Raw genomic sequence first — 60,948 nt, 5'->3', positions numbered from 1 at the left:
TTTCCCCATCAGAGAGTGGTGCAGTCTTGCATCATGCATGTGCTGCACTCTGGGTTCCTTTTGCCTATGATGATATCATCTTCTTTTATTCTTTCTCACGTTGTACTTCATAAGACATGGGATATAGTGAAGATGACTGGATTTCTCATTTATTTAATGCTTTACTGAAATACCCTCATGCAGTCTCTTGTAAAAGATATTAGAGGTCTAAGAAAACTTAAATAATCTCATCTAATGTAACACATCTGAGAATTTCATCAGTGTTTCTTCATTCTAGTCAAAAATACTGCAGTGCATTCTGCCTCCGTCATTTACATTATGTAGAACAGTTGCTTTATAATTCTTGTGTCCTTTCTCTGCATTGCACACACCTTATAGGCAACCTGAGGCTGTTTTAGCTATCAACTGATGCAGTTCTCCACATTTTTCTTGAGGCAGAGGTATGTGCAGATTGTAGCAGTTAGGCTTTTGATTAATGCAGTGTTGCCTTAATAATAATAATCACTTGGTCACTTATGTTCTTGTTTTAGTATTTTATTTCAGGTAGTTTTAAAAAAATGATTTGCCTAATGTTAGTTGCATTAATAATACTAATAATAATGCTAATAATAATAACAATAATAATAATAATAATAATAATATGTAAAATGGGTTTCAAGTTAGTTAAAAGGTATATTAACTTTAGAAAAATAAAAATGCTTATTTTATTTTATTTTATTTTATTTTATTTTATTTGATAGAGAAGCAGACTGTCTCTCAGACTTTCACACAAACCCTAACAAAAACAAACGCTTCGCTCCAGCCGGCTACTGTGATTGGTCCGTAGACACCCCCGAGTTCTCGCCCTATCTCGCGATGCCAAGGATTCTTCCCAGTGAGAAGCAGACGCTGAACTGTATTCAGTCGCTGTTGTGGCTGGGAGGCAGCAGAGTCAGGCAGTATCTTTGGTTGACCGTGATCCAGCCAAAGGTAAAGCAGGAGTCTTTTAAACTGACCGACAAAGCGAAAAGAAGCTACTGACGTGTCTGGCCAAACTCCGACTTTGCAAGACACCTTTCATCCTCCAGGTAAGGTTGCTACCTTTATCGTCCTGTTGGCTCCCGCTGTCCAGACACTCATATACAGGGCTAGCTGATATTTTCACAGTTGAGTTTTACACCAGCAAAGCAACATTTAACCCCCCCCACCAGTCTTCGCGTCCTCTTCTGTCACATTTTAAGTTATCCTCGTAAAGCACTTTGTCGATAAGTCATGAAGAAAGCCTCCAGCTGGTCGGCGTGTGTTAACGGAACCAGAGTGTGTGTGTGTGGGGGGGGCAAGCAGCAACTTCAAAGCTCACTGTCGACTCTGTCTCTGGAATGGATATCCCTGTTAGCTTGTATGCTAACGATACATCTGCTTAGTATAAAGTGACTTGGCTTGCTCACTAGCTAGCTGGCTAATTCGCTTGCCAACTCAACACAGTTCTGGGTTACTGTCCTGTCGATGAGGCGGTGGTGAGGTGGCGAGGCGAGGGAGCCATGGCAAGCTTTTTGTGAATGAAACTGACAAACTTAACTTGTTCACCGGTTAGCTAACCTGCAGGCATTGATACTTAAAGCGACAGTTCTGCTCTTGGTTTATAGTACCTTGAATAATTTTAAACCCACAAGTCTTTGCAACAGAATAGCGACTTTTAATGCTAGTACCTCTTAAGGTTCAAAGGAAGGTATCTTTTTGTGCACAAACTTATCTACAGAGATGATTTTACTCCACACATACCTCTAGCTGTGAGTTTGTTGTACACTAAAGATAAAAAACCAGCTATGTGTAAAAAGCCTTTTGAGGAGTAGAGAATAATCAGAGATTGAACTTAAGCAGCCTGAGCTCTCTGCTGTGGTAACTACACAGCTGTTAACTGTGTGCCTTTGTTATGGATCTTCTTTAAATGGCATGGGGTGATTTTAGGGAACTGATATGTTCATGTTGTTGGTTTTTCTACATACTCTTACAAATGTGTTTACTCCAGGCAAGAAAAATTACGAGCCAGATAAAGCTGTCGGAGGAAAGGAAAAAGGTCTGCAGATTATTTGGCCACAGTTTTAAAATGTAACTCTTAAAACATTTCTATATGGGCATTATTTTCATCTGTGCTGATTTTGAGATCATTGTCACCAAATTTATAGGTTTGGCCAGGCTCTACAGGCTCTACAAAGTACACATTCATTGTAAAACCAAACACACTAACATAAAATAAGCTGTAATATAGCAGTGACCGTGTTATATGTAAGACCCTGGGTGTGCCTGTTTTTCTCCTTGACGTGCTAGTCATGTATCCCGGAATGATGAAGGGGATGGAAGGAGAATCTCTTATATTTTGTTTTTGTATTTTAAATGTTTTTTGTGATTGCCCAGAGGAACGGTTATTCCTGTAATAAATGTCTGGTTGTTCAGGAAAATTTTTAAATAAGTAAATTTTAAGATGCATTTATTTATTAAATGGTGGTTGCATTGTTGCTTAGCATTAAGACTTAGTCTGTTGTGTTTGCATGATATGGTCAAGAAAGGCACATATGCCTGTTGAACTGAGCATGGAATCTGGCATATGCACCAGCTGCCTCTTTAAATGGTGTGCAGACTCTGCCTACATGGTGTACTGCATGTGTTTATGCAAGTGCGTGCCAGTATTCAGGATCTCCTACTAAAAATCTCTGCCCACTTTGGGTGTGTCTCTTCCTTTCTGTTTGATATGATGCCGAGAAAGAGCCAGCCAATACCAGTCTACTCCACTTTGAACAGTTTTCTGCACTCTAAGTGTTAGAATAGGGACTGATGTTTAGTAGACTCAAAAAAGGATGTTTCTGAGAAAATCGTAAGTGAAACAGCAGTTGTCATGTGTGTTTTGTTCATGCCGTACTGCTCTCTGCTCCCGGGTCACTGTGTAGAATTATGAACCAACACTCCAAATATGATCATGGTCAGTCCTGTGTTGACAAAGCAGTTTGAGCTACCTAGGCGTAGACTAAGTGTAAGATCTTTGAAATCATCATTTGGTATTTGGTGATGAGACAGCAGGACATTGTTTTTAAGTATTACAGAGAGAGCTGCAGCGGTTCAGACTGTGTAGGTTATTTATCCCTCCTTGAACTACTGCCGGGAGGTTCTTTTCAGTTGTCACTGGTTATGCCCCTCAAGGCCTACTGGATTAATTGATCACTTAATGCCTAGCATGTCACAGACCTTGACATGCGCTATTGCGTTGAAACAATCAGAATTATTCTCTTCACCTGTGAGATGTCATAATGTTTTAGCTCATGTGTGTTTGACACTGAATTCGTACTACCAGTTGTCACTTGTTAGCAGGGAGTACGACTTTGCAAGCAGTTTAAAGTGAATCCTGGCACAAATAATAGGAGCTGATGGCACATCCATTAAGAATGAATATTAAGGAGACCTACTGTCTTCAGAAATTAATAAAAATGCATATTGATTTGTACATTTTTTTTGTAATTGTTGGAGGAGGGGTAGATAGCTATTTAAAACTCTGTTATTACTGGTCACTTGTGGTTATTCCTCTGAAAGTGAAGGTAACTCTCTAGTATACTCTGCACCCTGTTGTATATTCTCCGTTGTACACAGCAATACTATCATTCCTAAACTAAATCCTGCCAGTATATTTATGGCTCTAGCTTTAGTCTTATTGATCTAGCATGCAGTCATACTGCATATCGATTCATTTGTGTGAAAATGAGGATTTTTCTCTAAAGGAAATTAAAATCCACTTATCTAAATGTTAACCAGACTTATGGCATACAACCTGATTTACATTTAGATCGATGGCCCCTATACTGTGTTTATTCCCATGAGTGTTGTTTGTTTGTTTGAGGTTGTGAACACATCAGAGGACATTTGTGTGGCACGATTTTTCTTTTTTTACACGATAGATTTGCAACTAGGGCTGCGCGATATGACCATAATCTCATATCCCGACATAAGACATTTCTCATCCCGATAACGAGATATATCACAATTCTGGGCAACTAGACTTGTGTGAAGTGTTTTCAGCTGGGTGTTGTGTACCTGGAGTTGATTTTTTTCTTATATTTTAGATAGAAGTTGTAATGGCTGTCATTTTCTTTGAGAGTGCTTATTACACGGCGTGCTGGAGGGAAAAGCTTGTTCTAACGTTTGAGTGTAAGGTTTATTTTGAGCACCTGGTGGCTCTTTTTTGCTTCTCATCCATAAACTCTGTCCATACTCTTTCACGTGATTGTTGTGTTTGTGGTAGAACAGGTTGGGGACCGGTTTGCGGCATAGTTTGCATAGCACAGTTTTCTGGTCCGTGTCAGAGTTTTCATAACCAAACCTTGTCCATGCTACAGAGGTAGCTGCTCGTTTGGGAGAAAGGTCCTCGATTTGACTGGTCCTTCTGTTTGGAGCTACCTGGTTCTGCCTCATCATCACTGGCCATACTTTTATACTCTGTTGCTGCATCCACGTGGTGACCATCCAAATGATGAAAAAATATTGCAGTAAACGGTGTATTCTGCAACACTACGAAACAAACAATAGATGTTTTAATTTTGTCATCCGATATATTTTGTCATATCGCACAGCCGTATTTGCAGCTCATGTTCAGTGATGAATGCCCTTACCCATTTTATATGGGTTAAAAATCTTTGAATTTCATACTTTGTTGAAATGTCTACATAGAGGACTTATCTTCTTTTTTTCAGTCAGTAAATGTAAAGTGTGGACGCCACATAAAAATGAGATGCTGGAAATCCATTTAAAAGCATTTGCAGAAGCAGGAAATTCATCATAGTAAAAATTTATCCTTTATGTTGTTGTTGATTTGAGTGCACTTTCAGTTCTGTCAATGAAAATGTTGACATGACACAGATGCAGTGGAAGCCCCTGAAAATGCAAAGTTATAGTTCAAACCTAAACTGAAATACGTTGTGCAGTTATCCAGAAACTTTATCACCTTATTGTGGCAGCTATTCTGTCATCTTTGCCAATTGACATTCATCCCCTTCTAAAGCTTGGGGGCTACGTGGTTCCACTTGGTGCTCTGATTTTACATACAGTAAAGCAGTATTAGTGTTGGTACATTTTCAACAGAAATTAAAGCTTGCTTATTCCGAATTATAGATGTTTTCTACAAAGGCAGTTTTTCCACGTGAATTCCGGATAGTGTCAAGAGATTATTCTCAGACACAATCTCATGAATGGAAATTGAGCATTTGGATTACAGTGGTTCTTTGGTGGGGCATCGAGGATGTACAACACATGAATCCCACTGATTCACTGTGAAGTTTTTGGATAGTTGCCTGCACTATTAGGCTCCGTTACACACACTCTGCAATCAGAAGCTGGCAGGGTTAAAAGTGTGTTTAGTGTCCAGTCTGACTGATTCAGACATTTGGGTTCTTATGTACACCTCTGGGTGATATCTGGAAAACTTCAGGGCTGCTGCATATGCGTGAAAACTCATTTAGTGACTAAAGCTGCTTAAACATTAACGGTGCCTCAGTCTGTGCCAGCCAGCTGGTGGGAGTAAGCAAACAAACAAATGTGAAATGGTGCCAATTAATAGAAAAGAAGTAGTTTGTATATTGTTGTTTAAAAGCCAGCGAGGGTGTATAGAAATGTGCCTACATGGTTAAAGAAATAAAACCATATTCCGTGGAGCGTGAATTCATACTATTTTTGAGCTGTGGCAGATTGCAGTAACGCTGGCAGAAACTGCCAATGTGCTGATTACAGTCAGCCAATCAGAACAGAGAGCTGATTTAAAAAAAAATCCTATAGAAGACAGGAGATGGTGTATATACTAATATTTGTGCAAATATGTGATCACTGTGAATGAAATTTACAATGTAATTATTTAACCCTTTATGACCTACCATAGAACCAAGTCCGCCAGAGCTTACTTTATATTTTTACATGCTGTGGAGCCATTTTTGGGAGCATTTCAAGTTGCTATACATCAATACAACCATTATAGCCCAAATTTTAATAATATGTATGCATTAAGTCCATAGTAACTACATAAATTGCAAAAAGTGCAATAAACTACAAAAGAAAACTACGGTTTTTTTGTTAACATATATTTCTACTTAGAGAAATTTAAGAGGTTTATCTCTCAAAACTTTAAATACAAAAACTATCCTAGAAACTATTCAGAAAAGTATAGAGTCAAACATGACTTATAAAAACACCAGTAAAGGCTTATAAGGCCTACAAGTAAAAAATTATATTTTCCGCGAAAATGACGTCACTTCCGGTTTTGTGGAGGTAATGGCGGACATGCGATAGTTCGCACTGACGTCTATTTCAATGTAGGAAGTGTTCCGAACAACTGATCGGATCGGCAAAGCCCGTTTCTGGAATATGTTTTTGTTCCTGCAAGCGCTTTTTATGCAATTTTTGCAAAGCTTTATGTGGAAGAAAACCGTGACCTAGGACAAGCTGATGGCATAAGATGTAAGTACAACTCATCTGGTTTCATATGCAAAAAAATTATTGCGCTAGCTTATGTGGTTCTGGTTCTACCGGGATTTAAATATAGTTACGCAAAACAGAGCGTGCCTGCTCCAACCGGCTTTAAAGGGTTAAAATCCATGAAGCACTTTCAAAATAATCCTTTAGTCGCTTGTGTTGATCAGACAGCTTTACCTGGCTGACTTGGATGCATTATTGCTTTTTCTTGATGTGACGCAAAATGCACCTTCTCATAAGTCACTCCTCCAGCATGATTGTGTTTTATCCACTTTTCCACTAAAATATTCAGATATGCATGCACCCTCTGATCTCTTAGCATGTTTGCATTTTCTCCAGTTTCTGGTGTCCTCTGACAGAGCCTACTCACCCAGCCCACAGAACACCAGAGCTGTTGTTCATATGCTAATCTACTGCACTTGCAACAAATTCTTTCTGAACTCTTTGTTGAACCCACATTCCACCATTTAGTCCCTTGTCTCCAGTAAATATTAAACACAGTGTCCCGTCTAGGGCTATCTGCTGAATTCGGTACCCTGCAATTTTATGTCATTGTGCTTTGATTTATTGTTGACGTCTGTCCTTCCACAGCCATTTCGATCTCTTCTCTGATGAGTGCCCTTAATCAGCACATTTTACCACACTGCCTGGAACTGTCAAGTGTCCTTGTGGCTGAAGTAGAAAAGTGCAGAAAGCTGTTAAATGATAACAATGTTTTACACTGAACTCTACTCATTTGTCATTCTTTTTTTTTTTTGTGGTAGGGGTTTCACAGAGAGGGAGTAAAGTGGAAACCAGATATCTATGATGCTTATTATGCTTAAAATTGAGACCAATCTGAGACTACTTGTGTTCGATCTATCTGCTGTTTGTATTTTGCTGTTGCATGTAAATAAATAAAATTCCACATTTACTAGTTCAAGTCCAGGCATGTCTATCTCTACGAAAGACGACAGCAGCTAAGATCTAAAGGCTGGGTAGTATCTCCCAGAACTTGTTATTAGGACATGTGGTCCAGCCTCATTGAAAATCAAGTGTTTATAGTTGTGAGTCATACAGAAGGGGGAGGGTTGTGGAGATTAGATATTGTTCAAAAACAGCCGTGATGGTGGGCATTTCCAGGCAGTTGCTCTAGAGAAACATGCGTGTGATATGTGCCGGTGTGGTGAGTGAGGAAAGAGGGCTGGATTCAAAGGTCCAAGCAGCTTTTTCTTCATCTCCACTCCAAAATTTCTAGTTTCTGTCAAATTTCTTTCTTTATTTTAACAGAGCGCTGATTTTTATTTATTTTTTTAACACAAAGCATAATTTATTAGTCTTTGCACACAATATCAAGTTAAAACTAAAACTGGGGGTTATCTTTCAATTTACACACAGTAAAAAACTTGAGCTGTCACTTGAGAAGGCATCATGGTGGAAACAAAAGAAATCAGTTTAGACTTGAGAAAAAACAATTGTTGATGCTCACGAAGCAGGAGATAGATATACAAAGTTATCACATCATTTCAAAATGTCAAGAACTGGAGAGATAGAAGTATCCTCAAGAAATTCAAATTAAGCCACACAGTACAGAACAAGCCTGGCTGAGGTATGAAAGGAATGATTTCAAATACTCTGGAGAGAAAACTAATGAGAGATGTGTCTAAAGAGACCAGAACAACTGCCAAGACGTGAGTGAAAGACTTCGGCAAACAGGAGTTGTAGTCTCAAAGAAGACGGTTACAAAAAATCCTACAAAGGAATGTACTGTGAGGTTGCATACCAAGAAAAACTCTACTTCTGCAAGAAGAGACACCTTCAACCCTGAATGAAGTATACTGAGGGCAACCTGGAGAAAGATTATGCATACTGGAAGCTCATCCTTTGGTCAGATGAGATGCTACTAGAGCTGTTTTCCCAAAGAAAGGCTGCTTATGTTTGAAGGGTGGAAAAGGGAGCGGTGCACTATCCAAAGAACATCGGCCCCAAAGTAAAACATGGTGGAGGGAGTATTATGATAATGGAGGTGCTTCAGTGCATCTGGAACTAGGAATCTCGTCAAGGTGAAAGGAATAAATCAATAAAGAAGGATATGTGAGATTTTGAAAGAGAACCACAAATAGTAACAAAACTGGGTCTGTGTTGTTACTTTGTCTTCCAACACGACATAAACCCCAAACATGTGTCAGCCCTGGTCAAGAACTACGTCAAGAAGACCAAAGGAAATGTTATTGACTAGACTGTCAAAACCCTTATTTGAATCCCATTAAAAATCTTTGAGGTGAACTATAGACTAAGGTCCATGCCAGACCATCGAATCCGGAGGAGCTAGAGATTTGAATGGGCAGCAAATGCTCATGAGACGTGTGTAGGACTTGTTAAAAACTACAATAGATGACTGCAGGCTGTTATCCAGCAACAAGGATACGCGAATGACTGTTAGCATCAGCTTATGAGTTTGACTCTGGTAGTTTTTGGTTTTTGTGAAATTTTGTTTCTCTGCGCAAAATAGTGTAAGCAAAATAAAACTTAAGATGTTAGGAAAACTCTGTTAAAATTCCTTGCTCTGCTTAACAGCAATAATTCAGTTCTCTGTAGCATGTGTGGTGTTAAGGTGATATTTTTCCATCAAATATGCAGCTCACGCAGACCACACATCCATGTAATATTTAGGTGTTTAACTGTATAACAGTCATCAACCTGACTATTTAGAGCTGGTTGTGTGGCATTTCTTCAGAAATCTCTGCTGTCTGAGCAACATTTGATTTCAGACTTCCACACAAGTCCTCCCTACAGCATGGCAAGGCATTGTAATTTTTTGTTCTTTTGGCTTGATTATAGCAACAGTCAGTGTGATGAGTCACTCTTACACGTTTCTCATGGTTTCTGTCAGAAACACAAGTGATGGGGAAAGCCAGCGCAGATGGGGAAATATTTGCCACATGTATAAAAGACTTCTTATGCTTATGGCAACTATCATTGTTAGCATAGCCTCTAGTGAAGTGCAGCCACACTTTGAACATTTAATTCTCTATAATTGCCAGTAAAATCAGTGTTTGTGCAGTGCTTTTTTTTCTTTTTTTTTTTTTTCTTTTGCAAATTAAAAACTGAGTTGGTGAGATAACTTGTCTCCAGAACAGTCCTGTCTTTTAAGCCTAGCAACTTAAAAAATTTAAGTATTTATAGCATGCTTCTGTGGTGTTTATTGACCATTCAAAGCACTTCACATCTCAAGCCATATTCACCCATTCACATAGCACTTTATTCTGTGCATACAGGTTCTACCCACACACCACTGGATATATCTACAGCAGTTGCTGGGGCTCGAACCGCTGACCTTCCTGATTAGTGTATGACCCCCTTTAAATACTGAGCCACAGCCACCCACTAACATATGAGCCTTGTGTAGTTGTGATCTACATGTCTATCTGTTAAGGTAACTGCATGGAGTTTTGACTCAGACTATAGTTGTTTCAAAAAACATAAATTGCTGAAAAAGTCATGGAAATTTGCATTTAAGTAGTATAAGTGATTATATATTTATATATTTTTATACTAGTCATAACTTTTTGTGGAGATTCATTGTTTGTCTTGACATTAAGTAGTCTTGTGTGTCAGACTTCAATGTGAGTTGTGGACCATGGAAATGCAGATTTAAAAATGTCTGGCTTCATGGGTATGGATTGATTCCAGGATAGACAATTGGTAAATTGTGGAAGTAAAAAGGTTTGACATATCAAATATGGCCAGCTAGCCATGATCAAGAAGCCTTTCCCATATTGCAGCTCTGCACAGACAGACTCTCGTCTTCATCACTAGCCGTGTTTTCTTGCCATCTGCCATCAGGTGCTATGTCCAGAAACAGAAATAATTAGCTACCTTTAGTGACTTTGGTCACTAAAGGTAGCTAATTACCGGTAGTATAGGTTAGGTTAGGCCTGCACAGTTAATCACATTTTAATCTTGGTCATGGTTTTGGTTTCCCAGTTAAATGAACATGATCATGTGATACTAAAAATGCAGGCTCCACCAGTCGAACACAAGGCAAAAGGAAATCAAGTGGTCCCACCTGACTGCGTGTCTGCATATCCATACCTAGCTGTTACTTGCATCATGCATCTTTAAGTTCCACAGACTTCTCTGGAAGAGTAACACTACAATAAAAGACACATTTATGGAACAAAATTCATTTTTGGCACAGCACAAGGTGAACAGATCGTTTCATGACGTTCGATCTGTTGTTTGGAAATGCATTAGACGTAGCACAAGGTATGTTAACCAGGAGTAAATCGTATGCAAAGAGTGCTGTAGAGCTGTGTCCTCGCTGCAAAGAAGCATAAATAACTCATCATCCACAAAAAAAACCACACTTCAAACTGTAATATAATTAATTCATGAAGTCCAAGAAAAACAATGGAATGATTGCTAAGATGAATTGTCCCAACATTTCATATCCACATTGAGCTCACGCAAAGATGCACTGAAATCACCAAAACAGACACATTTCATTTGGCCAAAGATGTGTTTTCACTAAACTTAAAGAGCTTCAGGAAGACTGTCAGCGTACTAAACAAAAGGGGGTCGTCATCTTGTACTGTTTCTGTTCCAGAGTGGAAATACCTGTGCCGTATGTAAAACAACGCACAGGAAACGGAGAGGGGTGTCATGGCTGTTGAGTACTTTGCTGCCAGTGTTATTCAGATCCTTCATTCATGCACAATAAATGGAGGAAATGAAGAATTTGCATTTTGCTTTTAGGAGATGCGCTTGGGTCAAGATTATTTTATAAAGATGAAATTACAGGAATGTAACATAGTGTAAAGGGGAAAGTGGTGCCCTGTTGATTTAAATTTGTTTTTCTTTTTAATTATGTTTTATTTTGATGCAGAGATTTGTACAAATGTGAAAGCAGAGTTCTGTGTGAGTGCAATAAAAATATATATTTTTTAATTTAAAATCAGTTAATCACAATTGTGACAGATTATCATGATCTCTGTATTGATCAAAATTATAATAATTTTAGCCATAATCAGTTTAATCAGCTTACTATGATGATTGTGATCTAAACTTGTATGGCATTAATGGAGGAAAAAAGTCATGCTCAGTGGAGCTGCAATACCAGGATTCACCAAGATAGCAGGATTAAATAAAGAGCTCGATTTTAATCTAAGGAGCTAGAAATATAAATGTGTATAATGAATGTGGACCATGATTTCTACCCTGAAAAGGGAGAAGAGGGTCGTTTTATTTGCTGACATTTACAGATACTTCAGAATGTGTTGTCAGGAAATCTTGCATGCTATGACATAGTTAAAGAATAGTCATGAAACTGTGCTGTTAAAGTGTGTAAGAACTGTGTAGTAAGCTCACCATCATTACCTTCATAGAAAAGGCTTTAAAGCTGAGGTTTATATGCAGTCAGAATAATGGCAAGGAGCACATGTCTAAAAGGGTCTTTCCTGCTGCTCTAGCTACTATCTCCCGCTGGGATTTTTGTCTCCAATGCAAGCAAAGCTGGGTTTTCCCACAGTGTTTAATAATGGGCTAACACACAAAGGTCTTCTCTGTGCTGGATGCATGGTTGATGCTTCCAAAACTCTAATCCCTAACGTGTAAAATCTACCCTCGTCACTGGGATCCAATCCTCTGATAAGCGGCTGACTGATGATTGCACGCTGGAAGGTGGAGGATCATTTGTCTCTTTTGTGCAGTTCATGTTTGGGTATTCAGCGCAATAAAGTTGAAAGAAAGCCCCCCTGATTATATGATTGTATGTAATAATCTCCAATTTTCAGATCAGCACAGTCAGATTAAGCAATCAGTCACAAATTCTTGCAGTGATCAGGCCAAGAGACTCGGCAGGCTGCACAGTGGACCCCTACCTGTCATAGTTTACTGTTGCGGAAGTGCCAGGGACTGATCTCCACCTGACAGCACTGAGATTCATCCTTTTACTGCTTTGCCATAGTTACACTTGAGCAGTGAAGCCACTTGGTGCTCTCTGTCCCTCTGGATCAGTGCTCTGAGATGAGTTTGTTGAACCTTGTTAGAAAAGGCAAGCCATTTGGGCGTGCAAGTTTTTTGGTGTAACGCCTTGTTGCAAATTCTGTAAATTATGTTAAACTGTTTTGTTTTTAATTGCTTGCACCTTTACAATGACAGTTTCTGTGAGTCTTCAGCATTCATGTTTATGTTTTTGTAGCCTTTGCTCTTTGTTCGTTTTAACAGTGGGTTGAGGGGGTTGGGTTGGCCCAGTCTCTCTGTGGGACACCGCTGTTGCTTTGCCCTGTGACCTCCACAGTACACCCAACCATAGCCTGCTTCAAAGGCAACACGCAGACAGCTTATATTTGCATTCTTTGGAGCCGTAACCCTCCCTTGGGCACTTTCTGCTCTATCCCTCCATCCCACCAAGTACCACCCTGCAGAGCTAAAGAAAGTGGGCCTGAAAAAGAGACACAGTCTGGTCATCTTCTGCACTTTACTTTTGAACTGTCTAACATTAATTTAGCATTATAGATGCAGATCGGATTAAAAGATGGTGGGTTCAATCAGGCTTTCCAAGGAATTGTAACACTCTACAGGGAGCGAGTTGCTCTGGTTGGCTGGCTCATGATCCTGTGTGGTGTGCTTGTGCCTTCGCCTTCTGTCCCATCTTTTATCAATACTCAAACCAAACAACCCACTGCCCACCACTTTTTTTTTTTTTATAGTCATGAGTTAATCACACATTTAAACTAGCAATGTAGCATTGTTCTTGTCTCTTGCCTTACTCCAAGTGCCTTTCCAGTGGCACTGCATAGCAATGCCATTGTGTTGTGTCTCAGCTTGTGTTTTGAGCAGTAAAAGTTAACAATGTCTTTTGTTTTATACTAACAGTCCAAATGCTTCTCACTTCACTTTTACTCACTACAGCCATTCACTTGTTCAAATAATTGTAATGAAACCGAGGTTAAAAAAAACCAAACAGAGAAAAAATAACTTGGCACGAGCTGCACAAACAGCATGTTTGTCGAGGCTGCCCTGGGCTGGTGGTATTTGTGCCAGGGCAGTGTGTGTGTGCTTTTCAAAATCCCCTTTCTTTATAACTTTGTGTTAATTGTGCACTCAGTCATAAAGAGTTTGAATGGCCCATTCTTTTACCTTATTTTGTTATAAAAGAAATGCACAAGCTTGAGGAAAATGGCTTGAATAATAATTGGCAACACGTAAAGCAGTGATTCATTTGGCTCTTGCTCAAGAAGCATCTGCAGGAAGTGTTGTTTGTGTTAGTATTTGATTGATATTGAGAGTTGAACATACTTGACTTGTTTAAGGTCTGCTATTTATGCACAGAAAACTGATAAACTGCAACAAGTTTGAGACATTTTTTCAAGCAAAAATGCCAAATGTTTCCTAGTAGTAAACTAAATATATTAGCATTTTATTTTTTAATAATGAAAGTGGTTAAGTAGTTTAATATTCTCGAGTAATTTATTCTTCTTTTTTAAAGGATTTTTATGGACAGAGTGAATGACCTCACAGTCAAGTTCTTGCGCTGTCTCTTGTAGTAACAAGCAAAAGTCTGTGTAGCATTACACTGGCTCTTATCAAAGCAGGTGCAAGAATAATTTAAGGCTACAATTGTATTTGTGAGAAATTCTTTTCCATCCAGCTCGATAATTGAAGGGCTCAGTGCATGAAGCTTGAGTAGTGAAATTTCCCTGGGCTACCATTTTGCATTCACTCTCATAAGAGCTATCCACTCTAACTACCCAATGTGGATAAAGAATGTCTTAGTTAATTGTTTTAATAGCCATCTTTACAACTCGACACCCTCCAATATTGCAAAACTGGGAGACTCAAAAGCTGTCTCATCTTCCCCGAGCAAAATTAGCCTTCCGTGACCTTCCTTCGCTATGCCCCTGTGACGTTCACGCTTGATTAGGCCTGCAAATGAAGTTTTCCTTCTTTTAGGGCAGGAAGCACGACCTTGGGCCGAGAGACCTGTTAAGTCTTTATTGGATTGGCTGGACATACTAAGCTCAGAAGACGTCTCAGAAGAATTTAGTTGGACCTGCTTCATCAGCGCTTGTTTCATATTTTCATGGCTCTTTTGGAGCCTCATGTCTGAACACATGGTAGCAGGTAGCAGCCAAATACTTCAGATCAAGACTCAGTACTTAAGATCATAAGACCCCCAATTAGTCAAATTCCAAACTACTGATCTACCAGTTTTGCTGTGTTTTTAAATGTGAGCAGTCACTGAAGATATTTTTGATATGAGAACTAAAGTAGTTAAATGAAATGCCATTAATGTTTTTTATTTGAAATGCCAGTCACAAATTCTTCACTTAAAAAAAAAACGAAACATGTATTCCAGCTTTCTGCAATTATATGCATGTACTAGAGATGGACCAATCCGATATTACGTATCGGTATCGGTCCGATACTGACGTATATTACTGGTTCGGATATTGGCGAGAAATAAAAATTGTAATCTGATCCATTAAATATCAAAAAAGCACCTCACAAAACTTGCGACATGGCGTAAATCGGTTCATAACCGTAGCACGTCGGAGCAGTGTGGTCACGTGATAGAGCGGCTGTGTGTATTTGTAGCCTCGCTACCAAACTAGCATTTCATCTCTGAGGAAGTGATCCCAGAGAGAAGTAAAGCAAGTGTGTAAGTTCATCTCTGAATGTTTGTAAAGCATTCCAGCGTTAAGCTTAACAACCGATATATGGAGCGACTGCCTCTTCTCTCCCTCTCCAGCTGCTACTTCAATCGTGAAACTGATTAATGATCAGCTGATCGGCTTTTCTGTCGCCAGTCCGTCTCTCTTGTTCGTTCATCGCCCACTTCGCGCCAGAAAGAGGAAACCAGCGGCTGAACAACAGCAGCACGTTTAACCTTGATAAGCTGTTGTTAGAATTTATTTAATATTACTTTCTACACCAGGATCTTTTTCTACGTAGCTGACGCTGGTAACTGTGCAGGGGCGGATCTAGCAAAGTTTAACCAGGGGGGCCGATAGGGCATTAACAGGGAAAAGGGGGGCACAAAGACATACTTTTTTTTCTTATTCTCATTTTAAATGTCTAGCTTTTAATAAATAATTATCTGAATCTTACACCCAAAGTTTTAATCTTATGTAAAATATATAGAAGTCCATTACTGTATATAGTAACTGTTAAGTCTAATATACCCTAGTAAGCTATACTACTTTTTCCTTTGGGAAGATACCATCTGTGCAGTCTGCAATTCTGTTGAAGAAAGATGTTGAATCTATTTAATTATTCTTGAAAAAGAATTTATTTCTGTGCATTTTTTTTCCACACTGCATCAAATTAAAGTTGATTATGTCGATTAAGCATCATGAGGTGGGGGGTGGTTCCCTATTTTTTTTAATTTTTTTTTTGCTTGGAGTTTACAACCCTATTAGTTAGGTTGCTTAATATTTCTGCTAAGTACTCTTTAAAATACCAGAATAGGGAGGATGGAGTAGGTTTAAGTTTATTAGATTGATCAGTATTGCTGAACTATGAAATATTTTGGGTGCAGTGTATTTTTACATACAGGTATAACAGAATAGCTTTAGTGTTGTTGTTTATTTAAACTTGAGTATGAACTTATACAAAATGCAGCAAGATATTAAAAAACAGTTTTATTGATTACAAAACACACTATATCGGATTCATATCGGTATCGGCAGATATCCAAATTTATGGTATCGGTATCGGACATAAAAAAGTGGCATCGTGCCATCTCTAGTATGTACGCTGACAAGTGAATTTCGGAAAGCGCTGGAATAACATGTGGCAGCATGTCCAGGAACTGTGATAGAGCCAGATGCTTTGTACACTGGTGCACAGACCAAAGCTTTAGGCTTCCTAATTTACTTTCTGTTGCTATTTTCCCACATACAAATGAGCAGGACATTTTTCTTCTAATTTCAGCAGCCTCTGCACTAATGAGCTTCTGCTCAAACTGGCAGGCCAAAAAGGATTTAAGCTTGGGCTAACTAGTCATGTACAGGCAGTTTTTTTTTTTTTTTTTTCTCTCTTCCCCCAAATATTACCACAAAATTAGGAAGGCATTTAACACACAACGGGGCAGCACAATAGCTGAGTGCGGAGCACTGTTGCCTCACAGCGAGAAGTTTTAAATATGTTGGCCTTTCTGCATAGTTTGTTTTTACTCCCCAGGAGTGGGACCCTTCTGGGGCCTCTCGTTTGCTGCAGTTCACCTTACCTTCTTGTGGCAACAGAGTCCCAGATGAACACTGCAAATCAGTGCTGGCTAGTGCACGTTAGAGGGAGGCTTACTGCATCTCTAGAGCTACACATGAAGAAGTGCAGCTGCATAAATAGGCTTGGCTTTACCATTACAGTACAGACATGTCTCCTCTCCTGCTTCTCTGGTGCCTCTATCTACTTTATATCTGTCCCCATGCCTGACTAGCATATTTGCTATTCAGCTCAGCTCTGACAGCCCTGTTAGCAGTGACGGATGTGATGGAGCCTGGCTCTTTCAACGTCATATCTTCAAGTGACTGTATAGATCTAATCTATAAGGGACACTGATAGTAGTACCCAGGGAACAGCCTTGTTTGTGTGTGATGGTGTAATTAATTGATGCTGCATGTATGGATGATCATAAATAGACAGTTTGTTGACTAAGGGTTGTTTAATGGACTTTTTTGTGTAGTTTTTTTTGTTGTTATTATTTTTTTTGCGTCATTATCTGCAACCTTGTCTCTCTTTACTTTGCGTACATATACAAGAACCATTCAGAAAAGCAGCTGTAGAGCGCTTTTAGAAGTCAAAAACTCCCCTGATTACCTCTTTACAAGTTCACCTGCAGTTTTGCAACACTGTAAGATTTTTGAACACTTACTAGTCATTATTTTTCTTCAGGGGGTAAGAACTAAGATTTGTGGTATTGCATTAATGTTCATTTTGCTTTCATTCAGTGCTAAAGGGTTAGTGGATAATAATGGCAGTAATTACAAATGGAACAGCTTTCTGCTTCTACCATGGTAAAATTCCTTGTTTATGCTGGATGGTTAGTATCGCCTTTTGACATTTTAATTATCATCAAAACCATGTTTGATTAACATGCTTTTATATAACTCTGCAGACACAAAGTCAACAGCTTTCTCTCCCAGATGTAACTGCACAAGCAGTGTGGGTTTATTTTAAGGTTATAAAATATGGTGGAGATTTTTGGAGCCTTCTGAGACAAAGAAGTGCAAAGTTTGGTTGTTTTTCTAGATTGTGTTGAGGAGGACTTCTGTTGTATATGGAGGAGGGAATGGTTTGATTGTGTGCATACATCTAAGGGGATGAAATGGTATGCAACAGCGCTATAAATAACCACATTCATATGTAGTGACAGCTGCTCTGGAATTGTCAAAGAGCCTCGCCAATGTCCTACAATTAGTACATTTGGTTTTTCCTTTTATGTAAACCTGACTGTTCTAAGATGCCCCCACACACATTCAGACAGTTACCCTGACTGAGTTGGAAAAAGCAAAAACAAGCATACACACGCTTTGATCATTTCAATGAATCTCAATCTAACTTGCACATATACCAGTTTGGCTCATGTCTCGCATTCGCAGTTAAATTAAAAGTAATGTCATCATACATGTCATGTGTTTATACGTAACTTGTCTTGGTGTTAAAATACACAGTGAGAGAAGGAGACATTGTGGAGACACTGCAGATACTCTGCTTCCAGTAGACATTTGGACCATGACAGAAGTGTTATAGCCACACACATGGACATTCTGGGTTACAAACTGAGTTACAACATGAAAGACTTCTGAGCAGTGTCAACAGAACTGGCATGGCCTTGCTGTGCAATCTGTAAAGCTCGAACACTACGTTCCGTAATCCCCATAATTAAAAACCAACAGAATTACTATCTCCCTTATTCAATTTAAATATTTCTGGACCACTATAGGCACATATATCATGTGCGAATGAGCTAAAAGAGATTTAAATTGCCTGAAAGCGGCAGAAGAAAATTGAGCAGAAATATCCACGAGCAATTGCATTCAAGGCAGAGAAAGCAGAAGATTGGCAGGACACTGCAGCCTTGACAGGGGTAATAATTTGCTTGGTAAGGCCAGTTAAAGGTAAACCTGCAGGATACGGTAAAGTCAAGGTCAGCTCGAAAGAGACATTTTTTAAAAATCACCTCAGGGCTTTTACTTTGCCTCTGAACAGCTTTTTTCTTCATTGCCACACATGTTCAACCTCGTTGCTGGATGGCTTGCAGTCTCTTAGCATTTCTGTCAAATTCTTTAGCTGTGTGAGCCAATGTGCTTTACATATTAAATCTCACCGACTTGACCGTCTTAACTCTCTCTTCGGTTCTCAAACAACTTTGTTCCCTTAAAATTTAAAAGTGAGATTTTGCATATATTCCTGAAAGAAAGCCCTTTTTATTGGCAACAACCTATTTTTACTGTGACTGAAGGAAAGGCATATTGCAGGAGACGTGTTATTATGCTTAATCTAATCTCCTCCCAAAGCGCTGGCAATTCTCTCAATGCAAAAGGGTGCTGTTATTAAATCAACATATTTGTCTTAGAGCGCACCAAGAAGCATGCTGTGCACATTCGTGTCTTTAAAGATTTTCAGAAAGATGTAACTGTTTCTGTAATTATTCAGGCATCTAGTAATCATTTCATTATTTTAATTATTTTTAAACAAACTGTGCTACCAGGCCTTAGATTTATGAATTATTTCACTGTGCTCTGCATTTGTATATTCCTTAAAGTGAGACTATATTACTTGAGTGTGTCTGATGACCTGAAACATTTGGTGTCCCATTTCCCCAATTTTAGTTTCTATTTCTGTCTCTCGCTTTCTCGTCTTTTCAGTCAGAAATCTTGACATTTTAAGGGCAAGACGCTCTGATTGAGGAATAATGATATATGCATATTCAGAACAGAGAGGGGGGAAGAATAACCTCTGCCTCCCTCCTCCCCGAGAGGCTCTTTGTTCTCCTGTCTTTATTTTTTCATCCTGCCATATCTTCTGGAGATTGAGCGATATATACCATCAAAGCCTTTTTGAAACTTCCCACTCTCTCCCAAAATCCTTTTTGATTTCCGACAGCACGAGCTGCTTAATATTCCAAACTAGTCGGTGGCCTTTTCAGAGAACTAACAAGGTTCTGAAGATGCAAGTCTTGTCTTCATGTGAAAGGCAGCTGGGGCACAGCCCTCCTCTTTTACAGAGCTCACACCGAGGTGTCTGTGCTGCGAACAAGTTCAGAGCTGTTCGTCAGATGTACAGAGCCCAGAAGGGAATGTTCTCATGTGATTTGTCTTTATACCACATCTCAGAAATCTACAAAGAGTCTGTAAAATGACCTGAAGACTGTGAGTAAGAGCTTTGCCATCCTACAACTACAGCCTGCATGCTAACTATGGCTGTTCGCTGTGGCATTGTAGGTGCATCTGTCTGTCATCTCTCCCTCTATTTAGACCTGAATTATTTAATAACTGGAAGGTGTTGTTAGCTGCAATCTTGCTCATTTTTTTTCCAAATCAAGATAAATCTGAATATGTCGATTCTAAGTGAGCAGCACTATCTGCAGTGACCTCTCGTGGACACCATAACAGTTCAGTTGTGCTAGATACTGAGATAATGAAGACTTGAGTTGTGTTAATTGCTGCTGCTTAACGTTGTTTGTGTATGTTTATTCTCTCATTCCCTAACATATCGCTGGTATCTAATGGTCCGCTCTTACTGTAAGCAGTGTTTGCCTGCTAGCATGAAAAACGGGGTTCACTACAGTCCTGACAGGCAGCCAGGGTATTTGCTGTGCTTCTAAAAACTTCCCAACTCTTATTTACTTTCATCTTGGCTTCCTAATGCAAGCTTGCTTTTTGCTGCCTCCCACTCTGAGACTTATCCTCTCATCCTGTTTTCTTCAGTTTAGAGTTGGAACGCAAATCAGGAGTGGCTCTCACAGAGTTTTCCAAGTATCTGTTTTGTATGGCTTGCGCAGTGACTCCACCTGCCTCCCCAGAGCCTGCAAGTTCTTGTTGCCTCAACCTTTAACTGTGTCACTCTGACACTGACATTCCCACGACTGAATGCAAAAAGCATCTCAGAGTGTAGGTGTATTTAAAGGGTAAGTACCTCATGACGCTCCAAGGGAAATCTAGAAGTATGGAGTTTTTTTTAGGGGGGGGATTCACAAATGGAAAATTGTTTCTGCATGAGAAAAGGGAGAGAGCAAACAGTGGAGAACAGCTGCACCCAATCTGGGAATAAGCTGGTGCAACAAAGCTGCATTTCTTTACAAGCACAAAAAAGGGAGTGACACAGCCCATAAATATATGCAAAGCAGCACTAAATAACACCACATTTTACTATCTATATCCCTAAACACTTGTGACAACCACAACGCATCTCTCAGCATGTGACGAAGGCCTTCTGAAACCCTCTTTGTTTGCTAAATCCAGTATGAAAATTACCCTAATGTTTTGAGAGTTGGGAGAGGTTGGCATGGGACTGGTGCTTTGGGAGAATGCAGCTAACACGGTGGCTAGCATGGGCCTCCAGGATTGTATAGAAAAGCCCTAAAAGTAACGATTTTTGTCTTTTTTTGTTGAGGTTTGCTCTATGCAGATTTAGTTATTCATTCATTTATTTATTCATTTTTCAATTTTCACAGCAGCTACAAGTAAAATCATTCTCTTCTGTTATAGCAGACCATATAAGGATGTACACAGTCCTATTTTTCTCAGTTATCTTTTCAAGGAGTGTTTTGTATATAACAGGTTATTGTGTAAATTTGCCTGAAAAGAGAAGCTTTTGACTCCGGTCCAACCAGAGATTAAATCATCTGCAGTATTGCAGAGTGGTTCAGACTATTATTTATTTTTGGGATATAGATTCGTCTCCCAAGCAATTCATTTAGATTATACTATGCAGACTATTTTTATCCAGTGACCTTGGAACCAGCTCATACTGATTTTATTTAATTATTTTTTTTAACTGTGCGTCAGAATACTTCAGACTTGTGTGTGTTTGTGTGTATGTGTGGGCAGAATGGAGTAGATTATTTGTATGATAAGCAATCGCGTTTAATCAGTTCGCTCTCCAGCTCTGCAAGCAGAAATCTCAGCTAATTGAGCGCTTCACTTTGCAGACGCAGAATTCTTGGAAATTGCTCTGGGCATCAGATGGTCAATGATAGCTGGCTTCATGGTGGCATCCGTGGTGCGATCATTCAATGTTTGGCCAGCCATTGACTCCCCAAAGAAAATGAATGTATTTATGAATGCCCAACAGATGGGTCTCCATCTCTCTCTCTTTCTTTTTTTTCTTTTTCACCCTCACAAGTCATGATAGATGGCTGCATGTGTGGTGGCGCCAGCAAATGAGTAGCGACTTGAGTAATTAATGGCCCAATATCATTCTCAGTCAAACTATCATAAAAGAAATATCCTCAGGATAATGTTCAAAATGTATTCACAGGAGACAGCCATAAAGTTGATGTCCGTGATTCATATGCAAGGTGTCAGCCCCTTGCTTAGGAGAGGTCGATTGAATGGGTCAGTATGTAAAGGCTGTTAAAACGGTGTCAGCACAGAGCAAAGCTGGGACATGCTAAACCGCCTTAAAGAGGAGTTGGAGTGCTGCTCAGCTTCCTCTGCTCTTGATTACACATCCTTAAGAGATTATATATATTTTTAGAACTCATACTGATTGAGCGTTTAACTTCTTAGAATTTCAAATATTGGTGTTTCTTGAAAAATATCTGTCCCTCCTTCAGTCTGTTCTCTTACACAGTATAAACTCATTCATCAAGTCCTTCAAAGCCTGTTTTATAAGATCTGTGCATACACAGGATTTCCCCTAGGAAATCGGTCACTAGTGTTAGTATTCAATCACCCCCTGAGCCCAAACAGACAGATCTAGAGTATTTAATCTCTCAGTGTAGTAGTCACCTCACTCAGTTGTTAAATACATGACCTTTACTGTTGATGCAGTGCAACAGATCATTTTCCTTGAAGTTCAGTATCCTTCATATTATGTTTTAATTAATTTCATCTGATATACGTGGATTTTTTTTCCTCCAGCCAAGCCTTTTTTGCCACAATCATAAACCATCTGAGAAGGACAGATAAGGTTTATACACTCTCAAAACACCACTAAAGGCACCTCTGAGCTCAAGTTTACACTGTGCTTTTGGTTCCATTTGATGCTTGAAACGTGTTTGTTTGTGGGTTTGTTTTATTTTTTATTTTTTAAGAAACTGGTTATCCACTTTGGACAGAAGGGTTGCGGAGAAGAGATGGGGAAACATAATGGCACCTTCACAGTCATCTTGAAGCATTTAGTACAAGCGCGTGTGTGCGGTTGTCCGTGTGGGTTACAGTGCATGTGCACTAGGCCAGCTACAAAGATGCTTATTCAAGCAAAGCAACACTTTATCCAGATGTTCAGAGAGAGGTGTGTAGAATGAAATGCTGGCATGGCTGTTGCAGGATTCGCTCTGGGAAAAATGAGCTGCTCCAGGCTGATGTTTACTCTCATTTCTTACCATCTGCCTGCAGCACACCTGCCTCTAAAAACATCAGTATCCTCATAAAATAGCCAGAGAATATTGATTAAGACTGATGACATTTCTGTCTCCTTTTCACTCAGGCTTGGTAGCAGTATGCTTTCTTTCAAATAAAAGGCCACAAACTGTCCTGTCCTCCTTTAAAGAATCAAGAGTGTCATTGAAATACTTCATTAACGTATTTTCTTTTGTTTCTTAGCCAGGATACATCTTTTATGGCAACTTGTTATAGATCAGCTGTATGAATAGACAGAATTGTGGCAACACAGGTCATCAGCATACTCGACGATGAAAGCTAAAGAGGAAAAAAGCAAAAATATACTTGCTACTAGTTTGAGGGAGTGGTAGCCATCAGATAGTTTTGCTTAAAATGTTCCCGACTGAGTGATCTAGAAGGATCTACGTAGATACCTCAACATCACTGGGACAATTTTACTCTTGTGTAACTGGATACCATTATATTTTAAAATATTGTAATTGTTGTTGATTTGCCAGTTTCAAATTGTTAGTGGCCTTGTCGTTCTGCGTCTGTCACGTTGCAGTTGGCCGTGCACTGACAGAATGAAGCTCTGCTGGTTTAATTTCTTCGATATCTAATTTAATTGCTCTGTCAATAAGCACTTTTCATAAAAAAGATCAATATATTCTCTTTGACGTAGCGATTTAGTACCTTCTTTAATTTAATAGCTTGCCACTGCAGCAGCTAGAAATAAACTAGTAAGATTAATTGCAGAGTGAAGTATCCATGTAACTGCATATTTGGACTGATAGATTGGCGTACATTAGTGACCCTGCAATAGCTGCAATTACAAATATGCATCGGTTTTCTTATCGTAATTTATTGTGCATCTGTGTTTGTAGCATTGATTTAAAGTTATAATTTGCCACATTGAGGGGAAAAAAAAAAAAAAGATACACTGGCTAATTTTGCTGCTCTGTGAAAAGGTGGTATTGAAAAGCCGCTTAGAAGCAATCAGTCATAATTTACCCCAGGAAGCGTTTAGCCAGTTAAAGGATTTCATTTGAGCGATGTAGAGCCTGCTTAAACCAGTGCACAGGAGGAATTCATTCTTCTCTACTATCAGCTAATGCTAACTGAACCTTTCCCATTCACATGTGAGTATTTTTACCTGTCTGAAGTGGGCTTGTAACCAACAGCTGCCTAGTGCATTTCACTTGGTGCATTTTTTGCTTTCATGTGACCCTCAATAGCAATAACAGATTTTGGGAAATGAATTAAAAAAAAAATGTTTGAGTAACAAGGTCTGCTTATGAGGCTGTGGGGTTTTTTGTGGCTACATTAATGAAAAATGATTAGAATTGAGTGAAGAGCTCAGTTCAAATAAAAGCAATTCAGTTATATTAAAAAAAGCAGTACATCCCATGAAATCTGTCAGCTTGCATTTAACATGTAAAAAAGATGTTTTTTGTGGAGTATTTATCTTTTACACACCTACACATACATTGTCCTCATCATGCACGCAAAATAAAAAAATATGAGTTCACCTTTGAGAAACAATAGTGACTTTTCATGTTTTGTGTCTCCTTTGTTGGTGTTACAGATACTGCAGACAGAAAGTACCAGAAGAGTGAGCCGGGACAGGACGCTGGGTGAAGTGTGACAGGATGTTCAGCCAGTTGTTTATCTCTTTCTAAATGAATAGAAGAGGTTAGTATCACTGTCCTTACAGACGTCACCGTCAAGATTTAGAGTGAGACAGTTATATTTGTGGTCCAGGAAGCACGGACGGAGGAGAGATTGTTCTTTAAATGACATTTTGTGTAAATATTTGGTTCATGCACGCTCCTTGACTGTGACAAGTTTTTAACATTGTCGATATTAAAAAAAATAAATAAATAATGAAATTAACCAACACACTTGATGTGCACTAAAACCTCTTCCACATGCAGATTGGTGCTTAACTGCATTACATGGGCAAATTAAATCTGCTCTTATATCCACTGTGAAAAATGGCCTGGTCTCGCTTGTATGATGAAATTATTAGGCATATCTGTTACAAGTCCCTTTAAGCGCTGCATTTCTCTTCTGAAACATTTTTGATAGCATGGGGAAAGACGGAGCTCTTGGAACTAACTGTTTATTTGCTTGCGTAACAGGTAATTGTGCATCTGTGTGAGGATAAAGTGCTGGCCTTGAGATACTGAAACACACCCCCATGCAGCCCTGTTTTAAGTGCTAGATAATCGCACAGCATTTCAATCCACGGCTGATGTTTAAGGCTGTAACTTATATCACATTGTAGTGCTGCGTAAGATGTTTTTGTATGCTTTTGAACTTTAAACCAGTTATGCAGTGTTTCTCTTTAGAGATTGAATTATTCTCTTTGGCCCTTATTTTTGGTGAAATCTTAAAAGTGTTACTCTTTAGAGTAACACTAAATAAATAATTGATTCAGTACATGGTGTCCATTTAAATCAGTTATTTAAGGAAGTACTGAGAGACCTACATGAAACACTTACATGAAGAACATCTTGTAATATAGTTGCACATATTCTCACAGCCACATGCTAACATGTCATTAGCATGGAAGTATTCTATGAGTGAAGGCACGAAGTTTGACAAAGTAAACGGCACGTGAACACCACAAAACAGTTCACAACAACAAATCTGTCCAGACAGTTAAATCACCCTCACCCAGCTAAAGCCAACTAAAAAAGGCAAAGTGGGCAACGCTAAAGCTAGCCAGCAGCCTCGGTATGAGCAAGGAATCAAAGTGGTTACAAGGGTAATAATGGAGATGAGTAAAAAAAGGCAAAGGGTCGGTGTCTTGTTATCTGGTGTTATAGTTATAAACATGCTGGAAGGTTATGTGAGTAACACACATTTGTGTAATTACATAAATTTCTTGCACCTGCTTTTGCTTGGTAAGCTAAAATATGTTATATGATATTTTAGGGCTGGGCGGTATAATTTGAAGCATGTGCTGTAATGATCTATATTGCGATATATTCTTTTCTTCTGTATATAGATAGAGTATAGAATGCCATTTTAAGAACATTTATTGTGCAAACGTTTTTTTTGTTTGTTTGTTTTTTAATTATAAAACTTTTAAAATGATTTTTAAGATGTAATAGATCTTTTTCCAAACAATGTAACACAAAATTCTTAAATAACAAATAAAAATGAAGATAAATGCGCAAAAATCTTTGAATAAAAAATACATGTAGAATATCAGTAGAACACTAAATTCTAAGTTGTTTAAAATAAAATGTGCCTTTGGAAAAGATCAGTCTGCCGGTGTGTAGGGCCACCTTTTTTTCTTTCCACTTGACTGACTGGGCGTTTGAGGAGAGCGCAGTTTTTGGCTTTTCTCATATTCCAGAACGTGCTTCGTCTCTTCACTATTACTGTCACCCGGCATAATTTGCAGATGATATTTTTCTGCTTAACATCAAACTGCTTAAACCCAAACCCAGGTGCATGTGACCGACGTTCTTCTTCATGGGCACCTCCTCCTCCTCCCCACGTGTAAGCTCCATGCTTGCAGCGATTGCGATGATTTTGACCAGGCACAGCTTGATAGCAGCGGTATAGTAAAAATCTCTACCGTTGGCCAAATTCATATCATTTCTACTCTATACCGTTTATACCACCCAATTCTATGATATTTGTGCCTTTTTCCAGGAGCAGAGCGCTTTATATTTGTTTCAACAAGAGCCAATCCTGTTAATTACAGCAGTTTTAGGGAATATTTAAAGTTTAATTTATTGTTTTGTTATTATTAATAATATTGTTATGAAAATAAAATGTTGCATTGAAGAAAAGTAGTAGTTATAAATAGGGATGGGTACCGGTTCTGACATAAACGGTAGTAACCAGACCGAAAAGCAGCGCACATTTCGGTGCTTTATTTCGGTGCTTTTTTTTCCTGAGCTGTGATACACTTTAGATTCTAGCCAATCATTTTACGTTTCCGAGGATAGTAGGCGGGGCCAGGTACATACGTTCTGTTAGAGCAGAGCTACAGATTAAAAATGTCCAAGGCGAAGCGGTCAAAAGTCTGGCTGTACTTCATAGCAAAATATGCAAACTCAGCAGCCTGCAACAAGTGCTTTAAGCTGATACTGTGATACTGTCAAAGGAGGTAACACCTCAAATCCGATGAAACACCTGGCGACGCATAGCGTCTTTTATAAAAGCCCAGAAATGCGCCGTATTTGATAGCTTGCTGCGAGACCTCACACCGAGCACATCTACTGCGGGTGGGTTGCCTGTTATGCAACATCCCCCAAAAACACGAAGAGGACAGTCCTGGCCCCTAGCCCTGCCAGTGTAGCAGAAATGATGACGGATGATGGCAGCAGCAGCCGTTCTTCTCTGCATGAGTAGCTAATTTACGTTGAGTAGGCTAACCACGTTATTACATTAATGCATGTAAGGTGAACTAGCAAACATCATCATAGCTACATGCGGCTGTCCTCTTGTTTGATGGCAGATACTCCCTTCACCCTGGCTAAAAAGGCTAAAATGACCAAAGAAAAAGTGGAAAACAGTTAAACATGAGAGGTTTAGGACAAAGTTTGTGTTTTTTCCATTGTTTAAGCACTGCTTCCAGCCAAGAGTGATACCATATATGCCCCATAGCTGCAGAAAAGGCTAACATTGTTATATTTTTACAAAAAACAGCTGAACATGAGAGGTTTTTGGACCAATTTTGTGTTCTCCATTCTTTAAGCACCGGTTTGAGCACCGTTTGAGCACCGGCACCGTTTCAAAAGTACCGATTTGGCACCGGTATCGGATAAAACCTAAACGATACCCATCCCTAGTTATAAATCAGTAACAGAACAGAAGAGAAAAAGTAAAACAGAAGTAGATTTTTTTGTTTTTGTGTGCTGGTAATTATAGTTCTGAGAAAAGAAAATGACAGTTGGCGATCAGCAGGTCACACTTCAATCAGTGCATCTCTTCTTAATATAAGACATACAATGCCATTTCTGCCCATCACTGCTGTCAAGTTATTTGTTCCTCGAAGAAGAAGACCATTAAATAACAGGATAAAATTACAGAAATAAATGATTTATTTATTTTTTTAAATGCTGGCGATGATTTATTTTTTACTTTGAGTTGAAATTACTTGACCCCAATAATCTGCTACAACTGTACACCATAGGTTAGACTTCATTCCCTTATTTTAGATCCCTTTGCTTCTCTGTGTTTAGTAAACCTGCATTTGTTTCTATGGTATTGTAGCACCAGGCATGGCCCTGTATTTTTCTCGTCTCCCCTCCATTTGATTAAGAGTTGGCTAAAAATCTCAGCAGACCTTAGTTATAAGCTTTTTAGTAATGACCTGCTTAATCCGCCAAGCAGAGATTAAACACACAGGCGCATTAACTTCAAAGCAGTGCACTCACTTTTCCGCTGCCTCCAAACAAAACGGAATAATTTTGCGTGATGAGGGTTTCAAGGTTTCTCATGTCTGTTTAGAACTGATAGCTGCGATCTACTATTACTGAGTATTTGAAGCGACAGTGATAGGCATACCTTTTCTGGACAGATATTGATATAGGTTTAGGTGAAATGAAGTGTTGTACTCAAGTGACTTCATACTTCTACTTCCTTAACCTCCTAAGAGCCGAACTCTTCCACAGCATGCATTTTAAATTTCTCCTTGATATTTGGACAATATTGGGGCCAGATGAATGTAAAAACAAAGAATTACCAGATTTTTTTTTTCACCTTATTTTTGTTTTTAATAAAAATAAGAGCCACATATGAGGATATTCATTTAAAATTTTGATAGAACAGTAGCAGTATAATGTCCTCGTAAGTGGATATCAGGTCCTTGTAGAGCAAAATTGAGTATTTTGGTCTAAATAACCCAAAATGTGATGTCCACATATATGGACGCCAGGTCCTAGGAGGTTAAATATTGTTATTCTTGGTAACGAAAAAAAAATACTCTCTTTAAATCAAGCTGTAGACTGTATGTAAAGATGAGTCTGAGCTTGAGGCTTGAGGATTTCACCAACCGTCTGGGGTCACCATGAAAGCTACCCGGGTATTCTCACGTGGATGCAGTCTGACATAACAAAGACTTTGCACTAGGGAGTTGGCATGTTAAAGGCTGTTTAATGTCTGATCCGACTAAGTCAGTCATTTGGATTGTCTCATGCCCCTTTACGTTTGTGGTAGCATGATGAGTGCTTTGACCTTGTATAAGTTTAATAGGGGTGGGGGAAAAATCGATACTGTGTAGTATCGTGATATTTTGTTTGCTAATAATGTATCGATACAGGGACAGCAGAAATCGATATTTTGTTACAAAAAAGGTTTTTGTGCTCAGAGCATGTTGATCCTTTTTTCTGAGGAAGAATCCTGACATTCCTTCACTGTCCAAATGTGTTTAACTTTTTTTTGGCAGCAATAAACATGACAGTTTACTTATTTTACTTTAAGACATGTTTTATTTTAATTTTAAAACTTTTTTTTATTTAATGTAAATTCATATTTTGTTTTAATTTACTTTCAAATTCTTCAGTTGCTGAATGGGCTGCATAGTTTTCATAAATTGCATAGTTCAGAATAGCTATAATTGTACCAGATGGTTGCATTCAGTTAAGTTGGACTAGACTGTAAAACAAACCGTTCAGTTTGTCAACAATAAAACTGACTAAAATGAGAGAAAGACTGAGTGCGAGACTTTGATATTAGATAAAATGAATATTGATAAAGTTTAACTTTATGTACAGAATCTGAATATTGCAAAATATTTTTTTTAAAATTGCAATAATATCGTATCGTGCGTTAAGTATTGTGATAATATCGTATCGTGGGATGTATGGTGATTCCCACCTCTAAAGTTTAACCTGTCTTAAATATACAATTGATTACATTGCTGAGAGAGTATTTACATATCTTGATGACAGATTGTTTTATGTTTGCATGCAAAATCAATTATACATTATAATATTCTGAGGATTATAGGAGTATAGACTGTGCCTCATATAACGGGTGATACACGCAGTTCTGCTGCATGCTCAGCGGTTCATGGATAAAGATGTAAGTTGTTTATTTTTCCTGTCAGTTGTTGCCTTGAATTGTTCTGTTGCCTACGCTATCATAATCAGGCTTAAAAACACATCCAGAGTGTACACACACACATACACAAACTCCATCACATCTCTGCAGGAGCTAACATGCCTCAGAGCTTCAGCATAAGCTGATAATTTACAGGCAGTCTCAAACCCCTGCCTTACTTTACCCCTGGAGGAAGGCTGTGAAATGCCAGGAGTTTAGTTGAGGCTACAAAAACCTGCACCTCACGCATTCTGGGCTTCTGCTCCAACAGCTCCCCAAGGATATCTCATGAGCACTCAAGCTTTTATTGCTGTGATGACTGCTTGTGACTGTTACCCCTGGAGCTGGAGAAGAAAAACAACTCCATTCACCCATCTGTAAGCCCAACGCCACAACAGTTTTCACTCGGTATAAATGTTGTACATTCTGCACTGGAGACCTGGACCGAGATTTGTAGTTAGTTTAAATTGAAGTCCCCATTCAAGAGATGTGATTTTTATGGGGATTTTTAAGGTAGATTTTCAAGCCTCTGATCTGCATTAGCAGCAGAGAATCTGTGTGTTGTTAGACATACGAGTGCCCTGTGACCCCAGGGACTCGTGACTGTGAATTTGCTAGACCTGTGTGTTTGTGAAGCAGATGTTTTCTCAGCCGACTACAGTGACGACTGTCAGCAGTATCATTTAGGAGTTTTCAGTTGGGTGTAAAGTCAGATGTGATTTACCAGCAGCTTTTTGATTTTACATGTAGTTGCATATACAGTGGCTTTTTATAATATTCTGGTAATTAACAATAACAACTGAATAATATTAATTATACCTGTCAACGTGTGGGTTGTCAGTCTTTGACTCTGTTTGAAAAAAAAATAGGAAAGAGTGAAAAAACACCAGTAGCCAATGATTGTATCAGAGACTTCTGTAAGGTTTCTTGAGGTTTTGTGGCACCAACAGAAAACTCCAATCTTTGCAAGTTAAAAAATAAAAGTGCCAATGCCTGACACTGGAAAAAGCCGGCGTGTTTGACACATCTGTCAGAAAAAGACGAAAAGGATTCAGTTAATTATATTCTTGCACTCAAGAGTTGCATCTGTGCAAATTCACTGCTCAGTCTCTACCACACGTTTGCTCACATTTGTATTGCAGGGGGCTGTCGGTACATTAATTGGGTGCTGTGTTTGTGATTCCAGCATTCTTCTAGTCATGTCGAGTGAAGGGAAAATTACTTTGTAAAACTACAGGTTTTGTTCTTGGTATTGTTGGAATGAAGGATACAGATTGACATGAGAGTTGATGTGGGCAAAAATACAAAACATAATTTCAAAAACAATTTACTGTTGTAAGTTCCTAGTGCCATCGTATTATACTATAGAATATAGAAGAAAAGCCTTCACCTGTACCTACAGTCGCTTCTCATTTTCCATAACCAGAACACTGGGATCCTGTAAGCTGAAAAGCTGCTTTTGTTTTGCAGTGGCTTTCTCCCTAATCTGTCAGGCATGGAAGACTTTTATCCTCCAACAGGATTGTCTTTCACCTGCTGTCCAGCTATATGTGCCTGTTGTAAAGATATGTTTTAGTGTCGTGTACAGTGTAGTTTTCTTCCAGATCACAGCGGTACTGTCACCCAAGGGAGTGCATCTATGCAAAACCTCCGGAGCTTATCTGATAACCAGTGGATTACACAGATGTGTATCGTATAAACAAGTCCTCAGAACGGCTTTTGCTGATCTTCCACCTCCATGCCCTCCACTAAGTAACAAATGTGGATTTCTTAACCGTTTAATCTTAATATCTTTAAGGTAATGCTTAAATAAATAAACTCCATCAAATCGAATCACTGGAGTTTATAGTGCTGAATTCACTCAGCAGTCCCCCGTCAATACCATACAACTACTGCCTGTTCTGCTGTGTCATAGCAGCCATTCATTTACATTAATTCATATGGAAGACATAAACACAAGTCTTTTCAATGATAATTAAAAAAAACACTGCTGTCTTTTGTTTATTTGTTTTTTCTGATGAAAACAGATTGCTGATAGATAGAAGTGAATTTGGGTCAAAATACACCAGAGACAACGCAGCTAGTGTCTGCATAACGAAGTGTTGTTTTTGTCTTGTAATTAACATACCGGCAGAGATGATTTGCAAAGAAGTTCATTTGTGGAAACGGAGTCGAGGGAACAATAAATCAAACTAATTTTTTTTGTGTCAACTTGGTTTACATACTGTAATACAGACAGTTCACATTTTTCATTTGGACGGTGTTTTCCAATAAATATAACGCTTCTTCTGACTAAGTGGGGATTCGGACAAAAAGCAGTCCTGTGTTCTGACACAAAGTAACAGATTCTTTGTTTAAAGATTAACTAGAAAAGCAAAAGGTAAACATTTGGTCTGTAAATTATGCGCTCATTTTATATTTCTGCCGTGATCATGACAAAAGAAAAATCATGGTGACAACAGAGAAAACATATGGGCGTGGCTTACATAAGGTGTTTTGATGTGCTCAGGTAAGAGCATGCTTCAGAAGGTGCCCTGTTTCACCTGTTGTGAAAAGACAGATGCCCATTCTTAAAAACTGTTAACTTTCTGATTTAAACATGCTTGATGTTGCAAGTGCTACACCACTCTTTCACTGATAAAATTTCAACACTGTCTCATTTTTCTGCTTATATTTATTGCCAAGAATTTGATGGAAATTAAGTTTTACATTCTAAGGAGGGCATGCTTTCCAGTTTCTTAGAATAAACAGTTTTTAAGTCTCTCGGTTTTCTCCATCTCTGCTGTTATTTACAGTTTTTAGGGGTATTTTGGCTTTCTACAGCTAGTCCCAACCTTACAGAAACGTTGCAAATGCTTATTTGGGTGTAAGACGTGGCAGAGTGCGAAATCTCCTCAGACAGAACATTCATGGTTTGTGATCCGTAAACAAACCGCATCTTGTAATTTGCTCACCCGTGACATTAACCTCTCTTCCAGTGTGCCTACTGTTCTAGCGTGAAGATGTAAATTACGTTTGAGAAATGGGACATGCCTTTAGGTAAACCAAGTGAGCAAGAGGTTTTAGGATACTCCTCATGCTGCCACACTTAAAGCCCATGTATATCCACCTTTAGCCCAAGCCTCAACGCTAGCAACGAATCACTATAAAAAGAGCCTTTTATTTATAGTTGGAATCCTTGACAGGGCTGTTTCTACTTATCTTTCAGGGTGCAGTCCCCAGTCTTTCCGCCTCACATTTTCAACATTGTCAGAGCTCCCATCAGCCTCATCTTTTATCATTGTACCGCGCTGTCATTTCTCTAAATATCAGTGATGGTTTTTAACGTGTGGCAGTAAGTAACCAGCTGCAGAGATGCACCAAAGTCTTTTCTTTCTCATAAAATCCAGCTGAAAACTTTTTCCATCCAGTAATGGAGAAAATACTCCCCCCTGTCGTGCACGGAGCCGCAGCTTCATCTGCTACAGCATGCGTTCCTTCTGTGTTTGTATTTCAAAGCATTTTTTCGTTGCAAGTAATCTAACACTTTAACTTTCTTAAGAGGCCACTAGTGTGATTATTTGACTTTGCAACGCTACAGAAGATTACTTTTGTCCAATTAATGCCCATTGATTGAGCTGACCTTCAGTTGTGGCTAGTTTAAGCTGAGATAGTGAAATGAACTTGGCGAATAGTGATTTTCTCCCTCCTCTGTCATCAGAGGACGGGGCGCTGTCATCAGTGTAATAGTAAATTTTATCAGCAGTAAGCTGTAATCAGTGTGGAGGAAGAGGCGAGGCCTAAGGATGTGTATTGATTTCTTGTTTGCTTGGCGAAAATGTCAGAGACACACAGAGGACATGAAAACAGAAGACTGATGCAGAAAGTAACACGTCTGATTTGCATGCTGCTTTTTAATTCAAAATCTGAAAAGCAGCATATCAACCAAAGTGCACCCAGATAGTTTACTGTAATAAATTTAACATCCATAAGGTGGAAATGCACAGAGCACATAATTTGATACAGAATATAAATGATAGTGACAGTAACCTTTATGTAGATTCAATTAGGGGGGAAAATATCTCTTAAGACTGGAATCAAAAATGTCAATTTAAGACATGAGAGATGGTTTAAACCTTTTGAAAGGGTAATTGAGGAGAACCTCTAAGGGACCTGCAATATGGCCTGAGCAGGATGCAATGCTTTAAAATTAAACAAAATGACCTTAAATTAAATTTTGTCTGCAGCGACTGATGGTAAGCCAGCATCAGGAGGATATGGTTTGTTTTGCCTCTAATATTTATCTAAGCAGAAGTTGAGCATTGTCATGATGGGAAGTGCATGTCTGATGTATTGAGGTTAAGTGATCATAAAGGTGTGGCTTTGATTTTTAAAAGAGTTTTTTGCAGTGTCGTCCTCATTTTGTTTCATTATAAATTCAGAGTCACATCTGTTACATCTGTGCTCTTTATCCAGTCCTAAAGGTCACTCACTGCTTAGGCAGAGACACTGTTTAAGGAGAAGTATGACAGTCAAAGAGTGATGATGTGAAATCTGTGGGAGAACTTTGCAGCAAATATTGTTGTACAAGTGTAACTTCAAGGGGGGTAGACTTTTTGACTTATTATATATATATATATATATATATATATATATATATATATATATATATATATATATATATATATATATATATATATATATATATATAAAAAATATTTATTTATTTATTTATTTATTTATTTTTTTTTAAACTCTGTGACCTTTGAAGCTCGATAAGTCCCTGGAGGTGTTTACTAAAGGACTTTGGTTTAGTTCAGCTCAGGTCATTATGAGATGGACTTAAGAAAAAGAAGCTCCCACCTGGCACTAACCCACTACCAATGACCGTCTGCTCTTCACTAGTTCAATTATATTTAGAAATTAAAGAAATTTGCAGTTTAACTCATTCACTGCCATTGACGTCTATAGACGTCAATTGAAAAACTTACGTTGACTGCCATTGACGTCTATAGACGTCAATGGCAGTCAACGTAAGTTGAACTGAAGCCCACCAGCAGTAAAAGTAGACCTGCAAGGAGGTGCAGGGTTTGCGCACGTAAGGGATTGCGCAGTGAGACAAAAATGTGGTGCAAGTCTTGTTGTGTTTCACTGCCAGCCATTTTCAAATGGCTGGCAGTGAATGAGTTAAAATACAAGATTTATTTTTAGTTTGGTTATAAAATTTTATTTAAGATAATCGTAATTGTAGTAACTGTGTTTCTTGGGCAGGAGCTATAACTTTCCGGAGTCCCTGCTGGTTGCTTGGCAACTGCTGCTGGCCAAGAAGTAGCCCAGCATATATGTAAGCTTCTGTGGGAGTTAAAAAGCTATAACATTATTATTAGTTAGATTTAAAGGTTCTGCTTGGTGGATTCTGTGATCTGAGCCAGGCGAGCTACTTCAGACGTGATGTGGACTTAAGCTGGCTCTTACTGCATGGAAAGCTCAACATATTGTACTACCCCTTCATATGCAGGTGTCCTGATTAGAGGAGTTTGAGTTGCAGTGAAGACCACAATTGACTCGATGCAAAAGAGAAGGGAAAAATAAAAATCAGTTAGACTACACAAAATTATTTTTTTCCTCACATTGTTCAGTCTTAATTACAACATGAATGCACCAGCTCTGTCTTCAGGTGCTCGTGACTCATCCACGGCAACACGGCCTCCTCACCAGACAAAAGCAGGCAAAACTCTGTGTTTGACACAAATTACAACATGTCATCTATTTAGGGAAAATTGTTCCAAGCGGCTTTCACTCAGGTTTATCTGGAGTTTGATGATCTGGTGAGAGAATCACTGGAGAACAGTAGCACTTTACACTCTCCAGGCACTTACACACTGTGACATTCACCATAAAGCTTTACTGTTATATGCTAGATTGTATCTTTTACTAGTTTCTCTTGGTTATGTTCTGACTTTTTTTTAGTGCAATAATGACCTCATTCCATTTATCTACTCAGTGCAAGTGCTATTAATGTGAATCAGCTGACTTTACTCATTTGTAAAATTGAAGTCATTGTAAAAGATCAGAGCAGTTATGTTACTCACATGCACTTAAGTAACCACTTTAGTCAGCTCTCTCCATTAAAGCGATTGTAAACGAGGAACAAGGTTTCAGTGATGGCGGTATGGGATTACAGATTTCTCCTGCACACAGCTGATGTCGCGGCCATGTGTTTGGCACCACGGGATAAAAAGAAAGCTCACACAGCAGTGCGATCCTTGTGGTAAACTTTTCACCGTCTATAAATTTCAAACAGATGCTTGCAAAAAGAAAAACAAACTCACACTATAGTTTCTTTCCTTCTTCCTCCAGTTGCTCAGATGAAAACACCTTTTTTATAAAAATGTCTGATGCAGTCCTGCTTTATTATAAAGGCAGATTTTAGGTGTGTGCAAGGTGGTTGCTTTTTAACCTAGAGCATAAAGAGCAGGCTGCTGGTGTATAATAGCAGACGTTAAGCATAAATGTATTTGCAGGCTACTCTGACTCTAATGAGAGTCTTCTAATGAGTTGTTTTCGTTTGTGCTGTACAGGCAGGTTGTGATAATGCGCTGCCTGGCTGCTCGGGTGAACTACAAGACCCTCATCGTTATCTGCGCCCTCTTCACACTCATCACTGTGTTGCTGTGGAACCGCTGCTCTAGTGACACCTCCATACGCTTCCTGCCCCGTGCTGCACCGGTGGCCACGAGTTCTCAGATCGGCGATGCTAGCATCAGCAGCCAGCAGCATCCCCCGCAACCTCCCGAGCCCCCGCCTGTTGTCGGAGTTGTCGGGGGGATCAAGTATGAAGAAATTGACTGCTTAATCAATGATGAATTGACTGTCAAAGGCCGGCGAGAGGGGGGAGAAGTCTACCTGCCCTTCTCTTGGGTGGAAAAGTACTTTGAAGTGTACGGCAAAATAGTGCAGTACGATGGCTACGATCGTTTTGAGTTTCAGCACAGCTATTCAAAGGTTTACGCCCAGCGAGAACCCTACCACCCCAATGGAGTCTTCATGTCGTTTGAGGGATACAACGTGGAGGTCCGTGACCGGGTCAAGTGTATCAGCGGAGTGGAAGGTAAGTCTTGTTTGTTTAGGTTTCGATTGCACGCAGGTTTCAGGTTTTCAATTCCTAATAGAAGTGCTCATGCATCTGAATATTAATGTTCTTTCTGTTGTTGAGATCCTACTGAACTAAGGCTTTGCACAAGTAGTGTCTGATGTGTGCAGCCAAAATGAGAAGCTCATCTCATAAGAAAAAAATCAAACAGACAAAAAACTCTTTAAAAAAAAAAAAACCCAAACAAACATCTCAGAGAAATGTGTAATTTGCTTAATTAAGCATATTGCCGTAAAATGGCACATTGTAAATCACCTGTTTAAACTGTGAGAAAGTGAGCTGAGACTTGATTAGCAAGCTGGGCCAGATTTCAAAAAGATTTCCAGAGCACCTTCTCACTCTCTGCCACCCGGTTCCAAACATCTTTTGCCTTTCTTTAACACCAACACTGTTAAATAGGATTTGTGTCGAATCCATTAAAAATGTTTCTTTTCGTCACTCATTGTCAGTTTTAGTCTGTATTGATACAAGCAGCTGGGGGTCTGTTAAGTGACCATATCTGTCCATGTTCCTCTATGCTTCTGGTCTGTCCTGAAAGCTGTTTTCTTTTGAAGGTTCCTTTTAAGATAATGGCCAGGAAAGATCAATAGCTCATTTTAAAAGCCTATTAGTTGAAACCACTTTGTCATCAATATAGGTCTGTTCCTCGCTTGCTTGAAGAAGTGGCTCTTTGTACTTGCTTGAAATTACAAAATAGATATTTATTATCTTTCTTATTTTGTCAAATAGCTACAGGCACAAAAAAGGGGGAAAGGAGATTGTGTCGGCTATGAACACAGAATATGTTGTTTGTTTTTCCCCCAAAACACAATCTTATAAATCCAGACATATCAGTGTTCTTATTGGAAATGACAGAAGCAGGAGGTAAAGGATTCACAGTTTTGAGTCCTTTACCCATCTGAGAAGAAAGCTCTTGTGGTGGCGGGTAAATGTAAGGAGGAAATGTTCAGTAGCAAAATGTCTGGTAAGCTTTATGAATAATGATGGCTGCTGTCTGTGAGAGCAGTGTCACAGCAGCAAATTAGTTTTTTGTTTGTTTTTTAACTTGTGGCTGAAGCTGCTGAAATGGAAATTGCGAATCCCCACAATTTATTTTATTTAATTTTTTTACATCACGATTTCATTGGGACTTATTTTAAATTCTTATTTCAAATTCTTCATAAACTCTTTAAGAGATTGTGCTTCAAGCAAAACAGTAGAGAATAATGACATTAAAAGGCTTGGGTAGGTCAGAAGGTCACATTTAAAGCAATAATTCTGTTATGTTTATTTGGTTTTCAGCAATTTCTCTTTTGTTTTTATTAGCTCTGCAACTTAGCAATATTTTAGTTATCAAATTAAATAATTTATTATTTTCTCAGTTTGTCCACAAAGCACAGTGAGTTGCATTCAAAGCACTTGTTTTGAGAGCCTGACCGATGCTGGCTGGGGGTTATAGAAACCAATTTTTAAGTACTAAAAATAATTCAGCGCATTCAGTATCAGGTTATGTGTCCTATATACAGTCATGTAAAAAAGAGAGGAAAAATGATTCAGTGGCTTGCAAAACCACCTTTAGAAGCAATCATTTTGAACATGCTAATTGAGGCCTGTAGAGTCAGAGTTGTAGCTTTTGGGTTTTTGCAGTTTTTCTGAGTGTTATACAGTCTAACTGTCCACTAGATTTGAAGGGATATGCACCCCTGGGTAGATTGTGGCATTGTGTTGACCACCTAAATACTTTTTTTTTTTTTTTTTAAAGAAGGCTCACATTTGCTGATCAGCATTTCCTATAGAAGCAGTACTTAGTTGGCTACTGTCTGATCTGTCTAATCCTGAAGTTAGTTGTTCAGCTGTATGTATGTATGTTGATATATGCAGGACAAGCACATACTTACTGCACACACAATTTACCAAGGTCATTTAATGAAGCTCTAGGCTTCTTACTGTTTGTGCTTTTACATGTGAAGGAATAAACATCAGTGTTCTACTAAACATTTCTACAGGTGAAAATAGGCGTTCATTAATTAGCCTGTCACATTTAGATTTACCGCAGGGCTTAAACAAGGTCATGAAAGATTTTTCCTCAGTGCACCCCTGTTAACCATGAAAAGGTTATTTAACAGCACCAGTGTTTTCATAGAGATTTTACTCAGGCAGGCCTGACCAAGTATATTTAGTGGCCTATTTTAGCCTTTTTTCTTTTTTTTAATTCTTATTTTAGAATCTGGCCCAGTGAATGAGCCCATCCACAATCTAGTCTTTCCCATATATCGATTTATTTGAGGCAGCTCACCACACTGACTGTGGTGACTGGAGTACTGACTGGAATTTTTTCCCCACTATTTAAAGGTGAGACGGGTGGAAAAACTAAAGGAGAAACTTGACCTGACCTTAAACATACATGGGGGCACGTGAGGGGATAAAGTGGTTCTCTTATGGTGTGGGGTCTATTTGATGGTTTGGGTCCTCTTGGTGCCTTAGAGGAGAGAGTCACTGCAAATTATTACAAAGGACATTGGTTGATTTGCCACACCGAGCTCACCACCCTACACAAAACAAATTTCATTTACAGACCCTCACACATTAACGTTATTTATCAATAGGAGGTTTGTTATGTTATAGAATAGTAACTTTATAATTAAGACTGGTTATGAGCAATATAAATAGCCAACACAGCAGGAGACTTTTGCTAATTTGTGCATGGAAACAAATTGAAAGCATTTTAGAAAGGTAGATCGCCCCCCCCCCCCCTCCCCCCCTCATTAATGTTGTATTATTTCACTCACTCACAACTCATCTGCTGCTAATCAGATGCTATTAATCATGTTAATTTTTATGACCTGGCCCACCCGCTCTGCTGATTAACTGCAGTGCCGGAGGATGTTACTGCGATCAGCACATCACTTTCAGCTTGTGATGAGATGGCTGACTGCCGTCGCCAGCTGCAGCCCAAGACAAAGAGGACGCAGCTGAGTATATTGATAAGTAATGCATTTGTCAGAGTACACAGTCACAAAACCCATTGGCTATCTTCTCATGATTTAGCCACAAGGGACATCAGCCAGTGTTTCAGGGCTTCAATTGCGACCATCCAATGACAGATAACGACTATCTGGGACAAAACGTCCGGTTTCATATGCTGGTGAATTTTACAGTCCAACTATGAATGCAGGCGTATTTTAAAAGGCATTAACTGATCTTCTTTGTTTTGTTTTTTTTTACTCAAGACTGAACATTTACTTGCTTGCATACAGAGACTGCTTAAATGTTGTGTGTCAATAAATCCTGACATGCAAGTGGAAATTCTTTTTGGCTTCCTTGCTTACAGATAGTAAACACAAAATGCAGTTTTTAAAATAAGGTGTTTATAATTAAGGGGGAAAAAATACAAACCCACGTGGCCCTGTGTGAAAAACTGACTTCTTCTAAACCTAATGACTGGTTGGTCCACCCTTAGCAGCAACAACCGCAATCAAGCATTTGCGATAACTAGCAAAGAGTCTTTTACAGCACTGTACAGCGGTCCCTCGTTTATCGCGGGAGTTACATTCCAAAAATAACCCGCAATAGGTGGAATAAGCGAAGTAACCAACTTTATTTTTTTCAATTATTATAGACGTTTTAAGGCTGTAAAACACCGGACTACACACTTTATACACGTTTCTCAGACAGGCAGGAACATTTTCACACTTTTCTCTCTTGTTTAAACTCAAAGTTCAAACCTTCGTGGAAAAATAAGTCCAGTATTATAGAATGAAACCAAGGACACTTTTGTTGTTTGTTGGGGAGAAAACTTACAAACATACAGTGCAGCACTTCAGAGTCACACTGCTAGTGACCGAAGATTTATGTAATTTGACAAGCTGAACTCATTCTGTACTGTACAGAAGACACTGCATGCGATTGATTGACAATGGTCTACAGCCACTCAAGACCCAGAACACAAAGCGCTGTAAGAAAGGGAAAAAAAGCATGTAAAATTCCACCCAAAAAAATCAGTGAAATGGCGAAAGGTGAACCGCGTTATAGCGAGGGACCACTGCACAGGAATTTTGGCCCACATTGGAAGGTTTTCAAGCATAATCTGCCTTTTTAAGGTTGTGCCACAGCACTTCAATTGGATTCAGGTCAGGACTTTAACTAGGTCGCTCCAAAGTATTCATTTAGTTTTTCTAAAGCCATTCAGCCTTTACTGGTGTGTTTTGGTCACAAACAGATGGCCGATATTCTCCTTCAAGATGTTTTGGTAGACAGCCAGAATTCATGGTACCATTTCCCATTACTTGGTCCTGGGGCAGCAAAACAGGCCTTGTTCTCCTTGAACTCTCCCATGGATGCCCTTTTTCCTAATCTCTTTCTTATTGTTGATTCATGAACTTTGACCTTAACTGAGACATTTGAAAGCCTGTGGTTCTTTAATGATGTTCTGGGGTCTTTTGTGACCTCCTGGATGAGTTGTCATTGTCCTCTTTGAGTAATTTTGGTTGGCTGTTCACTCCTAGGACGTTTCACCACTGTTTCAGATTTTCTCCATTTGTGTATAACGGCTCTCACCATGGTTCACTGAAGTCCCAAAACCTTAGAAATGACTTTGTAACCCTTTCCAAACTGGTAGATGTCAGTGACTTTGTTTCTCAGGTGTTTCTTTAGATCGTGGCATGAGGTGCTGCTTCCGGAGATCTTTTAGCCATCATCACTTTGTCAGACAGGTTCTGTTTAAGTGATTTCTTGATTCAGCAGGTCTTTCAGTAATCAGGTTTGAGTGTCTTTAGTGAAACTAAACTCAGCTTTCCAAAGAATGTGGGTAATTAGAGTTAATTCATGATTTAACAAGAGGAGGGATTACTTTTTCAAACAAGACCAGATAGGTTTGGATAACTTTTCTCCCTTAATCAATGAAATCTTCATTTAAAAACTGCAATATGTATTTACTCTTGTCATCGATGTCTAATATTAAAATTTGTTTGATCATCTCAAACATGTAAGTGTAGCAAATATTCAATATACTAGGAAATCAGGACAGGGGCAAAAAAATTTCACACCACTGTAGTTATAATACTCTGCAGTAACACAACCTTAAATCACGTTCTGTCTAATTTTTGTCTGGTATATTTTTTCCACCTTCCACTATCCTCTGATTGTTGATTGTTTTGGTGCAGACCAACGTCACTCCAATATATGCACAAGAAAAGAGCCCTTAAAAAATAAAAAAATATATATATTAGGGGTGCAACGATACTCGTATCTATATTGAACCGTTCGATACAGTGCTTTCGGTTCGGTACTCATATGTATGAACAATACAAAATTTTTAATTTATATTATCAACTTTTCTTCTGACGATGCTGTCTGTGTTGAGCGCTCAGTGGATCTGCGTTCGACTACTCCGCCTAGGCTGCACTGTCGAGCGCAGATCCACTGAGCGCAGCGCAAGCTAGCAAGGCAGAAGCTAAGCTGGTTGCAACATGGCAAATTGAACCTCCCCCACCCTCATTCAGATCTGGCGTTTGGAACTATTTTGGTTTTCATGTGACGTATGACCCTGAAGGTAAGCACGTCATGGACTAAAGTAAAACAGTATGTCGGATGTGCCACGCAATGCTCAATTACATTGGTGGGAACTAGTGTGTTAGCGCAGTTAGCTCGTTAACGTGTTGACGCCGTCCAGCCCCACGCACGGGGCGATCAGGGGTAGCTGGTTAATGGAGATTTGCAGTGTTGTGGCGTTAACGTCATTTCAACGAGATTAACGCTGACAGCACTAGGGGGAACACAACGAATATGACTGCACATTTACTCCGACATCATCCTAGTGCAAAGACAAGTGGAAGCAGACAAAAACAACAAGCACGCATGGTACAAACTTTACCCGAGTCATTTAGACAGCTGTTAGCACATGATTCTCCTTATGGGGACCTGATATGTTTAATATGCTGCTGAGAATATAGCCCAGAAGAAGCGTATAGTACAGCTTTTATTTTGGAAAGAGCCATTTCTCTGTAATAAACTCTCTTTTCCAAAGATGAGTGATTTCTCGATCAGATAGATTAATTATTTTATTACTTTGTTGTTTCAACAACATTAAATTTAAAATATGTATTTTTGAGTTATAATATATATTTATAATTTTAATAAATGACAAATTAAAAAGGCATGAACATTTTTTTTGTATCGAAAAAATATCGAACCGTGACACCAAAGTATCGAACCGAACCGTGAATTGTGTGTATCGTTGCACCCCTAATATATATATATATATATATATATATATATATATATATATATATATATATATATATATATATATATATATATATATACCGTATTTCCCGGACTACAAAGCGCACCTGAATATTAGCCGCACAAGCTAAAATCAGGGGAAAACCCTGTTTTGTACATACATTAGCCGCACCTGACTAAAAGCCGCAGGTGTTTCAATGTTGACTTATCATATGTAAGAGAATATGCACAAAGGGAATTGTCAGGAAAGAGATGGCTGTTTGGAGACACACCCCTTTTATTAATGTTTTGAAAAACAAGTTATGGGTACATATTTGCACATGTAGTACATAACAGTAACCTACAGCACACCAGAAAAATAGATTCGGACTACCTTTTAGGCTCAGGTGCAGTGACACGGCTTTAACAAGAAGAAAAGTCAGTCATTCACCATCTTTCTCTTCTTCCTGCGCTCTAAAACCACCAAAGTCCTCTTCTCCAATGTCGGATACAAACAGGCTCAGGATGGCTTCGTCATCCACTCTCCGCTTCTCTCCTTCGTTATCACTTTCAAAACCAAAGAAATCCTCGTTGTCAGTGTCAGAGTCGAACACCCTCAGAAGGGCCGTGGCGGTGTCCTCCTCTCCATCATGCAGCAGTCCAGCCCTTCAAAATCCGTTGGTGATCGTGGATGTTTTCGCACTTTTCCACGCTGTCAGAATCCACCGGTGGAGTTGGGCATAACTTGCTTTTCGCAAGTTTATCGCCGCTCGTCATCCACGCCTCCCGCTGAATGCGTAGCGCTACTTTGAAGTTTGTTTTTCGCGCTACTTCGTACGGCACTACGTTGCCTGGCGGACGGACATGTGACTAACATACCACTCTTGAACCCCGATCCTTCCGCCAGGCAACGTAGTGCCGTACAACAGCGGAACAAACAAAACAAATCGTCTTACGATATCACAAAAATCATGGACAATCCATAGAAAAGCCGCACCTGACTAAAAGCCGCAGGGTTCAAAGCTTGTGCAAAAAGTAGCGGCTTATAGCCCGACAATTACGGTGGATGAATTTTCTCTGAAAAGAATCTAGGATATTGGTGCAAACCAGTGTGATGTATCAGACAGTTAGTCCACAGAAGCCATAATATAATTCAGTCAAGTAGACTGAACAAGTTGATCTGTGTCCTGACAAATTAAATCAAAATACAGTCATTCTTTTGATCTGTATAATTATCCACCGGCCTTCCACCTACAGCATATGCTGCATTTAGAGCAGGTTCTTATACACACTTGCAGAAATTGTAATGTCCATGTGAATAAACAGAAAATCATTTCCCTTAAGTGCTTCTTGATGTATTCAGCTCAAATACACAGCCATGATGCAAAAGTTAAAGCTGCATTAAGTCTTTTTTTAGTTATCATACAGTAGAATTGCAACAAAACCTCACAGAAACACAACCTTAATATATCATTCATTTATTAAGTTGTTAGTAACTGTTTTCTACTTTATTTAAGCTCCCAGCAGAAAAGGAGCAACATGAAAATCCCACTGACATCATATTTTTGACAAACTGAGAAAGAAGGCACTTGAATATTCAGATATATTTATTTTCTTTAGCTCCGCTTTAGGCAACCACCAACTCCTGAGGAAAACATCTTTACCTTTAGCTCCTACATGCTGAATGTTCTCCATCAATGTACTTTGGCTGTCTTGACAGTGAGTTATTCTGAGGTGTTTTAGAAAAGAAATATTTCATTTAGACAAAGCTAAAATCTGCAAAAGTGCTTGAAATCCCTCTAAGTTCAGCACAACAGCAAGTTACAAATTACCGGCGGTGGTTCACTGTTTAATATTAAAGAAATGCTCAGTGGAGCTTACATATTCCTGACCTGGTAGAGGTCAAAAACAAAGCTTTTGTTTGGTTTTTTTTAAATGAGAGAAAAAAAATTTGTATCAGTTTTCCTCTCCGTGTAAATTCCAGTAGGCATCGAGCCTCAGAGCCTACTGCAATTTACAGACCAATCTTTTTCTAGAAAAGTCTGCTCTTTGGAGTCAGCAAAATATATGGAGGCTTAACAGTCATTTCCATATGGATTACTTGGTGTTATGCAGTGGGTAGCACAGCGTTAGGATTTTGACAGTCATTTTCCTTAAGTTGTCAAGGGAGATGCCGGTAACAAGCCAGGCAGGGAGTTAAGGCATGGAAGTGTGTGTGTGGGAATGTATAAATGCGTGCAAGCTGTCTTTCTGGGCTCTTATTTATGGACAGTATAGTGAAATATCAGTTCTTGGGGCATCACTGCATCCTTTGTGCTTGTCTCTTGAAATCTAAACACTAAAATAAGTTCCTGACAGGTTATTAACAGAGTTCAGAACATCGTTGAGTCAAAGACACCACATGAACTTGTTCAGTGCCTCCTAACTTGTTTTTACTGCCATCCAAAATTAAGAGGAGGAGGATAATTGGAGCAGTCGGATGGCACGTATTTATTGAAGCCATGTGCCCCCGATTAATGTTAGCTATTAAAAATATTTTAGTCGTGCATGTTGCGACCCACTAATGCGTGAACTTTTTAACACAAGAAAAATGAAGTGCATCGTGATAAAGCTGTTATAAAGCATAACTGTTAATTTAAGCGTGCCTCACAGGGTTCAAAGCACGTAATTGAGTGGTATGGGTGGGGGTGTTGGCGGAAGAGCTTTAGCTCTGCTTGACCTGCTGCAGCAAGGACGGACTGCTCACACAACTTATTGATGGCCACTTCTATGTCACGTTGACTTTTGAAAGGGAAACCATGAGTGCAGGCACGTGGAAAATCCTCTGTGGATCGGAGTGAATGTGTGCAGCTAGGCTGCGCTGGAAACACTGCGGGGAGCAGCTGAAAATTGTGCCACATTTTCTGCCTGTCAGTGTGACTGCCAGTCTGCAGTTAAGAAGAATTCTCTCTGAAATAATTCTTCACACTTACGCACATGCAGCCCATGAAATGTAAGCTATTAATCTCTTAAGAGCTATTTGTGTCAAGTTTTCTGCGTGCAGAAGTAGACTGTAAACAGAACATGTGGTCAGACCCCTGCGAGTGTGCTTCGTAATGGATGGGCAGCCATTGGTTACTAATACCTGTGTTTTTGAATAGAACATCAATAAGTCCTTGTTGCTGCATTAACTCCTGGTGCAGTGTTTGGGAGCCCCGTGCGGAGGATCAATCGAGGTGGAGAGGTTTCGATAAATCTCCTTGCTGCCAAGTAAAAGGAAGAATTGTGTGTTGAATAAAAGGAGAATAATTAGAGTTTCTTTGTATATTTAATGGGGGTAAGAACTGAAAGACTGCTGCATGATCCTACTTTGACCAGAGTGTGCCTGTATGTGTGCAAATGGATTCTTTCCTTTCTACGTGTGTGAATAATCATCCATTGTCTTTTTAACTGCTGTTGAAATTGCCTGCTCTTTTTTTTTTCCTTCTTATTTGTGAGCTGAGTTTTATGTGCACAGGGTCCTAAAAAGTCATTTCCGTCATAAAAAGATTGAGCTTCCTTCCTGAGTTGGTGTCGGGCAGCTGGACTTCTACACTGTACAACAGGAGATACTAAAATGGACTTGCTATGTATGCGGTGGTGATTAGTTTAGAAGAAGGCGGCGTATTGTCAGCCCTAATCTGAGTTTATTACATTCTTCTTAGAAAGATGGGGTTTGGGTAGCACGTGTGCATTCCCTGTCACAAGGTCTTAAAATGAGCTATCTGTTAATCAGAGTGATTCTCCTGGCTGAGCTATTTTTGGCTGCATGAACATGGAAGCTCGCCTCCAGTGAAATGCAATAGATTAGGTTGAATTTCACCGCACCGTCTAATCATTTATTGTAGCTGGTGGCATTTATTTTCTAACCTTTTTCTTCTTCTCTTAAACAATTTTTTTGTTTTGTTTTTGTTTTACTAAAGGTATTTTTTTTTATTGCCCTAGTCGGCCTCTAGTCTCCAGGAGATGAGAAGTTCTAAAATTTATAGTGTTTGTATTAATATTTAATTTTGGACCAGTTTCTTTTTATACTGTGGTTATGAACTCGGTGTCATGCTGCACTTAACAGATTTAGTCATTCTTCAACAAACTTTAAAAAAAAAAGTAAGGCAATGTTATGACAAGTGTCATCTTAAAAAGAACATCTGCTTGAAATAAACTGCAAAGAGCTTAAAAGAAAACCCAGCTTATCATGTCAGCCAAGATTAAGAACCATCGCTGTGCTTCATAAAAGTTCCAGCCAGTTTTAAAGCGACTGCACTTCTTGCATATCAGGCTATTTCCAGTATTTATTTAACATTAATATCCTCCTTTTCTTCCTTCTTTCTTTCCACCCAGGCGTACCTCTGTCCACTCAGTGGGGCCCTCAGGGCTACTTTTACGCCATCCAGATTTCCCAGTACGGTTTGAGCCATTACAGCAAAAACCTGACCGAGCGTGCTCCCCACGTTGATGTCTATGACACGGCCGAGGAGAGGGACAGCCGAGCCAACGCCGCGACCTGGAGTGTACCGAAAGGTTGCGGGCTCAGCCGCGTCTATGACAAGACCAGGGCTACCTCCGTGCGGCAGTTCAGCGCTCCAGGTATTTAAACCTTCCATTAGCCCAGATGGCCTCTGGGCAAGAAGCTTATCTCGTGTTAACTGTGGCTGTAGCAAGCATCCCCTGAGGACAGGATGATAGTCTGCAGTGAGTCAGCGCCACAGGAAGAGTACGCTGACAGGCTGTCTGGTCTGACAGTGGACCCACAGCATAATGATATTCTTAGACAGTGTGATGGTTAAAGAAGCACACATTTCATCCTGTTTTGTCCTATTAATCAGACACTGAAATTGCAGCTGGTGTTAGAGACAAAAACATTTTGATGAGATTAGTTCAGTTTTTTCCCTCTCTGGTAAAACATAAGTATGTAAATGTAGGTGTTGAAATGGAACTTCACCATCTTTATTAGTCGCAGGAAAAATAAAGCCATTATAGGTTATTGTGTTCTTTGTAAGGACTTGTTTTATGTCACTTTTTGTTAACACAAGAGTACTTATACCATTTAAAAAGGAGCTATTTCCTGCCAGGACCTGTTGTAGCAGTCAGTATAAAAAGTATCTGTTTTAGCCGATTCAAAGTACATTTCTACTAGACTGTATGTGGGTATTTCCATTGCATGTGTTAATAAACATATGTAGAATAGATTAACCCTTTAAAGCAAATTGTTTTTAATGCTGATTTGCCTACTACGGTATACTAGTACAAGCATTAATAGCTGTGAAGCTAATGGTAGTTCACTATGCTGCAGTGGCAAGCTAGTGTCACTGAGTGGTCATCAGATAACTGTCACACTGTCAGAAGTGATGTATTAATGATTTTATCACTGTTGCCCAGAGTTTATTCATCAACAATTAGTTTTTTAACGCTTAATTAAAATGTATTTTAGTAACACAGTACTAGCAGTATCATAACAGAATGTGTTATTAATAATCTATGAAGGCTCGTGATAAGTGAAGGCTACCGAAGACGTTTTCTTTGTTTGTTGTCGAGGTTTCAGTGAGATTTGAATGTTGCAGTAAGAACCGCAGCAGAGACTGATGAATATTAACATATACTGCCTATTTCTCCATAAGTGCTTAGTTAATAGGGCTTCAGAAAATGGAGAATTTCATCACTTGTAATAAAACAGACTGAATAATGGGGCTGTCCTTGCTGCCATTTCGCACTGTTTCAACTATGAGGAATCTAATTTCATTCAGCTCACTCACTCATATGGCCTTCTCTCTTATGCATCTAAAAATTGATCTATAAAAAGGGGTAAAAAAGAAAAAGGAACAAGTCTCCCACTTCATGTTTTTACATTGTTCCAAACAGAGTTGTATTGAGGGCTGCAGCATGTGGTGGGTATGGATAAGATACTGCAAGTTTGAGCAGGCGACTCTTATTCTCACCGTGTGGTTGACTTGGAGGAGACGCGGTGCCATTTAGGGAGAAATAAATTGCTGTTACATCTGCTTCAGAGTATGCCTGAATAATTTCATATATGCATATTTAGACTGAAATTGTTGATCTAAGAGTGCTTAGACTGTAGCTTGTATTATGATTTATTAACTCTCTGTGACGTATTTACTCAACTCTTGTCATGTCCGTGTTAATCCTGTGAGTCGGCAAATTAAGAAAAAAAAAGGAGACTCGGCTGGTGTTTGATTAATGTGCTCTTCTGTGTAGCTTTACACTCAGTCTTAGATTCTTTGTAGAAGTACAAACATTAACAAACGACCTTATGTTTGTTTCAGATAAGCTTGCAGGTAGCACAAAGTTATTGGATTTAACACTGTAAAGAAAACTAGTGAGCACAGATGCTCCCACAGAACCATTAATCTTATGATTTAATACTTGTCACAAATATGTTAGTACATTTATTTCAAATTGTTTCAGTTTGTTATTTTATTTTTTTTGCAAGAGTTTATAGTTTAAAATTGGAAGTGTGAGAATAGTCTGAGAATCCTAGGGGATGATAAATATAGAGGATCCCTTGGGAATGCTGCAATATGGGCGTCTTTCTCGACACTATACTTTACTATCGAAGACAGCACTGCACCTGAGATGTTCACTCTGTAGCATACCTTATTCCAACGATGATCTAACAACAAGTACAAAATACACAGTGTGAAACGGCAGCTATGCACTGGCTGTTGTAAAAGTCACATTTGCAGAGTATCTCTATAATAAAAGCATCAACCACTGACACAAATAATATTCCCAGGAAAAGCAGGATTTGCACGGGCTAATGTTCATTTAGGTTAACTGTAAGGTAGCAGAGCATGAAACGGTGGTCTCAGCTAAGGCTGGGGACTCCAAACGTGTTCTTTTGCTTTGGGATTCACACTGATGCTGAAATAAATACTCTTACCAGCTTGATAAATGTTTCATTTCATGTGTCTAAAACGGTGAAAAAACATCAGCTGATAGGAGATTTTTAAGTCGCCAAATATAAGATAAGATAAACTTTAATATCAGTAATGGTCTTAAAACTTGGTCAGGCTCTATTGTTAACACATGATCAGACTCTAGACAGTGTGCAGTGTTTTCTGTTATTATGTTGTGAAACAGGAAATGCAGCACCTCTGTGCATCTTTCGAGTGGTAAATTAAAGCTCTACTCATCAGATTGGTTGTTACAGTAAAGATTGGAGATCTTGGCCTAGTTTTAGAGCTTTAAAGTGACCGAGGCCAGGAGATAGCTGGCAGAGTTATTTTGGGGATCGGAAGAAGTCAACATCTTATACCCGGTGCTGACTGTGAGCTGTCTTTATTCTCCTCTGATCTCCTGCTGATGTTTCCAGGACACACTCTCTGTCCCGTCCTCTGCCGAGCTCCTGTCTCTACAGTAATCTCCCCCCCCCCTTCTTCCACTTTCAACCTCTCATCATCACCAATTTCTTTTTTTCCACCACCCTCCACTTTTTTCTCCCTGCTGCTTGCTCACTTTGCTTTAAAGCTGAGCTCACCATTATTGCTCTTTCCTACCTTGACTTCATGTTATCATGATCATTTCTTACTAAGTAGCCTTCATTCTCCATTTATCTTCCCTGTCTACTCCAGATTTCTGTCAGTCTTCCACCTCTGTTGACTTATTTCCACCCACTTATCGCCCCTCAGCACTCCTGTGCTTCCTAAACATTGCAGTCATATTTCCCCAATCCATTCTGATGCCTTATTCTTGTCTCTCATCAAACTTTCCTCATTTTCTTCCTCTGCTGTCAGTTTTCCTTTCTGTCTCTGCCTCCCTACACTTCCTCCTCCTACTCCCTTCTTCCTGTTGCAGTCCTTCTTTTTTTTTTCTTTCCTCCTTACTGTATCTAGGGCACGAGTGTTGAGCAATCTCTCCAAGCCTCTGACAACTGGATCAATCGTCAGTCCCCTGATAATAACCTACCATCCACCATCTGCACTTTCCTGCCCAAACGCTGTCTGCCACTGAGCACCTTTATTTTCTCAATCCCCTTGTGGTTGGTTGATAGTTCAGAAATGCACTTTGTTCCCCTGATAAGGTGGAATCACGCTATCAAAGAAAAATAGCTTTTGTGGTGTGTGCAGACGACCCTGCGCGGGTATCTGTGGTACAATCTGCACGGCAACTTTGGCATGAACAGTGCCATCCTTTGTGACCGCAACGAGTCACCCTTCACCACTCGTTCAATCGAGGAAAAGCGAGTTAGCCTGTGTCTGTGTCTGAGTTTCCAGACTTGTACTGTATCATTACTGTCATGTTGAGACCGGTTAAAGAGCAGCCTAGTCCCTCGGCAAAAGAGCAGCAACTACATACACTTACTAGTTTTGCTACAGAAACGGTGTTACTCATGAGAAATGGCTAATAGCTACTAGGGCTGCCACAAACGATTATTTTGATAGTCGACTAGTCACCGATTATTTTTGCGATTAGTCGACTAATCAGATCATCATCCACTGGACGCAAAACTACAGCTTATTGCACCAGCAGCATCTGCTCTTATATAACTATCATTAGCTTACAGCTTTAAGTGTTTATTCTTAGTTAGCGTATTGTCTGTCTTGTCTTAATGTTGGTTTAAAATGGAGCACTGTAACAAAAAATAATTTCCCCCAGGGATCAATAAAGTATTCTGATTCTGATTCTGATTAAGGTCTGTGCTAACTAAAAATAAAGACAAGATGATAGTTTATTAAATTTTAATGAAATTTGCTGATTGTTTCGGTGAAGTTTAATAAACTCCTTGCTATCTAAAATATAACAGGACACTGGAGTATATTCTGGAGCATCTCACACTTCTGATAATCAGTTGTCTGCTTGACGTTTATTCAGCTGTGTAAAAACTATAACTTTAATCTCAGACAAACTGATTTACTCAGGAACAAATAAAATACTAAAAAAAAAAAGCCAAACAATAACATTTTAAGTTATCTAAGTGACTCATATATATTTAACCTGAGTAGCGAAAGACGGTGGGTTTGAAAACGATTTGCGGGGAGTCCGGTGTTCTCACGGCGCTAGTGAGCCTAGCCCCCGGCTCGCTAACGAGCTAGTGGGTAACAGATGTCTCCGAAAACGTCGGAGCGCTTTTGAAAATATGTGGTGTCCTGATAAACTGAGCAGATATTTGAGGTTTACACAGCTACATTCTCGCCTGAAAATATGTTAAACGTTTATTTTGTGACCCAGAAAGAATAATAAGAGTAATATTAAAACTAACTAGCTACCGCCATTGTTGGAAACTGCGCTGGGCCGCGCTATGAATTCTGGGACACAGCTGCTTCTTCTTCTTCTTCGGGGTTTAACGGTAGCTGACATCCTTGTACATGCAATGCTGCCATCTTCTGTTTCAGTCCGTTATTACACTCTTAAATCCTGCCACTTATTCCTGCGTCTTTTGTGATCTTACAAAGCTTCAAACGACGCGTCGACTATTAAATCAGTCGTCGACGATTTTGATAGTCGACGTAATCGTGACTAGTCGACAAATCGTGGCAGCCCTAATAGCTACACTGCTTGTAGGATAAGCATTATGGTTGACATGTCTCAGATTAGTACAGAGCCATGGTTTCACTTTAGTAAATACTTAATAATAATGTATGTAGATGGAGAGGAAGAACAGCTAACATCAGCTACATGAGGTTTAGTGATGATACTGAACCACAGTCGGCTTACTTTGTCTTTTTTTTTTAATGTATGAACACAAAATATCCTTTCAGGAATTTTTCTTCCTTTTTCAACCAAACCCAGTCAGTGATCTAATAAATATGTCAGTCAATAATAACTGCTACCACAATCTGATTTCATGCTTCGAACAGAACAAGTAGTTTTTCCCAGATCAGCGGGGATCATTTAGGTTGGTTAACTTCCAGCAGCTGCTCTTTGCTCCGTTACATCCTTGCAAATCTTGGTGCTTTTTGTTTTTATTTTAATTCTTATAGTCCTATTTTGTGGGCGCTCTTGATGAGAAGTCGCCCACCTCTCGTCTGATGGCTGAATGTGAGGCTGCAGAGATAAGAGATGTGGCGTTTGCATTTGAGCAGCTTAAAAACAGCTCTGATAGAGGTAAAGGAGACTGAACTGTAAACGGTGGATTCGACATCAAAAGCGGTAGCGCCGGGTCACAGGCGTGAAACGTCTTTCTTTGAATCCTTTGTGGATTATTAAGCAATCTGAACCCATCACAGGAAAAAGAATGCAACTATACCGAGAGATTATCCTGCATGTAAATACTTTGAGGTGGTGTTGCAGAGAAAGGTGTGATTTTCAAAAAAGTCTTTAGAATTGTATCTTTTCATATCAAAGTCAACAGTGTCTGTCGTGGCTGAGTATTTATCGAGATCTTCTAGGGTCTTGGAAAAATGCTGTTTGCTCACAATCCCCGTGCAAAATAACACAAAGTTTCAAAGAAGAATGGTGCAGGGGAATTTCAGAGCATTAGGTGTAAAGCTGCTGAAGAGCTTTCTGCACAGACTGAAGACTGAAGTAACCAAAGAGGAATTTTCTCACAGTTTGGGGGGAAAAAACTGACTGATTAATCAATATCGAAAAAAAAAAACACTTTGCAGTCCTAAATACATTAAAACTTTCCAAAAAAACACCACTTATTATTGTTTTTTAATTAAATTTGCTGTTTTAGCTGTGCGTGTGCTGTAGTGATGGAAAAATCACACTTCCATCGACTGTTGTCTCGTCACTTGTCAGGTCTTTTGTTGTCCGCACATGTACTGCAGGCACTGTGCACGCTTTCAAGTGTTCGTCTCACACACTCGGTCATGTACACAAGCGTGATTTACACAGGCGTATTTCTAGCCGCGTGTCTTCCCCGTCTCCAGACTTATTGCTAAACAGCTAGGGAGCCCGAGCGGTGGAGGTGGAATCTCGTCTATATTCCCTGCCCATCCTTTATTGATGGCAGAGTAATCACAGGGCCAGAGTACAAATCCACTTACTCTCTGCATTGCCTTAAGTAATGGATTTATGAGTGCATTAAAGAGCCGTAGTCATCCAGAGGCCCCTGCCAGACTGTCTCTCTCCTTCATTCTCTTCCTGATCGACTGTCTTTGAGCCTCACTAGGCCTCATCTGCTTCTGCTTTCTCAGCGTATGTGATGTGAGATCTCTCCGTCTTCTGATTTCAATTGTCTCCTCACTATTGGCTCATTTTCACCCTCTCCCATCTAGGCCTGGCTTTAAGAGCTCTTGTGTGAGCCATCACTCCATTACTCTCCTTTTCCTTGACTTTTTGACCCTTTCTCTTCTTTATCCTTGGAGGAGCCTCGATTAGAAAACATTCTCCTCGTTTTTTTTGTTGTTTTTCTGCTGTGCACACCAAAGAGTAAGGCAAAAGCAGAGATCATTCTTGAACCGCTCGCTGCTTCGGGGTCTTGAAATGAAGTCGGAGCTGAACTATAGTGACACAAAGGTGATCCAGTGTCAGAGGTGGCAATGTGGAAAGTAAAAATCATCCGAGTTTCTACTTAAGCTCTGACTGGAGGAGATGCGGGGATGCAAATAGAGAAGTTGCAGTATATCAACTTCTTCTTTCACTCTGTTGTTCCCTCATACTGCTCCTCTATTCCTTTCCACACTGTCTTCTCTCTCCTCTCTGTCCTCCTTATTAAGCTCAGTGTGCAGAGACACAGCCGTACTGCACATCCCAGGAGAAGCTCGTCCTAGTGTGTGTGTGTGTGTGTGTGTGTGTGTGTGTGTGTGTGTGTGTGTGTGTGCACTCTCTCTCACACACACACAAACAGCAAGGAACATCACATGGGTAATAATACAAAATCCAGGGTAGTTAAAATGTTAAGCTTCTGACCAGTGATTGATTCTAAAGTAGGCTCATTGTGATTGATCATTGAGAGTATTAAAAAAGGGAAAAAAAAGATGAGCCATTATATAAACAGACCACCAGAGGAGTGTATTAAGAGACAGACTCGGATTTAAAAAGCTTCCAGTAAACTAAAAATAGCACGTTATCAGCCAGTAATCATCAAGTTCTTAAAGAAGTCAGTCAAATGAGACCAAGTGTCTTTGAATAAATGTTTTTTCTCCCGCAATTTTGACTTATTTATCTGCTGCACCCACCCCACTCACTTCCCATTACCACAGACTCCTCCGAAGGCGTGTCCCTCCAGATGGGCAACTCCAAAGACTTCATCCTCAGCTTGGACCTCAAGTTTATCTCCAACGGCAGCGTGTCTGTAATCCTTGAAACCACAGAGAAGGGCCCTCCCTTCACAATCCACTACGTGACCAGCACACAGCTCATCGCCTTCAGAGAGCGTGACATCACCTACGGGATTGGACCGCGAACCGCTTGGAGCACTCTGACCCGGGATCTGCTCACTGACCTCAGGAAGGGCGTCGGGCTGTCCAACACAAAGGCTGTTAAGGCCACAAAGGTCCGTTCAACTCAAAGCGCTGGTTCAAAAAGCACCTCTGCTCAAATATTTGTGGTCTAGTGACGATGCACTTGCAGCTGGGATAATTAGTTGATTAGTTGAACTGGCAGCTCTCATTTTAAAAGCAAAAGTTCCACAAAAAAACCTTTTAATGTACTTTTTGTACATTTTTCACTACTTTCTCACATTTTATAGAAAACAGTCCATTAAGGAAGTATAGTTACATTTATGGTGATGTATGCTTTTCATTATCAAAGCTACTTACAAGTCTTTGCCACTTGTATTGTGTCAGAGGGTTTCTTTGTGTTAGATTTAACTCCATGTATGTGAACTAAATACTGTTATTATTTGGCTTTATGAAGACTAAATCTGCAGTGTGTTGAACTCATGAATGCCAAGTCCTAACTCCCTTCATCTACTGTCTCTTTTCAGATTATGCCCAGACGTGTGGTGCGATTAGTCCTGCATGGGCGTGGATTTGTTGACAACATCACCATCTCCACCACTGCGCACATGGCCGCCTTCTTTGCCGCCAGCGACTGGCTGCTGCGCAACCAGGACGAGCGAGGCGGATGGCCTATCATGGTCACCCGTAAACTAGGCGAAGGCTTCAGACCTCTGGAGCCCGGCTGGTACTCGGCCATGGCTCAGGGCCAGGCCATGTCCACCCTTGTGAGAGCCTACCTCCTCACCAAGGACCAGGCGTACCTCAACGCTGCCCTGAAGGCAGTAGGACCTTATAAGGTGCCTTCAGCACAGCATGGGGTCAAAGCTGTGTTCATGAACAAGTATGACTGGTATGAAGAATACCCCACCACACCCAGCTCCTTTGTGCTCAACGGCTTCATCTACTCCCTGCTGGGGCTCTACGACTTGACTGAGACAGCTGGAGAGAAGCTCGGCAGGGAGGCAGGGCAGCTGTTCAGCCGCGGCATGGAGTCGCTGAAGGCCATGCTGCCGCTCTTTGACACCGGGTCTGGGAGCATTTATGACCTGCGTCACTTCATGTTGGGCACTGCGCCCAACTTGGCTCGCTGGGACTATCACACCACACACATTAATCAGCTACAGCTGCTGGCATCCATAGACAACTCCCCCATCTTCAAGGATGTGGTCAAGCGCTGGAAAACCTACTTAAAGGGGATTCGTGCCAAGCACAATTAGACTAAACTCCAACCCACACACTATAAAGGCTGAGATGAGAAGAAGATCGATATATTCTGTGCGACTGAAGGAATGAATGAGCGGCCTATGCTCGCGTGCACGTCCTCGATCTGGTTGAAGTCCAAAATCTGAAGTATGAGTTTAATCAGCTGAAGCTCTCAATACTCTCTCGTGTGCTCTGTTGCAGGTTTTTTAATTTCTGCAACATCCACTGTAGCTCTCCTCTCCCTGTTTCTTTTCTTTTCCTTCACCTCTTGAGTTAGTGTTTGTAGTTATGCACAAACCTCATTTCAAGGTGAGAGTGTCTGCATTCAGGAAGAAAGTGTGTATGTGTTCGTGCGTGTGTGTGTGCGTTTTTAAAAAGAATATATGACATTGGTGAAAGATTAAAAACTCTGTGAATCACATTTCAGACATTCTTCGATGCATCCAGCACATTTTTCTTCTGCAATTGTATTTTTTTTAACGTCATTTCAGATTAAAGTTTATTAAAACAAACTGTATATAACAGAATATATTATAAATTATTTGAAGGAGAACGTTGCCAAAAAACAAAAAAGCGCATCTTTTCAATATATAAGAAGCATTCGAATATTTCACCACAACAACATTTTTAATGCAAACCCTTCAATACTAAACAGTTTTAAATTACAACGCAGGACTTTTTTTTTTGAAGTGTCTCACATTTAATGTTTGGTTAGAGATGTTTATTAGAGAATTCATCCCTTTGTGGAAATGCTAGAAAATCAAACGTTTTATGATTCTGTCTAAACACAGATTAATGTTAGCCAATAATTATAGTATTATGTCTTTAGTAGATTTATCTTTTCCCCTCTAAAGTAAATGTGAGGCTTCTGTTAAGCTGCTTGAAAGCTGCTCTGAGTAATAATCGAGCTCGTTCTCAGTAGCAATGTGATTGTTCCTGTGGTATTCACTGAGATAAATCAATGCAGCCCTGCAATAATGCTTAAAAATGAGGAAGTTATCATAATTAGCTGTAGCTTCTGTAATGTTGCTACCTGTATCCGATGGTCAGGCAGTGATACCACCGTGTAACCGTTTTTGTTCAAGGTTGCAACTTCACATATGATTAACTTTGAGTTCAGCGTGTTTATTAACACATGTGTGTCCCATGTGAGAAATCCCAGCTGGCTGAATTTAAGACCAGGATAAATGCTCGCTTCTTTTCAGCTGCACAATCTAAAGTTTTGTTTCAAAAGGAAAAACTGTGTTTCCTACTTACACGCGTGATCGCAGGCCTGAACGAGGCTAAACATTTAATACTAGATTAACCAAGAGGCATCAGTTAAAAGGTGATACTAATGTGAAACTTTAAATGCCAAACTCCAGCTCCCCACGTCATTGTTATAATTTCAGATCTGTGTTTTTTGCTTGGTGTGAATATCAGCACCGTCAGTCGTAGCCACATTTTAATTCATTCTTGTGCCCACCCCCCTCGTTCCCCTCCTCCTTTTTGACCTTTTCAGCTCGTTGTTTACTCGGGAACTCGTCTGAAAAGCCTTTCTTCTGTAACTCATACTTGGAACATGATAATTGCAGGATACAAGCGTAGGTGGTGTAGATGTCTCTGTTGTGTATTGGAGGAGGTGAACGTGGGCAGCAGAAGCACAGCTGCATCTCACTACAATGTTAATTCACACCATTTAAATAGACAATGCCAGGAAGTACTAAAGCTGGAGGTAAATTCCTGACGAGCATGCAAAGGCTCGGTCCCAGCAGGCTCTCGTTGCTCCTCTCAGCCGCTGCGAGTGCATGAACTCGGCGCTTTTAATCTGAGCGCTGCCCTGTTGACCGCCGAGCGCAGAGAAAGAGGCCTGCCTGTGCTCTAACAATTCACCCGGCTAATAGGCTGGAGAGCCTGTTCACGGTACAGTCGCTGCTCACGGATGAGTCAGCGTTCACCGGCGTCGTACTCACAAACAACACAAAGCGGAGCCCTCAGCAGCAATGAGGCTTTCATTGATCCAGCTTTGAAGATTTAAAGAAGCTGCAGATTGGTTTCTTCTGAATCCTGTTTAAAAAAAAATATATATAACGCCAGTTTTTTGAGACAAAAATCGTTTTCCCACAAAGCCAGCGTTTCAGGTTGTTTGAGTTTGCACTGGCAGGACAAAAATACATCCAAGTTCCCTTTTTCCAAACTGATTAACAAATCCTGACTTCAGTAGAAAAGCAGAACACAATAATGCACATTTTTAAACATCAAGTTTAATCACAAAAAAACGTTTGGTTCTCAAAATAATGGTTCTAATGTGTAAGCATGTCTCTAATCTATTTGTTATATAACCCTGCTTTGTCATTTATTGTTTTTGTACTCTTGTTTTATAATTGAAAAATTACAACTGTGTCCAATAAAGAGGAAACCTTATAACTTTTAACATTTATTTTCCATCAATCTTTTTTTTTTAATGATGATTATATTCATTTTTATTCATTTTTCTCCTTTATAGGTTGTGGGAATGTTTATACCATAAAAGATGTTTGAGATCTTTGGGTAATCTGTTAGGGTTTTTCTTTTTGTTGTTGTTGTTGTTTTTGCTGATTCTAGTTTTCTTTACTTCCTGTTGGCTTTTTCTTCCTGTAAACACTTGCATAATTTATACACGACGAGCAGAAATATGTCCGTTGAGGGCGGGGGTGGGGAGGGGGGGGGTAACGTTCAGGAGTAGAAGTCTTTGTGTGAGAATAACGAGCTCCATGTTGTTTATACCAAAGTCATTGATTCGAGGTGTATTTGTATATTTTTGTGCAAAAACCGACTTCCATTCAGCATTTTAATGATGTAAAGTCTCCTTGGAGATGTCATGGAGAGACACTGCCTTTTGAGAAATGCTACTTTTTCAGATGTAGGTTGAGTAGATATGTAAATGCTTATTGTAAAAGGGGTTGTGTGCAACTAGAGATTAGTGTTTAGTAAGCTACTGTTTAAAGGGAAATGAGCCAATAGCTGCAGGTTCTCCTTGAGTTTTTTTTATTTTATTTAATTTTATTTCTTTTTTTCCTCTGCAGAGAAATAAGAGTTTTTCTAGTTAGACAAAAGCACAACTGTCGATTATCGTCACATGAGTTTAGTTGTATTTCTCTTTTATGGATTACTTTTTTCCTTTTCAGGACAATGTGCAACGCCTTCATTAAGAAAGCTGCTATTGTTATTCACTGTGTAACAGGTATGAGAGCTTCTTTCTCCTCATTTCAGTAGTACCCTCTCCTCTGTCTCTACACTCCTTGTTTCAACACGTCAGCAAATGGCCACTGAGGTCAAATGTGATTTATGCAATAAAATGTTTACTGGGGTCGTGACACTACGAGAGACCCAGAGTTGTTGTACAGACTTTGCAACCGAAGCACAATGTGCAAATGCTACCATTTTTTTAGTCCAATGAAGAGAGGTGTTTATATACAGAGTAAATCTTTGTGCTTTAAGGTTTTGCTTTTTAAAGATGTAAAAAAAAAAAAAAAAAAAATCAATAAATAAAAGCATTTTTTTTCTTAAATTCCTGATTTGTTTGGTTTTTCAGAGGTTTGACATGAACACAGCAGCCTAATGAAGAATAGATAAAGAATAGATATGTCTAATGAAGCTATAGATTTATGCAATTATCAATCAGTTGTCGATAAATGGTGATCGGTTTTAGCCATTTATCAGTTTCTAGATTTCTAGAAAATATAAAAACATTTATTGGTTGTAGCTTTTCATTTCTGACACTTTTATATTTTTTTCCCCTCATATTTGATTAACAACTGAATATATTTGATTTGTAACGTAAAGCTGGCACCATGGACTTCAAGAAATTAGAACAGTGGATCCATGGAAATCAGTAGAGATGCAAATAAATTAAGTTATTATATTAAAAGTTACAATTTCAATAATTGAATATTTATAATTATATCTTAAGGATACATCTAAATTGTATTCTAAGGAGTATTAT

The 60,948-nt window shown here is 39.4% G+C and overlaps 1 protein-coding gene across 1 annotated transcript; it reads left to right on the top strand.

Moving 5' to 3' along the window:
* Positions 1 to 856: 856 nt before the first annotated feature.
* On the top strand, positions 857 to 57,972 carry glceb (glucuronic acid epimerase b). The gene is made up of 6 exons (XM_086292654.1): positions 857 to 1,067; positions 24,604 to 24,710; positions 36,647 to 37,176; positions 47,776 to 48,021; positions 55,542 to 55,834; positions 56,267 to 57,972. The coding sequence occupies exons 3-6, from the start codon at positions 36,660 to 36,662 to the stop codon at positions 56,996 to 56,998; spliced, it is 1,788 nt and encodes a 595-aa protein (XP_086148780.1). The 5' UTR covers positions 857 to 1,067; positions 24,604 to 24,710; positions 36,647 to 36,659; the 3' UTR covers positions 56,999 to 57,972.
* The last annotated feature ends 2,976 nt before the right edge of the window (positions 57,973 to 60,948 follow it).

This window comes from Aulonocara sp. 'chitande type north' Nkhata Bay, linkage group LG1 (genome assembly GCF_057382095.1).
Source record: "Aulonocara sp. 'chitande type north' Nkhata Bay isolate Kocher_YH1m ecotype deep benthic linkage group LG1, A_spYH_male_GT1.1, whole genome shotgun sequence".
NCBI classification, from domain to species: Eukaryota; Metazoa; Chordata; class Actinopteri; order Cichliformes; family Cichlidae; genus Aulonocara; species Aulonocara sp. 'chitande type north' Nkhata Bay.
Note: the sequence above shows the minus strand (reverse complement) of the source record. Positions and strands in the feature narration are given on the sequence as shown.

What these genes read in the sequence shown, in the direction of transcription:
- glceb (XM_086292654.1), top strand. Translation starts at nt 36,660, where the DNA reads ATGCGCTGCCTGGCTGCTCGGGTGAACTACAAGACCCTCATCGTTATC. An exon ending in GCGGCAGTTCAGCGCTCCAG is followed by an intron (nt 48,022 to 55,541) that starts GTATTTAAACCT and finishes CCATTACCACAG; the next exon opens with ACTCCTCCGAAGGCGTGTCC. An exon ending in AGGCTGTTAAGGCCACAAAG is followed by an intron (nt 55,835 to 56,266) that starts GTCCGTTCAACT and finishes GTCTCTTTTCAG; the next exon opens with ATTATGCCCAGACGTGTGGT.